This window comes from Gymnoscopelus microlampas (assembly GCF_963454915.1).
Source record: "Gymnoscopelus microlampas genome assembly, chromosome: 4".
NCBI lineage: Eukaryota > Metazoa > Chordata > Actinopteri > Myctophiformes > Myctophidae > Gymnoscopelus > Gymnoscopelus microlampas.
Genome location: NC_139941.1, coordinates 52,745,791 through 52,817,879, shown reverse-complemented (window position 1 = coordinate 52,817,879; position 72,089 = coordinate 52,745,791). Strand labels below are relative to the sequence as shown.

General features: G+C 42.2%; 4 protein-coding genes across 4 annotated transcripts in view; 1 reads left to right on the top strand and 3 right to left on the bottom strand.

Annotated features, from left to right (window-relative positions):
- Positions 1–1,573, bottom strand: part of LOC311043221 (HLA class II histocompatibility antigen, DQ beta 1 chain-like) — a gene marked incomplete at its 3' end in the record, with an annotated part of 9,117 nt that extends 7,544 nt beyond the window's left edge. The window contains exon 1 of the mRNA XM_084054398.1: positions 1,386–1,573. The remainder of the gene's footprint in view (positions 1–1,385) is intronic.
- A 6,721-nt stretch (positions 1,574–8,294) lies between these two features.
- cyp1d1 (cytochrome P450, family 1, subfamily D, polypeptide 1) lies at positions 8,295–14,173 on the bottom strand (the record flags this gene model as incomplete). The annotated part of the gene is made up of 7 exons (XM_084054618.1): positions 8,295–8,577; positions 8,988–9,074; positions 9,248–9,371; positions 10,021–10,110; positions 10,364–10,490; positions 12,337–12,972; positions 13,895–14,173. 7 exons carry the CDS (start codon positions 14,171–14,173, stop codon positions 8,295–8,297), a joined length of 1,626 nt encoding a protein of 541 aa, XP_083910744.1.
- Positions 14,174–25,656: 11,483 nt separating this feature from the next.
- LOC311044394 (aldehyde dehydrogenase 1A1-like) lies at positions 25,657–37,271 on the top strand (the record flags this gene model as incomplete). The annotated part of the gene is made up of 13 exons (XM_084055933.1): positions 25,657–25,725; positions 29,592–29,696; positions 30,367–30,507; positions 30,784–30,913; positions 31,425–31,486; positions 31,618–31,746; positions 33,032–33,145; positions 33,620–33,722; positions 34,229–34,413; positions 34,637–34,801; positions 35,906–36,063; positions 36,894–36,968; positions 37,199–37,271. The coding sequence occupies exons 1-13, from the start codon at positions 25,690–25,692 to the stop codon at positions 37,269–37,271; spliced, it is 1,476 nt and encodes a 491-aa protein (XP_083912059.1). The 5' UTR covers positions 25,657–25,689.
- A 3,014-nt stretch (positions 37,272–40,285) lies between these two features.
- On the bottom strand, positions 40,286–66,186 carry tmc2b (transmembrane channel-like 2b; the record flags this gene model as incomplete). The annotated part of the gene is made up of 20 exons (XM_084054397.1): positions 40,286–40,437; positions 40,967–41,099; positions 41,791–41,869; positions 43,534–43,659; positions 44,556–44,795; positions 45,892–45,959; positions 46,861–46,989; positions 48,180–48,338; positions 50,234–50,413; positions 51,260–51,454; positions 52,468–52,615; positions 53,152–53,294; positions 53,936–54,034; positions 54,794–54,900; positions 55,324–55,405; positions 56,120–56,210; positions 59,964–60,101; positions 62,240–62,696; positions 65,167–65,211; positions 66,141–66,186. The coding sequence occupies 20 exons, from the start codon at positions 66,184–66,186 to the stop codon at positions 40,286–40,288; spliced, it is 2,817 nt and encodes a 938-aa protein (XP_083910523.1).
- Between the last annotated feature and the right edge of the window lie 5,903 nt (positions 66,187–72,089).

Below are 72,089 nucleotides of genomic sequence, written 5' to 3'. Positions count from 1 at the left end.
ACGTCTTGTTCGTGATTTATGGCATTTTTGGTCAAACGGGCCCCTCCCGCTAACTTTGGAAGCCATTTACGGACGGACGGTACGGACTATCAAAATTCCGCTTGGATAGGTTTATCGCATGGGTCCATAGATCACGTGTACCGATTTGTGTGAGATTTGGAAAAAAATTGAAGGAAAAGGAGCAAAAAGTGTGTTTTGAAGAAAATTCAAAATGGCGGAAAATCTATCCTGACGCAAATGGGCGTGGCCTATATGGGAAGATGCGTCGTGACCCAAGGAATCCAGGGAAAAAGACATTTTGATTTTACGACCTACGGTTCAAGAGTTATAGGCCAAAAGGTAAAGGGGGCTGTTATAGCGCCACCATGTGGCCGACTGGTGTGATTATTTTCTTAATAATTTTTCAAAAAACTATTAACCTCCCCTCTAAGTTTTGTAACTGTAGCCCCTACGGTTTCCGAGAAAAAAATACTTGAATGGGAGTTTTTGCAATTCCCATTAAAGTGGATGGGGAAATTTAATGCACTAATAAATCAATATCAAAAAATCTATCCTGACGCAAATGGGCGTGGCCTATATGGGGAGATGCGTAGTGACCCAAGGAATCCAGGTGAAAAGAAATTTTGATTTTCGGACCTACGGTTCAAGAGTTACAGTCCAAAACGTAAAGGGGGCTGTTATAGCGCCACCATGAGGCCGAAAGGTGTGATATTTTTTTCAATAATTTCGGACAATATTATGAATTATCCCTCCAAATCTGATAACTGTAGCTCTTACGGTTTCTGAGAAAAAAATACTTGAATTTGAGTTTTTTCACTTTTCCATTAAAGTGGATGGGGACATTTAATGGCACTAATAAATTAATATCAATTAAACTATTCAACCAATCTCTTAGCCCTATACACGCGCACGATTCCCGATTTAGACGGTCATTTTGATATATGGCACAACATTAGGGGATAAAAACTGTGGGAGAAATAGCGGTTCGAAATATTGTTTATCTCAGTTTATCAATAACAATAGTCTGGTTGCCCTGTTGGGCAACCACACTAATGAGCACCAACAAGGGTTAAATAAAGCTTAGTTTAGGACTACTCAAGGACTTGTTGATCTAGGATTTATTTGAATTAGAGTTGTGTTGCAACACTTAATTTTAATTATTGCTTAACAAATCTGCGATAACATCCTTAACCTGTGATTAATGTGTGTGTGTGTGTGTGTGTGTGTGTGTGTGTGTGTGTGCGTGCGTGCGTGCGTGCGTGCGTGCGTGCGTGTGTGTGTGTGTGTCATTTGTTTGTATTGTGCATTGTTCATATTTGTTTTTATATAATAACAGTACATATAAATGTATATATTATACAATGATATAAATGTAATGTACTTACTTCCTGGGATGCTTTGAAATGAAGTACAGAGGAGAGGATGAGGAGGGTGGCTGTAATCTTTATCATCACTGATCAAAACTGAACTGAATTTAATAGATGAGAATAAACAGATGAGAATAAACAGATGAGAATAAACAGATGAGAATAAACAGATGAGAATAAACAGATGAGAATAAACAGATGTTTACTGAAAGAGAAGTTCGGGAGTCTGAAAGAGAATAAAGGAGGACTCGTTCTGTAGTTCAGAATAATCAGCCAATCAGATTAAAGATATGATGTTACATCATCTGTTTCCAGAAAGACGACAGTCTGGATTATTGCACATATCATGAACAGTATATAGCTGCTGCTTCATAAGTAATCAACAAACTATACTAAAAACTGGGCAAACATTGGCCAAATTGTCAATTTATGTAAGAAAGAGCAAAATCTTTGAAAATAGCTGATTTACAAGTTCTTTTAGAGCATGTGGATCTATTTATCTGTGCGAACTGAGTCAAACTAAATGTAACGCCTCAACTCCCACAATTCCAAGTGTTTTTCAGGGTGGGGGGTCCTGATTTCAAATATGATTATTTTGGGGAGTCCTCAGTTCAAATATGATATTTTTGGGGGGTCCTCAGTTCAAATCTGATTATTTGAGGGGGTCCCCAGTTCAAATATGATTATTTTATGGGGTCCCCAGTTCAAATATGATTATTTTGGGGGGTCCCCAGTTCAAATATGATTATTTTAGGGGGTCCCCAGTTCAAATATGATTATTTTGGGGGGTCCCCAGTTCAAATATGATTATTTTAGGGGGTCCCCAGTTCAAATATGATTATTTTGGGGGATCCCGAGTTCAAATAAGATTATTTTGGGGGGTCGCGGTCTGAAAAGGTTGAGAACCACTGCTGTACACAGCAGACTGCTCTGAGATGTGCCACCTGCAGAAGTTCTCTGACGACACAGCCATCGTCGGGTGTATTAAGGGGGGAGAGGAGGGGGAGTACAGGAAAGTGATGGAGTGAAGTGAAGAGGACTTTGTGGGCTGGAGCCAGCTGAACAAGCTACAGCCCAACGTCTCCAAGACCAAGGAGATCGTGATTGACTTTAGGAGAACCCGCCCCACCCCACAGCCAGTTTCCATCGGGGGGGGGTGGAGGTTGAGGTGGTCGAGTCCTATAAGTTCCTGGGAGTGCAGCTTGATCATAAACTGATCAGTAAACACAGACAGTCTCTACAAGAAGGGTCAGAGCAGGCTGTATTTCCTGAGGAGACTGGCCTCTTTTAACATCTGCAGGAAGCTCCTGCAGATGTTCTACCAGTCAGTGGTTTCCAGCGTGGTCTTCTATGCTGTGGTGTGTTGGGGAGGTAATGCCAGACAGAGAGACACAGTCAGACTGGACAGACTGATTAGGCGGACCGGCAAGGTTATAGGGACTGGGACTGAGCTTGAGTCAGTGGTGGCTATGGCAGAGAGGAGGACCCTGGCCAAGGCAGTGTCCATTCTGGATGATGCCAGCCACCCACTGCACACACAGCACTTCATGCACAGAAGAGCAATTTTAGTAATAGGCTCAGATCACTGCAGTGTAGCACGGACAGATTCAGGAACTCTTTTATTCCAAGGGCCATTAGGCTGTATAATGACGCACTAAGGGAGAGAGGGGGGAGGGGGAGGGGGTTGACCAGCTAATCTATATGTATTTGCTTTAGCTGTGTTCTCTTTTTAACTGTTTTTACCTAGGGTTTTTAACTGCTTATACTGATAGTTTTTTATTATTGCATTCATTCCCATTGGTGTAATGTTTTTTAAATGTTCACCATGTTCTTTTTTTATTGACATCTGTATGAATGTATTGCACTGGAGCTGTTGAGCAAAGCAAATTTCCTTGGGGAGTATTAATCTATCTATCTATCTATCTATCTATCTATCTATCTATCTATCTATCTATGAAAGTGGTTGAGTGCATGTGGCTTTTCTGCCTTTATTGATAGTATATAGCAGAGAATGACAGGAAACAGGGAGAGAGACAGTGACACACAGCAAAGGTAGTCGGACCCGCGACGAGCTGTCAGGCTATTAGAGCCTATATGTGGTATGCGCCTGGACCGCCAGGCCAGTAGGCGCCCCCGTGTTTGGGTTTTCTAAATACTGAACCGATGAAAAGCATCAGCAAGAGCTTGTGACTAGAAAACATAACCATTTAGGACAGGGGTCTTCAACAGGGGGTCCGGGACCCCTAGGGGGTCCTCAGAGTTACTACAAGGGGTCCGCCAAATCTTTGTGTGATATGACTTTTTTTTACCTTAACCACTTGAACCCTAGCATCCCTTTTCTAAGGAGAACTTTACCAAAAAATAGCAGATCTACAAGCTCACAACGTCTCGCGCTGCGAGACGTTGTGAGCTTGTAGATCGGCTATTTTCTGGCAAAGAGGTGTTTGGTGTAGAGGGAAAAAAGAGCAGACCAAGTAAACAAAAAAAGTTAAATCTGAAACACAATTGTATACAATATAGAGGGGGTCCCTGCTTCATCTCTCTCTCTCAGCTAGGGGGTCCTTGGCCTGAAAACGTTGAAGACCCCTGATTTAGGACACACAAGGTTTCCACCGGTCAGCGTGCCGTGACGATATGGTGGTCTGGTGCCCAATAAGGCATCTCTAGGCTCGGGTTAGCAGAAGGCCAGGGACCTATTATCACCACAGGGGGCCAGAGACACAGAGACCCAGAGAGACCGGGTGGAATGGAGCTGTAGGGTGCAATCCAGGGCATCGCGTGCAGGTTTCTCCTGGGATCTCCCTGTCTGGGTCTGACCTGCAGACCCTTGGACATTTGACAAAGGCAATTAGGAAGTCACTTAGGCCGTCAGTTTGTGCTCCTGAGGGGAACAGAGCCATTCAGCCATTCGGTGAAGCTTCATTGCAATAGCCGACACGTTTCACAGTTTTAGCTCTCCTTCTGCAGCCATTACTTCTAAATTGTGGCGCTCTCAAACAATAGTTACGTCTTCTTTCACCCCCCCCCCCCACATTAAAACCTGGGAGCTGACCAGTACAACCACAGTCTTATAGGCTACTGTTGGCCACTGAGCAGCTCCACTGTAGCAGTCGGGGGTTCAGTGCCTTGCTCATAGGGCACTTCAGTGGTGTTGGGGGAGGGGTAAGTGGTGGCCATTCACTTTCCCGCCCAAATTTTTCCTGTCAGTCCGGGGAACCTTTAGGCAACCGCTACCCCAAAAAAATACTTTAGTGAGTCCTTGACTGGTAAAGCCTATCGAGCATTCGGGGCTATCGAGCATTCATTTGGTTCCATTTGAATACTCTCAGAGTTATGAGGGTCCTTGAATGCCACCCTCTGGAAAAGGGAACTACAGTCAAAGATGGTTGATTTATAAATGGTACACAAATCCAACAAACGGTCTTCTAAGTGGGCGGTGTTTGATGGTAGAATCTGACGATTGGGTCCAATATTTAGTTCAGTGACCGGGGGTTTAAAGAATAGTTCAGAAGCTGTGTTCACGTTCACTCTTCCATTTGAACTAATAGACTCCAACCTGCTTCCGGTCCTAAAAAGGCCGCCTACTTCACGCAGATATGGGAAGTAAACCGGAGTTGGCATGTCTTTATGTTTTTGTTTTTCTTGACTACAGTCATGCACAGAGCCCAAACACATAGAAATAAATAGGTAGACACCTCATTGTCCACGTCAACACAGCAAAGGCCCGGTGGTCACTCGTCCTTACTGTGCTAGACCGTGTAGTCCAGTGGAGATCTGAGTGACCTGGAATCACCCCCCCTGCTGGTCACTAGAGAGAACGCAGGTAACTCCTTGTCTGGCTGGTCCATCATGGCACTTGGATGTCGTGACTGTTAACTTTGCGTGCTGCACCACACATGCTCAAAGTAATCTGTTATTCTTTACCAAGCTCCTATAGTTCAATGTATACCATGGGCTCCATGGACTAGAACTAAGCGAGGGACAAAGGGACCGATCGGAACAGAGGGGTTGATGGGTTGGCCATGAGGACCCATGGGGGAACTGGCTTTCTGGAGCTGTTTCTGTTAATCACAAAGAGTCACACACGCGGCACAGGCATTCATGTGTTCATGCATACATACCGTCTCTGTCAGGAGGAAACCACGTACGGTATGTCCCCAAACTGTATGTCCCAAAAATGTGTGTGTGGGGGGGAGGGGAGGGGGGAGGGGGGAGGGGGGGGGGGGACCTGTGTTCCGAACCCCACAGACAGACTTAAAGGTAGGGTAAGTGATTTTCTTTGGTTAAAATAAGTGTTAAATAGCTCTATATTCTGATAGTCCTCACTGCTATAGAGTGTTTGTTCAGTAACAGGAGTCTCCATGTCTCTCCAGCTCTTTATTAAACAGGAAATATGCATTTTCAGTTCAGTTTAGGTTTCAATTCCAATTTTATCCAATCATGATAGAGAACTCAAGATATACATTAAACAAGTGACATTAGAAGTGATGACACTAAGAAATTAGCAGACAAAATTGGAACTGGAACACTATAAAAAAATAAGCTGATAAATGGGATTGGCTGAGATTTTGTCACCTACCAGAAAATGTATTTCCTGTTTATTAAAGGGCTGGAGAGACAGGGAGACTCCTGTTACTGAACAAACACTCTATAGCAATGATTACAAATATCACTTACCCTACCTTTAACCACTTTCACTTTAAACATTTTCAAAAATAGCAAAGATAGCAGATCTACAAGGTCGCAAGCACGTCGCATCACGGCACGTTGTGAGCTTGATTGGCAATTTTTTGCTACTTTTGTATTACGCTGTATAGGACGTAAGGCATTAATAATTTGTGGGAAAAAAATAGAACTAAATACAGAGATACAAGGTTCTGCTAAACAGCGATGATACACATCGTTTCTGTCGGGTGGAAACCTCATATGTCTAAAAATTTTACTTTTCAGGATTCAAATTCAAAAATAGCTAAAATAGCAGATCTACAACCTCGAAACGTGTCGCTTCGCACCGCGTTTCGAGCTTGTAGATCTGCTATTTTTGATGCTTCTGTGTGACGCTGCAGTATATAATCAAGTAGGGCGTTAATTTACAAAAAGTTAAAATATGGAGATAAGAGCAGACCTAACCCTTCAACAGGGGGTCCGGGACCCCTAGGGGGTCGTCAGAGTTACTACAGTGGGTCCGCCAAATCTTTGTGTGATATGATTTTTCTTTTTACCTTAACCACTTGAACCCTAGCATCCCTATTCTGAGGAGAACTTTAGACAAAAATAGCAGATCTACAAGCTCACAACGCCTCGGCGTTGTGAGCTTGTAGATCTGCTATTTTTGGCAAAGAGGTATAGGTGTAGAGGGGAAAAAAGAGCAGACCAAGTAAACAAAAAAAGTATAATCTGAAACATAATTTTATACAATATAGAGGGGGTCCCTGCTTCATCTCTCCCTCAGCTAGGGGGTCCTTGGCCTGAAAACGTTGAAGACCCCTGGATAAGAGGTTTCTGCACCGACAGTGACGATAATTGAAGTCTTGAGTCATGGGTTTGTGTGTGTTCCCCTGTGTGATCCTGTGTGATCCTGTGTGATCCTGTGTGACCACACGCAGGCTCACAGGACGGCCCCATCATGTCCTTTGATAAATGCCCACAATGGCCTACTTGTTGTTATGACAGTGATGTCATCATTTGGCTCCTGTTCAAGAATAACTGTGACTTACTTTGATTATGAGAACTTTGTACAGTAATCTATTCAGGGGTTTTTACGTAAACCAGTGTTTCTCAAATGGGGGCTACTTGTACCCCTAGGGCAGGGGTCTTCAAGGGTTTTTCAGGCCAAGGACCCCTTAGCTGAAAGTTAGATGAAGCAGGGACCCCCCCACACACACACACACACACACACACACACACACACACAAAATATTGTACACAATATTGTGTTGCAGATTCAACTTTTTCATTTCATAGATTAAATTAAATTAAATTAAATTAAATGGTGCAATTCTATAGCGCCTTTATCCAAGGTGCTTTACAATGATTGTGCATTGCATTCCCCCATTCACACACACATTTACACCAGAGAAATGGCAGAGGAAACCATGCACGGCACCAACCTGCTCATCAGCAATTAGGGGTTCAGCGTCTTGCTCAAGAACACTTTGACATTAACTCTGGGGGGAGCCCGGAACCTAACTGCACTCTACCCCATAGCCACTGCCACCCTATAGTTTCATAGACTTGTTTGACAGCACTATCATCAGTGTTGTGGGTTAGGGTTTTAAACTTGACCGTATTTGGTCTGCTCTTTCTTCCCTCTACACCAAAGCAGAGAATAGCTGATGTGCGAGGCGTTGTGAGCTTGTAGATCTGCTATTTTTGCAAAGCGACATGTTTTGAGCTTGTAGATCTGCTACTTTTGCTATTTTTGAATTTGAATCCTGAAAAGTAACAGTTTCGGACATATGAGGTTTCCAACCGACAGAGACGATATACAGCACCATAGGGTTTTCAGAAAACTGTAAGGATTTTTTTAATCGACCTCGGGTCATTCCTAACCATATAGTCTCTCTCAAAAGACATCAAAGATCAGTAAATATACTGTATTCAATTGTTTTGTATGATTCATTTTATTATTCATTTTCAATATTTTACATACACACAGAAAAAATCTCTTAAACATTTAAATTACATTATAAAGACACAGTTATAAGTAGAGTGAGTGTTAGCATTGTGTTGTGATCTTGTAGATCTGCTATGTTGGGCTAATGTTCCACTCAGAGTAGGGATGCTAGGGTTCAAGTGGTTAATGTAAAAAAAGAAAGAAAAAAAAAGGGTTCCTATCACACAAAGATTTGGCAGCCCCCTTGTAGTAACTCTGAGGACCCCCTATGGGTCCCGACCCCCTGTTGAAGACCCCTGATCTCGTAGGTTCTAGAGCCTGGGGGTAATGGTTATCCGGTAGGGGTGAGGCTTCATGGTGAGTCCAAAGTCAGTGGTGAGGTCCAGGACCTGTCCGGGGACGTTGTGGACGTGCAGGCCGTGGAGCAGCGTGGTGATGAACACGAACATCTCCAGGCGAGCGAACACGTCGCCGAGGCACCGTCTCTTCCCCACGCCGAAGATCAGAACCTTCTCTGTCAGCTCCTTGTTGACGAGGCCCGACGTGTCCAAGAAGCGCTCTGGACGAAACATGTCCGGATCCTCCCACAGGTCCCTGGGTGATGAGGTAAAGAACAAGAGGATTAATGAACCAATGAGAGAACAATTAGAGGTACAAAACAGATTTAAAAAAGCCACTGTTTCTTTTTTTTTCAAGGACCCCCAGTCTGGTATGTATTAGGCCACGGACCCCATAACTCTGAAAGTGTACATATGGCATTTGTACCCTCTCAGAGTTACAGGCCTGTAATGGTCAGCTTGGTTCCAATCCATCAATCATTTAGCTATAGGGAGACCCTCAAGGACCCCTGGGGGATCCAAGACCCCACTTTGAGAACCAGTGAATTAATTAATTAATTAATTAAGTGAAGAGAAAAAGAAAAGACACAACGGAGAGAAAAAAAAACATATTTAGAATAAACACAAGGAAAAGAGGTTTCTTGATAAATCATCATGGTTACTCACACATCATGGTTGACCTGATACTGATTGATGAAGACACAGGTGTCTTTAGGGATGAAGAATCCGTTCAGAATGACGTCTGTTGTGGTGCTGTGGTTGTTAAAAGGAGAGAAGATGGAGGGTTTAAAGGCGATGTGGTTGTTGGAACCACAGAACCTTTAAAAGGGACATAGACATGTCTTACCAGTGAGGTATGTTAAAAGGGACATAGATATTTCTTACCAGTGAGGTATGGTGAAAGGGACGTAGGAGGCGTGTCTTACCAGTGAGGTATGGTGAAAGGGACGTAGGAGGCGTGTCGGAACACCTCGTATAAGAAAGCCTCAGTGAAAGGCATCTTAGGCTTGTCTGCAAACCTGGGTAGTCTGGACGAGCCGATGTGTTCATCTACATCAAAGACAGACAAAACGACAGTGTTGAACTTCAATAAGTTATATTTCTTATAAATAGATAGATATAGATAACTATTTTATCTTATCGTATCTTATCTTATCTTATTTTATCACACTGGGAACCGCCACCATCAGACCCATTCAAACTTAGGGTGTACAGAGCACAGACTACACAGAGGTGCACACCATGCATTATGATACAGTACCTATCTCCTGGTGCATTATGATACAGTACCTATCTCCTGGTGCATTATGATACAGTACCTATCTCCTGGTGCATTATGATACAGTACCTATCTCCTGGTGTATTATGATACAGTACCTATCTCCTGGTGTATTATGATACAGTACCTATCTCCTGGTGTATTATGATACAGTACCTATCTCCTGGTGTAATATGAATGATACAGTACCTATCTCCTGGTGTAATATGAATGATACAGTACCTATCTCCTGGTGTAATATGAATGATACAGTACCTATCTCCTGGTGTAATATGAATGATACAGTACCTATCTCCTGGTGTAATATGAATGATACAGTACCTATCTCCTGGTGTAATATGAATGATACAGTACCTATCTCCTGGTGTAATATGAATGATACAGTACCTATCTCCTGGTGTAATATGAATGATACAGTACCTATCTCCTGGTGTATCTTGCCCTGGATCTCAGGAAACTTGATGAGGTACAACAGGCTCCACTGTAAGCCAGCGATAATGGTGTCGAATCCTGATTGGGAATAAAGCATGACGACACCACCATGGTCAACAGCAATTAGTTAAAGCAGTGGTGTGTATATTTGTTAGTTGGACAAGTCTGGACTAAAATAACATTAATAGTTAATAGTTGTCATTACACACGCCTCCATGCACATAGCGAAAATAACTGTTTGGACATTTGGACAATAATGACAAAAATAGGGGCCATCAGGTTGGCTCCAATTATGTCCAGGATAGTGTAAAGTGGTAGAGATGTGAGTAACCTGCTCCAAATATGTCCAGGACAGTGTGGATGATCTGAGAGTTGGACAGCAGAGCGTTGTCCTCTGGGTCCAGGTGTCTGTCCTCACACAGAGCGATCAGGGCATCAGTGATGTCCCGGGTGCAGTTCTGGAAGTACAAATAATATACAGTATTGTATAAGTACACACACATGACATGCACCCACTCACTCACTCACTCACACAAGCGCTGTAATGGATATTTTAGAATGCCCACCTGTTCTAAAATCATTTCTGTACTACTATCTAACTGTATTTGAACCATGGAGGTTTAAACTCACAGCAGGGGTCTTTTCACAGCTCCTGTTGCTGTCATTAAGCAACAACTGTTCCACTGTCTATTTACACACTATTCTCTTTCTAGCTGGTTCAGCAATACCATTGATGTTGTCTATAAGACGTTAGGGGTGTGCCGATATATCGTCCCACGATATATCGCGATACGTTTTCGTGACGATATGTATCGCTTTGGGGAAAAAAATATATCGTTTTTTTTTTTTACAATCATTATAACCAGGCATGCAAACAACCCCGAGGTGAAAAGGGTGACAACATGTTGTTTTTTTCGGGTCAGGTGTCACACTATTGCCCTATTTGGATTGAAAACGGCTATTGTAGCTGAAAAGCTATAAGTTTGCATGTCTGAATAATGCAAAAACAGAATTATTTGTTTGCATTTACTTTTTTCCTCCCCCATATATTTTCATAATAAAAAAAGTGCGTATCGTATCGATATCGTATCGAAGTTGTGAGCCAAATATCGTATCGTATCGTTTGGTGAAATTAGTGTATCGGCACACCCCTAAAAAGTGTAACATGTCTGTACATAGAATATGACCATTCAAGGACAGCATCTCAGGTAAAGTGGACACTATAAGAACGATCTGAGACGGGTGCTCAGGAGGCTTGTGCCCCGAGGGGCTGTTGGTCAGGCCAGGAGGCCTGGCTATACTGATCTGTGTATGCTGCTGCTCTGCTGAAAACTTCCTAATAAATGGTCTTCACCTGACTGGAATATAATATTTTCCATAATAGCACGCGCACGTGCTTTGCAAAAAAAGAACAATCTATATAAAGAATCAGGGGGGTGGGGTGGGGTGGGGGGTGGGGCAGAGAAGAGAAGAGAGGAACCATTGATGCTAAGCTAGAGAACGGCGCGTGTCTTCCAGCAGAACGATAATTCCTAATTAGAGTGCGTGCGAACATTTTAGCCACCCTGCGCAAGAACAAAAGCTCCTTCCCGGGACTCGTTTGTCATATTTTTGGCTACAACGACGTGCACAGCATCCATTGTATGCGTGTAGCGTCAGATTAAAGAATGGACAGCGAATCAGTGGAGCCAGAGAACAACACTTAGAGACACGCCATCCATCCAGAGCATGAGCCATTTCAGGACATTTTATGACCCTGTTCTCTCTGAGTAGACTGGAGCCCCGACCCCATTCTGGACAGTCCTCGAACCACCCATCACCCAGGTTTTGACCCATATTCATAAAAAAGATATAAAATGATCCAATCGGTATGAAAGACTTAGATTAGATTAAAGTTTCCATTTGCGGACATTTAACTTATAAGCAAACACATTGAAATAATCAATCACAATGTTTGGATAGATTCAAATATAAACTAATTCTTATTTTTTTATTTAACCACTGATTGTTTTAATGAAAAAAATGCAGATTATGATATGACATGTTGTTAGCTTGTTGTGGCATTATGATAGTGACACATTATGAGCACTCTTGAAAATTTCACCCATGTCTTTCCACCTGTAAACCTGTGATGTGACAATGAAGATGTATTCTGAAATTGTGAATTGTGAATTGTGCTTTGTATCCGTGTAGCTGTGTGTGTGTGTGTGTGTGTGTGTGTGTGTGTGTGTGTGTGTGTGTGTGTGTGTGTGTGTGTGTGTGTGTGTGTGTGTGTGTGTGTGTGCGTGCGCCGGCCACCCTAACCTTATCAAAAGTGTGGATGTGCTCCTCGATGCTCCTCTCCATGAAGCCGTTCATCCTGTGAATGTGCTCCACCATCTTCCTCAGCGACGGACTGGGGAAGTAGCGGAACACGGGGAAGAAGTCGGCCAGGTTCCCGGCGGCGAAGATCCTGAGCACCTCGTTGTTGATGTGAACGATGGCGAGGAACTCCTCATCGTCGTACTGGTACCTTTTCCCAAAACACAGGGCGCAGATGACGTTGGCCACCGAGGTGACCAGAGGAACCGCGGGATCGAAACCGGCTGTAGTGTCTTGGCCTTTCTCTGGCGTCGTTTCCCCTTCGGCCGCCCGTTGCCGAAACGCCTCCACCATCTTTGCCGCCTCGGCGCACACGTGCTCCTCCAGCAGACAGGTGGCGCCGGATCCCCCGCTGGCCTCGGTCTGGGAGAAAGAGCTGAGGGCGTTCTTGCACAGCTTCTTGTGGAGTGTCCATGCCGGTCCGTACTTCTCGCTGAAGGTCATGCTGGTCCCGTTGGCCACGGCCGAGAACGTGAAGAGGTCGGGGCGTCCGGCGAAGGCCTCGCCCTGGCGGAGCAACGCCCGCCTGATGGTGCCGTATCCGCTCAGGACGACCACGGTCAGAGAGCCCAGACGGATCTGGAATGTCACGTACATGATGGATGTGAAAGCCAATCAGAAACAGCTCTACTGTCACATCACTGGTTTACAGGTGTAAACAAACAGCTTTACTGTCACATCATTGGTTTACAGGTGTAAACAAACAGCTTTACTGTCACATCACTGGTTTACAGGTGTAAACAAAAGATAATTTACATAATTTGTAGTTTTTGTAGGAAGGTGGAAGAAGAATAGATAGAAAGAAGAGCAGGGATAACAGGATAGAAACAGGTCAGGTAATCAAATGCTCCTAGTAGAGTGAAGAGAAATAAATATACATATACTTTAGGCATGTAATGATTCATTCAATTCACGATACGATTCAAATCATGAGGTTCACTATACGATTTTTCACGATTTTTTAAACACAAAATTCTTTTTTTTTTCTCTCTTACACAAATCCAGTTTTTTCTTCTCTCTCTCTTTTTTTCTTTTTCTTTTTTTTTTTACAATAATGTGTTTTCTCTTATCCTCTTCTCAATACAGTAGCAAATGTCTGAAAACTTCTCTTACAAAGATCCTGTATTTTCTTCTCTTTTTAACGCTCCCTCTGCTGTTTGCATCGCGATACATTTTTATTAAATTGATTTGAATTGTCACCAGTTTGAATAGATTTTAATCGATTTATGATAAATCGTTACATGCCTAATATACATATACTTATACTTATACTTATACTTATACTTATACTTATACAGGCAGTCAAATATGCCAGACATTTATGAGAAAGGCAATGGCAGGAGCCTGAGGCAGTTATAAAGCAGCATATATAGTAATATAATAATGTACAGGATAATGCACTGCTGTGCATTATAAAAGGTTACACCTGAGGTTACAAAGTAGCAGCGAGGAAGGAGAGCAGCAATGAATGAAAGAGAGAAAGAAATCATTGTTTTCTCACCTTGAAGACATCACCATACTCCAGTCTCATGCGGGTCAGAGAAAGGTGGATCTGGTCTCCCATTTGTAGCAGGTTTCCTACCAGGGGCCAGGGCCTGGGCCCTGGGGGGGGCGGGTAATTCATGTGGTCCTGCTGCTGCCTGTGGTAGCGGTACTTGAGGCCCTTTCGGCCCCTCAGGGCCACCAGGAGGAGGGTGACCACGCACAGAGCCACCGTGAGACCGGACAGGGAGACACAGGGGCTTTCCTGGATGGGGAGAATCCTAAATGTCAGTCTCATCGTCATCATGCTGGAGCACTGTGGAGGCTGAGCAGAGATAGACAGACACACAAACAGCAAGACAGAGAGTGTGAGAGAGAAATAGAGACAGAGTGGGACCAAAAGAACGAGAGAGAGTGAAAGAGAGATAAAGACAGACTGTACTTTGCAAGGTCAGAACTCTCTAATCTGACATGATGACATATCCATGTATTCTGTAAGAGCAACAACATTCAATCTACAGTGAGAAACATTGTGAGGAAATAAACAAATCTTTACATTTTCATAATTTAAAACATCATTTTGTCTATCTCTACAAAAGAAGCAAAAGGGAGAGTTCTACAGCATCAAGTATAAACGTATAAAAAGTAGTATAGAAATAATAATAACCTTATTATTAGCGTGTAGAGTGAATATTAATTAGACAAAGAGCAGTATGGAACAGAGCAGGTTACTCACCAGAGACAGAGCTGTGTGTGAACTGGTTGTATGTGGGTGTCTAGTCAGTGGAGAGAAGATGAGCTCTTCAGTTCAGCTCTGCCACCTGCAAAGGGTTCGATACTGCCTTTGTCTTTGTACAAAAAGCCCCAAAACTTGGCTCAGGGCATGTAGGGAACCGGTCCCAGAAGATACCGACTATGGAACCGAATGGAACCGAACCGTTAGGACCGACTGACTGAGGGAAGATCAGAACTGTTCATTCAGCTGATATTTAGTCTTTTTTTTCTCTTTCTTTTTTTTTTTTGTGCAAAGAGGCCACTGAGAAACTCACACACATTGTCCCCAAAAGCCATCCTCAGCTGTGGAGCTCATTGGACAGCAGGCCCTCTGACCACAGCATACACTGCATGGTGCTGACTGTCCGTTTGTCTCTTACATTGCAATTTCTGACATGTGCCACAAGGTGGAGCTCCAATTCTTTCTAGATGTGTCTGTGACACAGTTAAGGACGTGACCTGATCAGTGGTGGAAGAAGTACTCAGATATGTTACTTAAGTAGAAGTAGCAATACCACAATATAAAAAATACTCTGTTACAGGTAAAACAAGTCTGTGTTCAAAATGTTACTTGAGAAAAAGTACAAATGTATTGGCATCAAAATGTACTTAAAGTACCAAACGTAAAAGTACTGAAATATTTGAAAATAGCAGATCTACAAGCTCACAACGCGTCGCATCGCAACGCGTTGTGAGCTTGTAGATCTGCTCGGTCGGCTAATTTTCAAATAGCCTATGTATAAAATAGGGCTAAAGCTGTTAATGTATGTTTCACAATATCATAATTTATATCTGAAAAGTAACTAGTAACTAAAGTTTTCAAATAATTGTAGTGGAGTAAAAGTACAATATTTGCCTCTGAGATGTAGTGGAGTAGAAGTAAAAGTATTGGAGATTAGAAATACTCAAGTGAAGTAAAAAATACCTCAAAATTGTACTTAAGTACAGTATTTAAGTTAATGTACTTAGTTATTTTCCACCACTGTGAAGTGAGGGGACTCCCTCTTTCTTTGGTGTTTCGCCCAGGTGGGCGTGGTTATAAGCCTATAACTCTGTCTCTGTCTCTTTGTCTTTATTGTGTAGATTAAATGACAACCTTTCAAGAGAGGGGTGGATTTAAATTGAGTTTTCAATGCGAAGGGAGGCTCGACTTGCCCTTTTAATAGTAAAACACTAAAAAGGCCTAATATTATGTTTTCTAGTTGGGGTATGTGTCTTAACCTGTCTTCCTATCAAAGAGTGAGCCTGACTGGAGCTACTTTTGCACGTTATTTTGTTCTTTACAGCTTGCATTGGTTGTTGCTATATACATTTTTTTGTCGTAATACTATTTAGTGGAAATACAATTTTTTCTTTTTATAACAAAAGGACTGGATAAGGGATAGACACATGCAGTACTACTATATTGTCTTTAAGCACTGCTTTCTTTCTCTTTTCTCTTTTTCTGTTTGCTAAATGTTTACATGAGTACCTTAACCCTCTTTTGTGAGGACTCATTTGTTTGTGCATTATTTTGTCTTTACTTGGACTCCTTTATTGGAACAGACTCAGATTAATTGTATTGGTATTTGAAGACTGCAAGGACTTTATGTGTAATTTAATGTGATGACCATAATGACCTATTGATGTGGTGTTATGTATTTGGATTATGACTGCGCTTTTGGTGTACAAATTAGTTGGAAGTTGATGATCTCCCGCGATATATCGCGATACGTTTTCGCGACGATATGTATCGTTTTGGAAAAAAAAAATATCGTTTTTGAAAAAAAAAAAAATTTTTTTTTTTTTTTTTTTTTTTTTTTTACAATCATAATAATCGGGCATGCAAACGGCCCCGAAGTGAAAAGAGTGACAACATGTTTTTTTTTCGGGTCAGGTGTCATACTATTTGGATTCAAAACGGCTATTGTAGCTGAAAAGCTACAAGTTTGCATGTCTGAATAATGCAAAAACAGAATTATTTGTTTGCATTTTCTTTTTTTCTCCTCCATATATTTTCATAATAAAAAAAGTGCGTATCGTATCGTATCGAAATCGTATCGAAGTTGTGAGCCAAATATCGTATCGTATCGTTTCGTGAAATTAGTGTATCGGCACACCCCTACTCTACATGGACAGGGGGAGTTTGTCTTAACCGGACCCTATAAATTGGACACTTCCGGTGCCCACAGCACACAACGCTGATGAAGGCTTAACGCCGAAACGCGTCCGTTGTTTACTGTTCTGCAGCGTACTACCATGCTTAAAATGCTTAAAATATATAAATAAATGTACCTTTAAAAGGACTATTCTGTGAGTGCTGGTATTCTCTTATTGCAAAGTTATTGTTCCTGACCGTGCACCCGGCGAGAAAGTTGAGTGTTGTTGAAAAGAGTTGGAGTCGTGCTCGCACCCTCTATTTTGTATAAGCCTATAAACCCTAAACTTTAACCTCCCAAAAACTATACTTAAACCTAACCTAAAAACCACACCCACCTGGGCGAAACACCGGGAAAGGAGAGAGTCCGTGAAGTGAGGTTCACTCGCATGTTATCAAGCTGTTGATCATTTTGATGTTGAAATGTTGCCTCATACCAGTTAATATTTTGGGACAGTTCTTTGTGTGTGTGTGTGTGTGTAGCTATAGCAGCATGACAGCAATGACAGCTATTTATGTATTCCACTTGTACTGTATGTACAGGGACAGGCCCACACCAAACTAAAGTTAAACGGTAACCGGAAGACTCGCCCCAAAACACACTCGCCCCTATTTATTCCCCAAACCAGCTGTTCATGTATTCTTGTATTTGTTTAACTGAGGTTAAGGTTAGAAATAAGGTTATGTTTAGACATAGTTTACTGAGGTTAACTTTAGGAATAAGTTTAGGTTTAAGCATAGTTTTACTGAGGTTAAGGTTAGGAATAAGGTTAGGTTTAGGCATAGTTTTACTGAGGTTAAGGTTAGGAATAAGGTTAGGTTTAGGCATAGTTTACTGAGGTTAAGGTTAGGAATAAGTTTAGGTTTAGGCATAGTTTTACTGAGGTTAACTTTAGGAATAAGTTCAGGTTTAAGCATAGTTTTACTGAGGTTAAGGTTAGGAATAAGGTTAGGTTTAGACATAATTTTACTGAGGTTAAGGTTAGGAATAAGGTTAGGTTTAGGCATAGTTTTACTGAGGTTAAGGTTAGGAATAAGTTCAGGTTTAAGCATAGTTTTACTGAGGTGAAGGTTAGGAATAAGGTTAGGTTTAGACATAATTTTACTGAGGTTAAGGTTAGGAATAAGGTTAGATTTAGGCATAGTTTTACTGAGGTTAAGGTTAGGAATAAGGTTAGGTTTAGGCATAGTTTTACTGAGGTTAAGGTTAGGAATAAGGTTAGGTTTATGCATAGTTTTACTGAGGACGAAGTTTAGGAATACCAGGTGAATACCACCGGATTTGAAAAGGAAGAAAGAAAGAAAGCTTAAATCGGTCTAGTTCTAGTTTAGTCTAGTTCTTATTTGTTGACGAAATAGTAGGTATATTTAGCCTTAGTTTTAGTCATCATATAGCTTAGTTTTTATTTAGTTCTTATTTAGTGTTTGTCAGTGAAAAAAGGTAACATTTTTTGTCATAGTTTTAGTCGACAAAATCAACACTGAGAACCACTTATATAGGCCGCCTACTTTTTGCCCCCTCTACTCCAAATCTCCTCAGTAAAAATATCTCTGAAGCTCGACAACACATGTTGAGCAGTTTTCGCCGGATGCTCACCCCGAGAAAAGGGACAATATGGTTCATGTGATTAACATGAAGTATAACACATGAATCTGGGGTTGGAATCTGATAACACGCTCTCTCTCTCTCTTTCTCTCTCTCTCTCTCTCTCTGTCTGTCTCTCACTCTCTGTCGAGCCGTCGTTTTCGTTCAGGCTCAACCGTGGGACACCCTGTAGTTGTCAGGCCCAGTAACAGCTCCTTTGACCCGCCGGTTCGTGTGGATCTCACAGGCCCCGGCAGTCCGCCAGCACTAGCCACGTCATTAGCACGTGCGCGCGCCCACACACACACACACACACACACACACACACACACACACACACACACACACACACACACACACACACACACACACACACACACACACACACACACACACACACACACACACACACACACACACACACACACACACACACCCTGGACCCAGTGAGGTAGAAATGCTATCATTTTAATCATAATAATTGTGAGACATCTTGATTTAAATGGTGTGTTTGGTTTATTATTGAGTCACATGCAACATGGATTACAGGGGCGGCAGTGGCTCAGGAGGTAGAGCGGCCCGGCCGCTTGGGAAACGGAAGGTTCTCGGTTCGATCCCCGCCCCGGCTCCCCCCTGAGTTAGTGTCAAAAGTGTCCTTGACACCAGTGTTGATTTCGTCCACTAAAACTATAACGAAAAATGTTCGTCGACTACCTTTTTTCACTGACGAAAACTAAATAAAAACTAAATAAAGACTAAGGTATGATGGCTAAAACTAAGACTAAATATATTGCCAATTTAGTCAACAAATTAGACTAAAATGTTAGACAGGGACTAGTGGAGAAGAGATCCAGTAGAACTAAAAGACAAGTCATTTTATGTTTGGTTGCGCGTGGGTGTTGCGCTCTGAAAATAGCAGATCTACAAGCTCACAACGCATCGCACTGCGACGCGTTGTGAGCTTGTAGATCGGCTATTTTCAGCATGCAACCAAGTGTAAAATCAGCCATTACGACGCCATCAAGGCACCGCCAAGATACATTTTAGTCGACTAAATCAACTGTAGATTTAGTCGACTATAATCTTATGATATTTAGTCGACTAAAACTAAAACATTTCAGATGACTAAAATATGACTAAAACTAAATGGAATTTTATTCAAAAGACTATGACTAAAACTAAATAAAAATGTGCTGTCAAAATCAACACTGCTCGACACAGGACAGTGTTTGACAGACAGTGTGAAGCAACACACTGAACCACTAACTGCTGCATGGTTCACATGTCCATTTGGTTTAATTTTACGCTCTATAAGGTCTATAAGGGTCCATTTGGTTTAATTTTACGCTCTATAAGGTCTATAAGGGTCCATTTGGTTTCATTTTACGCTCTATAAGGTCTATAAAGGTGCATTTGGTTTCATTTTACGCTCTATAAGGTCTATAAGGGTCCATTTGGTTTCATTTCATGCTCTATAAGGTCTATAAGGGTCCATTTGGTTACCAACTCTGCATCATTTAGCTGGGGACCACCTGGAACCCCCTTCAAGGACCACTGGTTGAGAACCAATGCACTATATAAATGCACTATTTAGAATTATAGACCGTAATAACCCAATCTCAAGTTGGGTCTGCATGGGGACGACCCTGGGGCCTTGAGGCGGTTCCAGGGGGTCCCCAGCTAAATGATTGATAGTTAGGAACAAAATGGACCCACATTATATGGGTCTGTTACTCTGAGTGTACAACTGAAACTAAAATGTTTGAATTTGGTTCTATTTGCACAGTCTATAAGAGTTATGGGGGTCCAAATCTGTGGTCCTGTCCTAGAAAACATGTATCTCCTCCTCTGATGGAACAGTAGGTGGTGAAGCTCTGCCGACAGAGGGTGTCGAGGGTCTTTCTAAAATGACCTTTGCCCTCAGAGTGGCTCTAACTTGGTAAACATGATGAGATCAGATACTCTTTTTTGAAAAAGTTGAACAATCCTTCCAACCAATCACAACACAAGGTAAAAATGTACTAAGTCATAAATTATTCATACAACATTTTCAAAGAGTGATCTGTCAAGCCCTCAATAGTTTGGTCATTATCCTTACTTGACTCAAACCCTATAGCATCCCATATTCTTGGGGGAACATTCACCACAAATAGCATAATAAATCTGCAGTACAAGCTCATAATCCTTTCGGGTTGTGAGATCGGACATTTGGTGTAGATGGGGGGGGGGGGCATCTACACCAAGTGCAGAGCCAACTCAGGTCAAGTTTACTCACCCATTCAATCCGGGAACGCATCTGTGTCATTTATTTTTAATTTTTAGCTATAACCATTATTTTATACTTTGGGCTATTCAAAAATAGCAGATCATAGCTATGAGCTGCACTTGGTGCAGCTCATAGCGCGGCACTTAGTGCCGCGCTATGAGCTTGTAGATCTGCTATTTTTGAAAAATCCTGAAAATTTCTGCAAATCTATGAATGTATAAATATTTCTAAAGTGAACATTTTTAACTAAAATCTTTGCTTCTGTGGGTCCCTGGAACTAAATATTTTGAGATGGGGGTCCGAGACCAAATACATATCATTTTGGGGGTCTTTGACATGAAAAGGTTTCAGAAAACTGTTAGGATTTAGAAGACATTTGTAGATGCGTTCCCGGTTTGAATGGGTTTATGTATAGAGAGAGTTTAGGTGGTTAAACCTGTCAGAAAATCCACCACCAACGGCACTAACCTTCTGCCAGCTATAATAGACAACAATCCAATCCAAATCCTACTCGTTGACATAAACATGAGGAAGAGGAGAGAGAGGCTTGTACAACAGGGCCTGTTTTCACTGCCTTTTCTCCCCAAAATGCGGTTTAGAGCGGTGCCCTTTCATGGTTTAACGAGGGTTAATTACAGAGGTTATGTTGTCCTAAGGGATAATTCTCAAGCGGGCTCTTTCCAGACAGCCAAGATCAAAATACAGGCACGCCAGACACAGTTATGCGATCGCATTGTTCCTGGGAGACAGCGACGCAACAGGGGTTCCCTTATCAAAGCAAACATCTTCCCAATTAGGCTATCCCCACTTCTGTGTTCTTTTTTGGGGGGCTGATCAACGGGGCCGGATTGATGGAAAAGGTGATAAGGGATAAGACAGGAAGTGTCTTATCACGTCAAGAAAAAAGTGACACACTATACAAGCGTGTGAATACGTTCTACGCTACAGAAGTGGGACTTTTAGAGGACGGAGCGGAGCTATAAAAGGAGGCGCTTTGTCGGGTCCCCACCGCCGAAACCCCCAGAGCGAGACAGGGAGAGAGAGAGAGAGAGAGAGAGAGAGAGAGAGAGAGAGAGAGAGAGAGAGAGAGAGAGAGAGAGAGCGCGAGCGAGAGAGAGGCGAATGGACCAACTGTGAGACGGAAGGAACCATGCCTGTGATTGGACTGGAGACCACCGCGACCTCAGCCTCTGGTACAGGTGAGAGAGATGCTTGTTTCACAATAAAAGTATTTTGTTTTTAAATGTTAATTCTGTAATCCACTGGTTCTCTTTGACAACCTGGAAACATGGAAAAGTTGGAGCACCACTGATATAGCAACATAGAAAACATTTTTAGATATACATTTGGCCGCGGACGCCCCCGTCTCAAAATGTTTTGTTCCAGGGACTCACCAGAAGCAAAGCTTTGAGTTACAAATGTTGACTTGAATATATATTCAAAGATTTGCGCACATGTTCAAGATTTTTCAAAAATGGCAGATCTACAAGCTCACATGAGCTTGTAGATCTGCTATTTTTGAATTGTCAAAGAAATCTAAAATGACATTCCCAGATTGAATGGGTTAACCATTTCCACTCACAATCCACATGGTTCTCTTTGAAAACCTGCACAGGGACTAACAGGTGAAAAGTTGCTCTTTGCTACAACTCTGTCTCATTTACAAACTGAAATGTTGATCAGGCTAACGTGCATTATTATCCCTGCTAAGTAAATAAATAACTCATAATAAAGTGGGGTCCGGGGAAGAAGGGGTTCCAGTGCGTCCCTAGGAAATGACAGTTTAAACAGTTTAAACACCTAAACAGTATTTTATTTTTCGGTTATTCGAAAATAGCCAATCTACAAGTTCACAATGCGGCTATATACAAATGTTGACAAAACGGAACAATTCCTCTCTTCTGGGACACCTGGTACAACAACTTCCGTGGGCCAAATACATTAATTCATGTATTAATATATTAATTATGTAATTGACAAGAGAAGAATTGTTTGAGCAGAACTGTAACCGCTGTAATGATATTCTCAACCCACATTTATGAAATTAAGCTGTTTTCACTTCATTACAAATGAGATTAAAATAATAAACACTCATTGAAGCATGTGAGCAATGCAAGATACATTGATAAAGCTAATTATTCTGGATACTACACCAAAGTATCCAGATTGCTTTGTATGAAGTTGCTTTGAATTTTGAATTTGTAAGTAAATAATGCATTGAATTCCTGTCCTTTTTTTAATGACAGCACTATTTAAAGAGATTAAATCAACACATGGGGCATTAAAGTCAATCATTTATAGAAATACAACAAAAACTATGAACTAATAACAATAATCAGAAATCAACTAGGCTGTTGCTAAACTGTAGTTTAAATGGATAGAAAGCAGTCAGGCCGTGTGGTGTTAAAACGCCTTTTATTGAGAAAAATACTAAATGAAGTGCTGTGTATTAATTATTCAGTCATAATAAGTGTGTGTGTGTGTGTGTGTGTGTGTGTGTGTGTGTGTGTGTGTGTGTGTGTGTGTGTGTGTGTGTGTGTGTGTGTGTGTGTGTGTGTGTAATTATTTTAATGCAGTCTATGTAATCTTTAATTAAAAGGCTCAAATCTTAATTTTCAGATTAAGATTGGTGACGCGCGCGCACGCGCACACACACACACACACACACACACACACACACACACACACACACACACACACACACACAGCAGGTATCTTACGAAACTGGTACACTGTTATCCTCCTGGCAGTGGGGGGAAATTAAAGGAGTAGTTCACCCAAAACATTACTTATTTTCTATCAATTACACACCCCATGAGTCCTCAAATTCATGGATTGTTTTTTGTTTTTGTTGCATTCCTAAGCCAATAATTTGATGATCGGCGGAGACAGTCATCATGGAGGCGGTAGGAGACACAAATTACCTGTATTTGTGTCTCCTACTGGAGAGACCACCGCTCATCAAATTACTGTCTCAGTAATGCGACAAAAGCAAAAAGAAATCAGGAATTCAAGGTTTCATGGGGCTTGTAATTGATAGAAAATAAGTCATTTTTTGGGTGCACTATTCCTTTTAGTACATTTATTAAAGTAGGCTGTGCATTTTCTACCTTTCTTCAAATAGGCCTAATTGGTTGGTCCTCACTAATGCTATAATATGGTACTTTTTGTGTCTACTCAGTCTGTGTGTCAGAGGAGGGCTGTGGACAGTTCAGAAACCTGCCTACCAGTGACATCACGGCGGGGAATCCAAGCTAATAGAAACTGCAGGCTTTCTTCCTCATGGAAAATGTGCATGTTATAATGGAAGCCATTGTTCTCGCATTGTTAAAAACAAAATATGATGTCACTGGTAGGTGGGGTTTCTGAACTGTCCAATCGAAAGTGGTTTAATACATGTAAATGTACAAAACACACATGGTTTTGTATTGATACAAAAGTATCACTACTGCAATGTAGAAGTACTAAGTCCGGAATTAAAAATGTACTTGAGTAAAAGTACAAAAGTATTGGTATCAAAATGTACTTAACGTACCAAAAGTAAAAGTACTAACATGTTGGAAAATAGCCTAGGTTTAAAGGGGCTACACCATGAATTTAAAAAATATATATTATATATAAATATTGCCCCCTAATACGTTTTAAACCGGTTGTAAGCCTAAAAAACATCCAGATATTTTTTCTCACAATCTGACTGTCTGTCATTCCAAGCTTTTTCAGCTGCAATACCAAAACGTCCTATTGGGCAGGGGGGAGCTACTGAGCAATTCTGTCTGGCCATCGTCAATGCAAAATCAGTGCAAGTGACATCACTTGCACAGCCATTCTGAAATGGCCTGTTCAGACACGCCCATTCAGGAAATCCATGAAATGAGCATGAATGACTGAATGTTAAAAAAAAATATTTTTTTGGGTACAAGAGACACTGGGGAGCCCAAAAAATACTAAAAACCTAAAAAAAAATGAAATTCATGGTGTAGCCCCTTTAACATAGGTAAATAGCTAAAGTGGGTTAATGTTTTATAACGTAATAATTTATATCTGCAAAGTAACTAGTAACTAAAGTTTTCAAATAATTTTGTAGTGGAGTAAAAGTACAATATATGCCTCTGAGATGTAGAGGAGTAGAAGTAAAAGTACAGATAATTGGAAACACTCCAGTAAAGTCAAAGTACCTCAAAATTGTACTTAAGTAACAGTACTTGAGTAAATGTACTTAGTTACTGTACACCACTGCCTGAGACCCTTCAAATAACGCCCTCTTGCCCTGGTCTTTAATGAGGCCATGCAGCCCGCTGCCCGCTCCAACAGCTCAGAGTGGCGGCGCTGCGCCAGCCCGACTTTACGGTGCCAGTGCTGACCCCCGACCCCACGGCGTTGGTGCGCCGAGCAGTGCCAGCGCCTCATTTGACACGACCTGCTCTGCCCTCCACAATGTGATGGCATGAGGCGTCCTACACACACACACAGGTTACACGCTCTCACAGGAATGCAGTCTAGCCCTATTAAGACCGGGAACGCATCTGTCATTTTAAGATTTTAACCACTTCTAACCATATCTTATTCTTTGGCTATTCAGAAATAGCTGATATATATACAAGCTGCCACGCTACGAGCTTGTATATCGGCTATTTTTGGCTAAAGTTCTCCTCAGAAAAGGGATGTTAGAGTTCAAGTGGTTAATGTAAAAAAAAAAAATCCTCCTATCACACAAAGATTTGGGGGACCACCTGTAGTAACTCTGAGGACCCCTAGGGGTCCTGGACCCCCTGTTGAAGACCCCTGCTCTAAGCATAACTTGTGTGTGTTGCAGAGGAAGAGCAGGCTGACATGAGCAGCCAGCAGAATGAGGCCACCAGGCAGCAGAAGCAGTCTGGTAACGGACACATCAGCCCTCAGAACCACACACTGCAGCCTGGAGATGATGGACCAGGACCACAGATCCAGAACCACACACTGCAGCCTGGAGATGATGGACCAGGACCACAGATCCAGAACCACACACTGCAGCATGGAGATGATGGACCAGGACCACAGATCCAGGGCCTGCCCATGCCCATCCCTGATCTGCCCATCCAGTACACCAAGGTACTGTAGCATCAACACAGAGCCATGGGGTCTGACTCTGGTTCTCCCCATATACACCAAATCTCTTTGGAAAGAATTGCCGATCTACAAGCTCACACTGCATTGCATTTATGATGTGTTGTGAGCATTTAGATCTTTTTTTCCTCTTTTTTTTTAAATGTTGGCAAATCTTTGAATATGTTTTTAAAGCGAACATTTGTAACTCAAATCTTTGCTTCTCGGGAATTCTACAAGTGTCTTCTAAAATCTAGCAGTAAAAAAAAGGGGGGAATCATGTCAAGGACCCCCACAATTACATGTACCATTTGATTTGAGTTAAAGATGCTCGCTTGAAAAATGTATATATATTCAAAGATTTGCACAAATGTTCTCGATTTTTCAAGATCATAGCGCCATTCATTTTTGAATAGCCAAAGAAATCTAAAATGACAGAGGTGCGTGCAGCACCAGAGCCAACAGTACACAGAAGGTGGGGGCGGGTGGGGGCTTCGCAGTGACTAAAATTGTGAGAAAATGTCAAAAAGTAAAGAAATCTATATCTGGGGCTCCTCGAGCGGTTGTAAATCCATCCACACGTCCTTTATGAAAACGTGTTCCACTGATGTTAGCGGTTTAATATTAGTACCATTTGTCTCCAGAGTAGAAAGGGATAATTTGGCTCTTTGGTGTGTAATTGCTAGCATGTTTTGGGGGGATAGCAGAATGGAAGGCTGGCATTAACTACATGAAAGACAGTTCCCGGCAAGAGGGGGAAGATGGTAAAATGTTTACGGGGGCTTTATCGGCCCGTTAATGTTGAAAGCAATTAACCTGGATTTACTCTTTTAATATGGCTGCTTTACAGCGTGCAGATGCATCTCCCTCTAGCAGAATGATTCTACATTACATTGATTGTAGGCAGTCTGTCTGTTATTCATTAATCAAGAAGAATAATTGCACCGTGCGTGGAGGACTGCCTCTGATCTGCTTAGGATGGAAGAGACTGGAGTTTGGGATTTTGTCTTCTCGTGATACTTTTTCAATATCAACAGAACAGAATATAATACAACATAATAACCAAACTTTATTTATCCTTAACCCTTTAAGACCTGGAACGCATCTGTGTCACGTTTTGATTTGAGCTAAAAAGCATTATTCTACATGTTGGCTATTAAAAAAATAGCAGATCTACAAGCTCATAGCGCGACACAGAGTGCCGCGCTATGAAAAATCGTGAAAATGTGTGCAAATCATATTTTTAAAGCGGACATTTTTAACTCAAATCTTTGCTTTTGGGGGTCCCTGGAACAAAATATTTTGAGATGGGGGTCCTTGACATGAAAAAGTTTGAGAACCACTGATTATAGAAATTTCAGAATATTGTTGGGATTTAGAAGACATTTGTAGAATCGTCTTCAGGTCTTAATGGGTTGGTTAAAGCAAAAGGACACTTGGTAGACGTTTGGGTTGCTACTGTACATATAGGCGAGTTGTGTTGCCAGCCGAGCCAATAACAAAAAAAAAGGCAAAAATCATATGAAAGGTCGCCTGAGGTTCTGGCTCACACTAACCTAATGGTCGGAGGCCGAGGTTTGAGCTGGCCAGCAAGCTGGGTTCAGCCTGGACGAGGTGAGGTCCGGGAAACCAAGAACAGAGCTGGCAGGCAGGAATCAAGCAGGCTGTAGGTACAGATGATTAATCCATTCAATCCGGGAACGCAACCGTATCATTTTCAGATTTCTTTGCCTATTAAAAAATAAATGTTTCTTGAAAATGTGTGCAAATCTTTGAATATATATATAGATATAGTTGTTAAAGCGAGGGGGGGAATACATATAATTTTGGGGGCCCTTGACATTGGAACCACTGATATTATAGCAACGTTTTTCCAGAAAACTGTTAGGATTTAGACGTTTGTAGAATCCCCAGTTACAAATGTTCACTTTAAAAAATATACAACAGCCTATTCCAAAATGTGCACACATTTTCACGTTTTTTCAAAACATTGCAGATCTACAAGCTACAAGCAAGCTGTGTGCTTGTACAACAAGATGCCCGTTCTTAGTGGGTTCACACAACAAGTTAATAGGATCTGACCAGAAGCAAAAGCAGGGCAGGGTTTATATAGAGGCTAGATTGCTGAACAGTTGCAGCTGATGAGGCTCCAAACCAGTCTAACCACACCTTTCTCTACTCAGACAATCACACTCACACACACGCGCGCAGGCGCACGCACACACACGCACACACGCACACACGCACACACACACACACACACACACACACACACACACACACACGACTCTGTAAGTCACTCTTTTAGCCCATAAATGAACACAAAGCAGATTCTGCCAATATGATGTAACATTTGTATTTGTGCAGTACTTTTAGGTATTACTACTACACTACCCAAACCCAAAATAATTTTACAATGTAAAAATGTTATCGACCTTTTCTGGATCAGGGCCCACTTAAAAATGCACACGGCCCAGTGGGCCCACCCATCGGTCCACTTACCACGGCAGCACCAAAAAATCGATTGTGTGCCAGCTTGGATCAATGGAACAAACGTACAGTAGTAGGCTAGACCAAGGGTGCCGATACTGTGGGTGCCTCGGGGCTAAAGCACCCAGGGGAAATGACGAGCACCCATCACAAACTCATCACCCTCCCTGATGGAGGGGAAAGGAACTGGTTGGAATAACGTGTTCCTTCCACGCGCTACGTCCAACCAGGGAAACTCCACCCTGTCAGGTGAAAAGAAGGTCAGTTGGCTCTCATGCAGAATCCACAAGCAGATTCTGCCAATATGATGTAACATTTGTATTTGTGCAGTACTTTTAGGTATTACTACTACACTACCCAAACCCAAATTATTTTACAATGTAAAAATGTTATCAACCTTTTCTGGATCAGGGCCCACTTAAAAATGCACACGGCCCAGTGGGCCCACCCATCGGTCCACTTACCACGGCAGCACCAAAAAATCGATTGTGTGCCAGCTTGGATCAATGGAACAAACGTACAGTAGTAGGCAGGGGCGTGCTGGGACCAAAATTCAGCTCTGGGATTTTCCAAAATTTTTCAATAAAAAAAAAAAAACATGCTGCAGTTGTCTTGGGTGGCCCATCGGCCGTCTGGCGGCCCGTAAATGCCGCGGCCGTTCTGGAATTCTCCCGAATTTCCCAGTGGCCAGCACGTCCCTGGTAGTAGGCTAGACCAAGGGTGCCGATACTGTGGGTGCCTCGGGGCTAAAGCACCCAGGGGAAATGACGAGCACCCATCACAAACTCATCACCCTCCCTGATGGAGGGGAAGGGAACTGGTTGGAATAACGTGTTCCTTCCACGCGCTACGTCCAACCAGGGAAACTCCACCCTGTCAGGTGAAAAGAAGGTCAGTTGGCTCTCATGCATTGAAGGAGGCATGAGCTCGGCCCTGGCCTCCCTAGGCTTGTGAGGGGAGTGTAGTGCCCAGGATCACTTAGAAAATTGGCACCGGGTGAAAAATAAGGGTTACAAAATCGTGGGATAAAAATTTCAAGTAAAAAAAAAGAAAAAAAGAAAGAAAAAAACGCAGACATCTTCACTTCATGGAGTACATTTTTTGTACCAAATTAACCGAATTAAAGTAACAAAAACCCTCCAAAAAGGTAACAAACCCGGAAAATAACCACACATTTTCACGCACTCACTGGCCGCACGCGTGCGTTGCGCACCCAAAAGTGCGGACATAACTTTTTTATATTAATGTTATGTTATCAATAAAATTTGCCAATGAATTGGGGGCCCACTTGCAATACCCTTGCGGCCCACCAGTGGTCCCCCGCCCACAGGTTGAGAACCAATGTGCTATACTATAATGATGTGTACCTGTATATGTTTCAGCTGTTCATCAACAATGAATGGCATGAGTCGTGCAGCGGCAGAAGGATGGCTGTGTATAACCCTGCTACTGAGGAGATGCTGTGTGAAGTAGAGGAGGCTGACGCTGTGAGTACATACTACTATTCTACCTCTCACTAGACTACTTAAAACCTATACATACTAGTTCTATTCTACCTTTCACTAGACTACTTAAAACCTATACATACTAGTTCTATTCTACCTTTCACTAGACTACTTAAAACCTATACATACTAGTTCTATTCTACCTTTCACTAGACTACTTAAAACCTATACATACTAGTTCTATTCTACCTTTCACTAGACTACTTAAAACCTATACATACTAGTTCTATTGATCTATTCTAGCTCTCACTAGAACACTTCAAACCTGTAAGTACACACTGGTTCTATTTAAGGATACACGATCATAACATTTGGACTAATATCTGGTTATACCGATTAAATGCCTGGTCAAATCGACCGATTCTGATATTGATTATTGAAATACAAGTTTCCAGTAGTGTTTACCTTATACCTGTTATAGCCTACAGTAACTAATTCTGGTGAAGATGCAGAATACTGATAAACTCTGCATTCCTATTACCTGATTTATTAGGCCTACTGTGCGTGCGTGCGTGTGTGTGTGTGTGCGTGCATGCATGCGTGTATGTGTGTGTGTGTGTGTGTGTGTGTGTGTGTGTGTGTGTGTGTGTGTGTGTGTGTGTGTGTGTGTGTGTGTGTGTGTGTGTGCGTCCGTGTGTGTGGTGTCTTGTAGGAGGATGTAGACAAGGCGGTACGGAGTGCGAGAGCCGCCTTCCAGATGGGGTCGCCATGGAGAACCATGGACGCCTCGGAGCGAGGTCGTCTGCTCTACAGACTGGCTGACCTGGTGGAGAGAGACCAGCTGATACTGGCTGTGAGGAACACACACACACACACACACACACACACACACACACACACACACGCACACGCACACGCACACGCACACGAACACGAACACAGACACTCACATTATACATCCTCAGTTCTTTTGAACTTCTTCTTATTGCAGATTACTTAGATGTTGTTTTAGTTGTTGTTGTTGTTGTTGTTGTTTTTTTTTTACCATAAAGCAAAGGTAATGATGATTTTACCATTAGGCAGTGGTAATGATGATGATGATGATGATTTTCTTTTGAATGCTTCTCAGACCTTGGAGGCTCTGGACTCAGGGAAGGTGTTTCTCATGGCCTTCTTTGTAGACCTAATGGCAACCATCAAAACCCTGAGGTATTATGGAGGCTGGGCAGACAAGATCCACGGCAAAACCATCCCCATAGGTGAGTGAAATACAGTTAAAACCATCCCTATAGGTGAGTGAAATACAGTTAAAAACCATCCCTATACTGTAGGTGAGTGAAATAAATACAGTTAAAACTATTCCAGGTAAAATAAATGAATACATAAATAACAGATGGGGGGAGGCATTTTCTTGTTTGGTTCTCAAACCTTTTTATTTCAAGGACATCTGTAACTCTGAGGGCCCTATTAAGCATGTCCTACTTCCACTATCTATTAAGTCGCCATCTTCTGCGCATTTGCTATTTTGCAAGTCGTGCTGAACTCAAACTCTTAAGGCTTAAGACTGGCCAGCATACTTAACGCATGAGGGAGTGTTCATATGTTAATTAAGGGTTAGGGTTAAGGTACTATGTGGTATCTGCTATTTTGTATTTAGTCATAAGCGCAAAAGAAATGTTTGGTTGTAAGGACACCAGCAGTTTAACTAAGTCGAACTCAGTCAATTCTCAACCGATTGTTTTTGTTATTATTTCTATTGTAATCTTTCAGATGGAGAATATTTCACCTACACACGTCATGAGCCCATTGGAGTGTGTGGCCAGATCATTCCTGTGAGTGGAACAAGCTGAAGAGAGAGAAATTAGGGACAATCATAAGGTTCTCATCATAAGGGAGATGAATGAATGCTGGGAGCTTATTAAAATAATTAAAATGAGCCCAACATGCACACTTTAATCTGCAGTGGAATTTCCCGGTGATGATGTTTGCCTGGAAGATCGGCCCGGCCCTGTGCTGTGGCAACACTGTGGTCATCAAACCTGCTGAGCAGACCCCACTGTCTGCGCTGCACATGGCCAAGCTCATAAAAGAGGTACACACACACACACACACACACACACACACACACACACACACACACACACACACACACACACACACACACACACAGTACATTACATTACATTACAGTCATTTAGCAGACGCTTTTATCCAAAGCGACTTACAATAAGTGCATTCAACAAGGGGTGCCGATTTATGTCCGCGCTTCTGGGTGCGCAACGGACGCGCGCGCAACGCGTGTGCATGCGCGGCCGGTCCGCATGCACACGTGACAATTTGCGGTTATTTTCCGGGTTTGTTACCTTTTTTACGGGGTTTTGTTACTTTAATGCGGTTAATTCGGTTAATTTGGTTCCAAAAATGTACTCCATGAAGTGAAGATGTCGGTGTTTCTTTTTCTTTTTTTGTGATGAGTTTGTGATGGGTGCTCTTCATTTCCTCTGGGTGCTTTAGCCCCGAGGCACCCACAGTATCGGCGCCCTTGCATTCAACATAGGTAGGGAACGAAACTACTAATCACCAGAAGTCATAAGTGCATTTTCTGCTAAAACAAGCAACTAAGAGTATACCTAGCGCTAAAGTAAAAGTGCAATATATCAGCTACCTACTTTCTTAAACAGATGAGACAAATAGGAAAATCAAATGAGCAAGAGCTAAAACAGATAAGTGTATCGAATAAACAAGATCCAATAAAACAATAAAACAAGAGTTTGTACAACTAGTTAACAACAAGTAGGGAAGGCGAAGAGGAAGGGTAGTGTTTCCTGAAGAGGTGTTTTTTCAGCCTGCGGCAAAAGATGGGCTGTGACTCTGCTGTCCTGATATCAGTGGGGAGTTAATTCCACCACTGTAGGGCCTGAACAGAAAAAAGCTGTGACCGTGTAGATCGGCCAGAAGGACCACTGAGCCACACACACACACACACGCACACGCACACGCACACACACGCGCACACGGGCACACGCACACATACGCGCGCACACACACGCACACACACGCACACGCATACACAAATTATAGGTGTGGGGGGAAAATAAATTGTGATTATTTTCGCCATGATCTGTATGGACTCGCCAACTTTTTTCATATAAGGACTAGTGTTTATTTTATGACAGTAAACACAGGTGATTGTTTATAAAATTGCAATGAGTCACAGAATCACAGCATATCATGGCATCAAATGGAGTTGTGAGGTCCCTGGTGATTCCCACAACTTACACAAAATACTCACTGAATTACAGTACACATGGTAATAATTTGCATGCGTATGAAACAGAGACATTATGGTTTAGAGTGACTGTATGTTTTGTTCTCAGGCTGGTTTCCCTCCAGGTGTGGTGAACGTGGTGCCAGGCTACGGCCAGACAGCAGGGGGCGCTATTGCTCACCACATGGACATCGACAAAGTAGCCTTCACTGGATCAACTGCTGTCAGTAACTCAACTAAACACTACATCCAATACAGCTGTTCTTATACAACTAAACACTACATCCAAAAGAGCTGTTCTTATACAACTAAACACTACATCCAATAGAGCTGTTCTTATACAACTAAACACTACATCCAATAGAGCTGTTCTCATACAACTCAAACATATTGTGTGTTTGTGTTCACTTCTATTCTGTGTGAAAGCTTTACCACTTAAGCCCTATTTAGAAAATAGCTAATAAAGCTGGTCTACAATCTCACAAGGCGTTGTGACTCGTTGTTAGCTTGTAGATCTGCTTTTTTTTTCATATTTAAAAAAACATGTTTGGACATTTTGGAAATGTATCTGTATTTGTTTTATTGTTTAAGCTTAATGGTGCTTCTTAGTTCCTTCGGTGTAACAGGGCTATGTGTCATGGGTTGCCAGGTTTGTTCCATCAGTGTGTAACAGGGCTGTGTGTCATGGGGTTGCCAGGTTGGAAAACTCATCCAGAAGGCTGCAGGTGACAGCAACCTGAAGAGAGTCACACTAGAGCTGGGCGGCAAGAACCCCAACATTGTGTTTGCTGACTGTGACTGTGAGTAGCCTACTGTCTTATTGTAGTTCAATAATTACAAAAATCAAGAAAGCCAATGGCTTGTTTCCATTGGGGTTTTTGTGCTCAATTCATAGTGACATTAAATGACAGACAGATATACACTACTATGCGGAACATCATATAAGCAGTTTTTAAAAAAAAAGACAGTGTCTGTCTGTCTGTGTGTCACATATCCCAACTTATATCATATCAAACTTGGCGTGTGTATCGCTGAGGACCTGAAGGAGTGTCAAAGTTGGTCGGATGAGTGGTTGACCAGAACCGGAAACCCACGCATATCTCTGTCTGTCTGTCTGTCTGTCTGTCTGTCTGTCTGTCTGTCTGTCTGTCTGCCTGCCTGCCTTTCATTCCCATGGTGTGCTACAGTATGTGTCTTACAGTAGATATACAGTAGATATGAATCATACTGTGTATGTGCTGTATCTCTTACAGTGGAGCATGCAGTGGATATGAATCATGCTGTATATATGCTGTATGTCTTACAGTAGAGCATGCGGTGGAGCAGGCCCACAGCGGTCTGTTCTTCAACCAGGGTCAGTGCTGCCTGGCCGGGTCCAGGGTGTTCGTGGAGGAGTCCATCTACCAGGACTTTGTGCGTCTCAGTGTAGAAAAGGCCCTGAACAAGGTCCTGGGAGACCCTCTGCAGCCAGGAGTGGACCAGGGTCCTCAGGTACGATAACGCTATTTACACCACTATGGTACTGGCTCCACTCGGCTCCATTCGCCTTTTTGGGGGGCTTTCCATTATAGGCAAAAGTACCTGATGCCATGAACTCTTTTTGGTATCACCTCCGTCTTGGTTCCAAGGGAGCTGAGGCGATAACAAAAAGTGACATGAGGTAAAACCAGTGTAGCTAAAAAAAACGCTTTTATTCTTCTCTGTTGGTCTCCAGATCGACCAGAAGCAGTTTGATAAGATCATGGAGCTGATCGACAGTGGGAAGAGAGAGGGAGCCAGGCTGGAGTGTGGAGGCTCTGCCTGGGGACAGAGAGGACTGTACGTCCAACCCACCGTCTTCTCCAACGTCTCCGATGACATGCGCATCGCCAAGGAGGAGGTATGTACTACACACACACACACACACACACACACACACACACACACACACACACACACACACACACAACTGGATACGTGTCAACATTTTAGGGCCGCAATGTTTTTCAAATAATATTATTACCTGTTCTTTTTACAATTTTTAACCCTAGCCTGAGTTGTTGGCATGTCGCATACCGAAAATTGCCGATCTACAAGCTCACAAGCTCAACTGTGAGAGAGATTGGCAATTTTCGGCATGCAAAACCACTACGCAACTACACATTGATCCAACACTAACTCCTACAATAAATAAATCTAACCTCCACATGCCTAACTCATTTCAAGCCTAACTCTAAAAATGTCTTTTAACCATGAAATAAATTCTCCCCCACAATGTACATTTCTCAAATTCTACTAAACTTGTGGGGACATTTGGCCCTCACAGTTTAACAGTTTATTTATGTCCTCACACAGGGAAAGCATACAGACACACACATATTTTAAGCGCAGTAAATGTTACATTCACAACCTCATGGATATGTCCTCATGATACAACACACATGTCACTCAGCACTCCAAGTAGCGGCGGCTCCGCCACATGTGGCAGCAGAGACAGCACAATAATTGTGCCAGCCTTTCTGCCTGGTCTTTGGACATCCCAAGTTGTTCGAAACCCTCCAACAACCAGTCTGTGGGTATGTCTTTGGCTGGATCACTGGAGGAAACAAAGTTCTTATAGTCTTGCACTGCTGCTTGGTGTTAAAGCGCTCTCTGTAGTCGTTCTCATGGGCCTGGAAGTCCATCCATTGCTATTCCGACAGTGGACGGACCCACTGCTGAAGGCCGCTCAGGTGTATTGCCTCTCTTTTGGTAGCTGTTCACAGGAGGGGCCGTCAGGTAGCGTCGGCTGTTGGTAGATTCCACTGGTGAGAAGTGCCATCTATGCAAGCTACATACTGTAGTCCTCAGAAATTGCAAATGCATCCACTGCACCTACTACATTGACGATGGTAGTTACAACGGGGCGGTTTAACGTCATGCCCAGGACATACAGACACGCACGCACGCACACGCACACACACGAATGATGTGTCATTTGCTCTCCTGTCCTGTGTTGTGTCAGATCTTCGGTCCAGTGCAGCAGATCATGAGCTTCTCCAGTGTCCAGGAGGTGATCCAGAGAGCCAACAGCACCCACTATGGACTGGCAGCGGGGGTGTTCACCAAAGACATGGACAAGGCTCTCACTGTGGCCTCTGCCCTGCAGGCTGGCATGGTCTGGTACGAATAATACACTGTTAACACTCTGCCCTGCAGGCTGGCATGGTCTGGTACGAATAACACACTGTTAACACTCTGCCCTGCAGGCTGGCATGGCCTGGTATGAATAATACACTGTTAACACTCTGCCCTGCAGGCTGGCATGGTCTGGTATGAATAATACACTGTTAACACTCTGCCCTGCAGGCTGGCATGGTCTGGTATGAATAATACACTGTTAACACTCTGCCCTGCAGGCTGGCATGGTCTGGTATGAATAATACACTGTTAACACTCTGCCCTGCAGGCTGGCATGGTCTGGTACGAATAACACACTGTTAACACTCTGCCCTGCAGGCTGGCATGGTCTGGTACGAATAATACACTGTTAACACTCTGCCCTGCAGGCTGGCATGGTCTGGTACGAATAATACACTGTTAACACTCTGCCCTGCAGGCTGGCATGGTCTGGTACGAATAATACACTGTTAACACTGTGCCCTGCAGGCTGGCATGGTCTGGTATGAATAATACACTGTTAACACTCTGCCCTGCAGGCTGGCATGGTCTGGTATGAATAATACACTGTTAACACTGTGCCCTACAGGCTGGCATGGTCTGGTATGAACAATACACTGTTAACACTCTGCCCTGCAGGCTGGCATGGTCTGGTACGAGTGCTAACACGGCAAAATATGTATATACATACAGACAGTACATAATTACCAACCTATGGTGATGCGATAGCAACTTATGTCACGATGCAAAGTATTTATAAAATCTTTGAAAATGGCCCAAAATACAGAGGCCAGTATGTTGCGATTTAAATGATGTATTTGTCTCTATTTCAGGGTGAACTGCTACAACGCTATGAGCGCCCAGTGTCCCTTTGGAGGATTCAAGATGTCTGGCAACGGCAGGGAACTGTGAGTCAAAATATAATATCATAATAATACATGAAATGTATATAGCGCTTTTCTTAAATCTCTGGCCCCCGAAAATAGGAAATCTACAAGCTCACAATGTGTCAATTTACGATATCTTGTAGATCTGCTTTACTCACAATTTTAGAACTTTTTTTTTTGAAAAATCTTTGAAAATCATAGAAAATGTTTGAAACGTGTCCATGGTGAATGTGTGTATATGTGTGTTTCAGGGGGGAGTATGCTCTGCAGGAATACACCGAAGTCAAGGCTGTCACCATCAAAATCTCACAGAAGAACTCTTAATACGCTTAATAGCACTGGACAAAACATATTTGAATCTAAGTCCGTTCAAGAAAAAAAATATTTGTGGACATTTTCTGCACAATCTAAAATGAAACAAACATTGCATTGATGGACAAAGATAAATCCAAGAACATTTTTCAACGAGCGTTTATTCCCATACTTTTCCTTCAGAATGTCCATGGATATTGTTATCAATCACATGGATTTTATTGTTACTTTTGTTACTTTAATGGTGAGGATGTAATATATACTGTATGTCTTCCATTCATCCACGTATGTATTAAGATATTGTTGTCGGGCAGAAACCTCTCATTTGAACTTTTTATGACTTTTCATGAATTAATCCATTACATCATCATACTAGTGTCGCACAAATGGAGCAAAAATAGCAGATCTACAAGCTCAAAACGTGTCGCGACGCTTGTAGATCTGTTATTTTTATCTCTACATGTGTTCGTATAGCAGAGCAGAGCTGACCGTTGTTGTCTGTATATTCAAAGTTGTGACTTCACGTATAGCACCTTGATGCCTGTAACAAATAAAACTCATTCTGTCTTTATTTTTTTTCTTTTCATTTTATTAGCTGTGATACAAAAAAATGAATTAATTTACAAACATTTTTACAAATAATTTACAGTGCATGTGATTTATGTATGAAATCAATAAAACCTGCTGACCCTCCATAACCAACGACTTGTCATTCTGATCTCCATATTGTCAAAGTAAACATGACGACATGGTAATATATTACTGTAATATTATTACTTTCCTCAATGACTAGTAGTATAAAGGAGGGGTCTTCAACGTTTTTCAGGCCAAGGACCCCTTAACTGAGAGAGAGAGAGATGTAAAGAAATAAAGTCCCAATCACACAAAGATTTGGCGGCCCCCCTGCAGTGACTCTGAGAACCCCCTAGGGGTCCCGGACCCCCTGTTGAACACCCATTGTGTGACATACCGGTATTACAGTTGTCAAAACAGTATACATCACAGTTATTAATCCAAGTTACAATACGTGGGATTTGTTTTTGACCGAGATAGACATTAAGAAGATGGGAAAAAAGGATCTACAAGCTATCAACACGTTGCAATACGACTTTCTTTCTTTTTACGCATGCTCCCTCTCGCTAAATTATGAAGGGGCGGAGGGAGAGGTTGGGTTGGGTAGGAAAAGTTATATAGTAATATAACTTTTAATGCAACTAGCTACTCTTGATACCAAGTAATTATTAATGTAATATTATTACTTTTTAAAGCGGTAATAAGTAACTAGTAGCATATAACTATTCCTGAGTAACTTGTCCAACACTGATCATACATCTAAAACATTCATATTCATATTAGTCATATTTCTATGATAGAATGTTATGGTACAAAGTATAATCTACCAGTATCCATAACCACTTAAACCCCAATCTGGGAACCCATTTGGTAAAAAAATAAACTCCTTTTTTTGTGTAGAAACAGGAACTCGGTTAGGCTCCTCCCCTGTCTTAGTCCACTTCCTCCCGGGTGCTTCTGTGTTTATTCCTACCAACAACAACTCTACATGTTTAAGGCAGTGGTGCTGACTGGTTCTACTGTTAGCAGAATCTGTCTTGAGAGATTATGTAAACCCTACTGTAGGTTACTTCATTGAATGGAGTCCCCCATGGGTCTATGCTGGTTCCCCTCATTTTTCCCGCTAGTCTACGCCAAATCTCTTCGCCAAAATTAGCTGATCTACAAACTCAATTGTTTTTAATTCGCCCCTTGGAAATGCAGGTTCCACACAGAGATTCCAGACTAATATCTACGCAGTATTAGTCTGGCCATGCCAGGCTATGGGTAAACAGCTCTCAAAGTCACTCTTTTAGTATAAAATGCAGTGGCGTGCACAGACATTTTGAGGGGCAGGTGCTCACACTTTTTTTTGGTTTACTTGGTCTGCTCTTTTTTCCCTCTACACCTATACCTCTTTGCCAAAAATAGCCGATCTACAAGCCCACAGCGCGAGGCGTTGTGGGCTTGTAGATCTGCTATTTCTGGCTAAAGTTCTCCTCAGAAAAGGGATGCTAGGTTTCGAGTGGTTATGGTAAAAAGAAAAATCATATCACATAAAGATTTGGCGGACCCCCTGTAGCAACTCTGAGGACCCCCTAGGGGTCCCGGACCGCCTCTTGAAGACCCCTGCAGTAAACTGAAAAAAGGGCACTTCTGGTCAAGAGGGCAAAGGGCAGGCTCAAAGTCACTCTTTTAGTATCAAATGTATGCTTTTATGCTTTGAGAGAGCTGTTTCACCGTAACATATAAGTCAATGAGGAGACCATTTCTAATCAATGGTGCAACAGAACAAGACATCTCGGCCAATGTGACTGGTTGCACCAGGATAAGGTAACTCGTGGTCAGCTGGTTGCTGGTTCAACGCTCCATACATACGTACAGGTACTCCCATGGTGCATCCACTTGGCTCTGGTTTGTAACAGTGGTGGGTGGACGAAGTACTCACATATTTTACTCGAGTAAAAGTACAAAAGTATCAAAATATACTAAAAGTACCAAAAGTAAAAGGTCTCACTATGTTTTTTCAAAATCATTTGAAAATAGCAGATCGGCTATTTTCGGATAGACGTATAAAAAAGGGCTTAATAGGTTAATGTATATTTTGTAATAAATCATCTAAATCTACAAAGTAACTTATAAAATAAAGTTTTCAAATAATTGAAGTGGAGTGTAAAGTACAATATATATTATATACAGTATATATATATATGCCTCTGCGATGTAATGGAGTAGATTTATAAAGCATTGGAAAATTGACTTTACTCAAGTAAAGTAAAAGTACCTCAAAATTGCACTTGAGTATCCACAAGTTTCATAGTGCGTGGTGGGCATCACTTCCTGTCAATTTGATCCCTGATACCTGATCAAATCAGGAAGTGATGCCCACAACGCCCTAGGAAACGTGTGGATAGCGCTTGAGTAAATGTGCTTAGTATCCTTCCACCACTGGTGTGTAAGTCCATGAAGAACAGTCATGGCCTTGGACGACCTCGTCCCCTGGGGGCCTTGGTGACGGGGTCTTTGTGGTTGGGGGGGGCCTCCAGAGACACATCTTTCTGCACCTCTTTCTCCCCCTTGTCCTTCTTGGCTTTGGGAGACTTCTTGGCCTTCTCTACCTTCTCTTCTGAGAGGACAGAGAGACACACTGATGAAACAACTTGTGTGTCTATGTCTATACCTGTCTATCTGAAACAACTTATGTGGAAGGATGCTATAGGCTACCTGTCTATCTGACTGTCTGTCTGTAATGATAATTGGCCATCCGAAAACATTGCTTTCCCCACAAGCATGGAAATACCAACACGTGTGTGTGTGTGTGTGTGTGTGTGTGTGTGTGTGTGTGTGTGTGTGTGTGTGTGTGTGTGTGTGTGTGTGTGTGTGTGTGTGTGTGTGTGTGTGTGTGTGTGTGTGTGTGTGTGTGTGTGTGTGCGCGTGCGTGCGTGGTTGCGTGCGTGGTTGCGTGCGTGCATGCGCGTGTGTGACACGCCCTGGCCCACCCCACGGGTTAACCGTCGATTACGGGTCGGCCTGCACATCACTAGTGTGTGTGTGTGTGTGTGTGTGTGTGTGTGTGTGTGTGTGTGTGTGCACGTGAGTGCACGTGCGTGTGTGCGTGCGTGCGTGTGTTCGTGCGTGTGTGTGTGTGTGCATACCTGGTGGAGGCGGTTCTTCCTCCTCTTCAGGCTCAGGTTCTCCAGACTTGATGGGCAGGAGGTCCATCAGGTCATTCATCACCTCATTGGTGCTTTCCTTGTTGTTCCTACGGTTCTTCTCCTCATCACGAGCCTAACCACACCCCCAGGAGAGAGAGGAGGTGAAACCACACCCCCAGGAGAGACAGGAGGTGAAAATAGGCCTACCCACCATGAACCACACCCCCAGGAGAGAGAGGAGGTGAAACCACACCCCCAGGAGAGAGAGGAGGTGAAAATAGGCCTACCCACCATGAACCACACCCCCAGGAGAGAAACCAGAATAGTGCGCTCCTTTGAGCGCAGATCCCTGCCAGGCCGGGTTGCCTACCCAGGGCTGTGTTGTGACCCGTTAAAACGCAACCATGAGGCCGATTTGATAAAGTTATTTTTTTTTTTGCCTAGTGGGAATGTGCGTGCAAAGTTTCACCGCATTTGGATGCTGTTCATGATTTGTGGCATTTTGTTCAAAGCGGGCCCCTCCCGCAAACTTTGGAAGCCAATCGTAGCCAATCTGTAATGGAATATGAAAGATCTGACAGATAAATCTTGATCACATGACTACAGAGATATTGTGTACCGATTTGTATGAGGTTTGGGAAATACTGTAATCTGTAGGAGCAGCAAAAGAAAAACATTTCAAAGATCGGCGCTTTAACACAATGATTTGAAAGGTTTTGGCTTCTTCGGTGCCCGAGATGAGCACTGTTCACAGGCGGACAGACACAGGAGCGAAAACATAATCCCTTGGATAATTAAGGGAGGAGAGGACAGAGCATACTAACCATCTGCATCTTCTTCTTGAGGTCTATGTTAGCTTGTTGGTATCCTTGTGACAATGCATTCAGGTAGTAGAGAGCCAGTCTGTAAGGAAACACATCACAACACGTTGGTTCCTCACTCTTCTTCACATAGTGACGTGCCCGTGCCAGTGTACTGTAGGTACTATATGTACGCGTAAAAATGTGTAAGTTTGAAATGGGCGTATGTGCTGAGGTGAGTATGTATGTGTATGTAAATCTGTGTGTGGAGACAGAGCCTTACTCTGTGACCTAATAGCCACAGAGTATGGTACTGTATGGTGTAGCGTTGTGTGTAAAAATTAAACCATATTCTGTGGTCAAAAAACCACACAGTATGGTCAACCATAGAACCAAACTGTACTAGGTGAATGCAGACTCTTTTTCTCTTTTCTTTTATTCCTGTCTTGGTGCCGGGATAGTCCATCTGAATTATGCTTCATTTTGCTCTAACCATGTTTGATACTGATATTTATTTTGTTGTGAAACATGAACCGGTACATTTTGAACTTTTGTTACTCTTTACACAATGTACTGCAGGTAAAAGCTAAGTCTTTACTCTGATTAGTACTAGTTTTGTTAAAATCAATGTTTGATTAGTTTCTTCTTTTCTATTCTATCGAATTATCTGATGAGATTAGTTTAGTTAAACAAATGTGTTACTACATTTTCTAATATTTTATAACCAAAGATGTTTCAAAAAGGGTAGGCAAAATAAGCCTCGGCTTCAGCCTACACCTTTTCGGTGCTACTTGTATAAGTAGACTCAAATGTATGTTTGTATTCTTTTTTGTTTTTTTTAAATGGACCGAAATAAAGATTTACTACTACTTCAGTACACTTTGGTTTCGTTAAAAAGCTAAAGGTTTATTTTCTGATAGTAATCATAGTGTCCAGTCACAGGGGTCTTCCCGTCTCTCCAGCGCTTCAGTAAACAGAAAATACATTTTCAGGTGGGTCACCATTTTCATCCAATCAGGAGAGAGAACCCATTTATCAGCTTCACTTTGGAATTAGTTGTTCCAGTAACATTTGCCTGCTCAGTGTTTTGTTTTATTTCATCACTTCCAATTTAATTTGTTTATCCTGTACTCCTGTATGATTTCTTTCTCATGATTGGATGAAATTGAAAGCATTTTCTGTTTACTAAAGAGCTGGAGATACTGTCTCCCTGTTACGGAACAAACACTTTATAGCATACAATAGACTATAGACTTAAAATAAATGTAATACATATTTCTAAAATACCTGAAATGGCTGATCTACAAGCTCACGACTACAAGCATTTTCACATTTTATTATTATTATTATTTGTACATCTGCCTATAAATACATGACCAAAATAGGGACCTCAGGGTTAATTTGTTTAACGACATGATGACAAATTCCAGACGGCAGTCAGTTGGAGTGACCTCATTGGGCATTCTATGCTATCATCACACAACAACATCACATTGTCGTCATCACTATCATGTCCTTTAACCACTTAAACCCCAGCATCCGTATTGTGGGGAAAGCTGTTGCCGAAAATAGCCGTTCAACAAGCTCACAACGTGATACGTTGCATCGCGTTGTGAGCTCGTCGCTCTGCTATTTTCCGCACCGGCTTTCCCCACAATAACGGAAAATACACTGTATTGAGCCCTCAGGGACTCCGGTTACTCATATGGGGTTTACACAACTGTGTTGTGTTGTGTTTATCTCATGTTTATCTTGTGTTTCTCTTACACCATGAGGAGGACAGCAGACATGATGAGGCCGGGGTTGGTGGCGTAGGTGAAGATGTTCACAATGAAGGACGGCAGGTCATTTTCTATGGTCTCCATGACAACATCGTACATCTTGTCCTGACCACTGGAAAAAGGACATAATAAGAAAAGTCACAAATGTTGCTTTACTTAAAGGACGACTTCACCCATCTTCACATAATTGGTTGCATGTGCACATCAAAGCGCCATCTCCCCAACCGTATCCATACTTCAACCGCAAAGGGTATCATTCAATCAATGTGCAAATCATTTGTGATGCCGACATGAACATAAATAATGCCTTTACCCGTTGCGGGGGGCGGTAGCCACGACTCGTTCATCCTACAAAATAGCAGTATGGGCATGCATCTTGCACAGGGGGCTGCTGGAGAGGCATGACACGGGACCACCGTGTCTCCCCGCCATGGCAGTGCTACAGCTTCGCCAAACAGCGCTTCACATCCAACTTCATATCGGGCCGTTTTATTTTTATTTCTTTCATTGACCTTTCAACGGAGCGAACGGTATTGACTTTAGATGTAATTTCTTCCCAAGTGGCACGTTTATCCAGATTGGTCAGGCCGTATGACACGCTTTGGAATACTATATATTTTTTCCTTTCAACTCCATTTAGGAGGACTTCGATTTTATTCTCGCTGTAGTTTTTCTTCTTAATACCTCTCGGCATGGTGCCAGATTCCAAGTGCAGTCTACAAAGTGCTGAGTCAGGTTTAACGCCCTTTATGGTGTGGAATTTCTCAGGAACGCGCTTCTGATTTTACGATCAGCTGGCAGCCGTCCAGATTCATCATAACACATCTGCACGTTTCAGGGACTTACACACTGCTGCTTTGTGTATTGCACGTCAGTTTTTGCTTAGAGAAAATACACCCTCCTTTAGTCACTTTATTTACACGCTATTTACGACTAGCTCAGTGAATCGCTCGGTGAAGGCTGAAGGCGTGGCGGAAACTATGTTTTGCTAGACTATGTGTTGCTCACCTGAAGGGCCCACAGTCGAAGGAGGGTGGCAGGGTCATGATGGTGTAGATGACGGGCAGCAGGCTGAGGAACAGCACCAGCAGCAGCAGACCCATGTAGAAGTTGTTGGAGCGCGACGCCTTGAAGACCCTGGCGTGAGGCACGTTGCAGCTCATCACCGCCCAGCACTGGTAGTACATGGAGGTGAGGAGACGCAGGACGTTCAGACCCACCAGACCTGGGGCATAGAACGCACCCATCCTGTAGGACACCCAATAAAACAACACTATCTATTAATAGAACGAAGATTACCATACAGTTATGGGTATAGGTGACACCATCTTTTCCATATAAAGTGACTGCCAATAATGGCAGACACAGAACAATGTTTCATTAATTGTTTTGCCCTTCTTTTAGTCCAACAGTTTGTAGACACACATCTTATGGACACGCCCTTAAAGGGAAAGACCACTTTGGTAGAGGTTTGGGTTGTGTAGTTACCTTGCCATGATGTAACTCCAAAGGTGGTCAAGAAATGCAAAATAATTGCTGCATTGATTAGAAATTGATAATTCAAAATATGCTCCCCATTGACTTACATTGTACAGTAACAGCTCTCAAAGTCGCTCTTTTAGCATGTAAACGAATGTAAACAAAGTCGATTCAGACAATATGGAACATCGCCAAACCCAGTAGTGTTTTTTTTTTTTTTTTATAAAAATGTTAACTTACTGTTGATTTAGCTATTTTTATTAGAAAGAAAACCTGGACTGGATCGGCGGATCCGGATCCGGATCTTCAAATAGTAAAATCATCAGGAAGTTGACATTTTTATAAAAAAAAATAAACACTACTGGGTTTGGTGATGTTCTATATTGTCTGAATCAGCTTAGTTTGTGTTCGTTTATAGGCTAAAAGAATGACTTTGAGAGCTATTTCAGCGTACAATGTAAGTCAATGGGAAGCATATTTTTAATTATCAATTTCTAATTAATGGAGCAATTATTTTTCATTTCTTGTCCACCTTTGGAGTTACATCATGGCAAGGTAAATACGCAAACCAAACCTCTACCAAAGTGGTCTTTCCCTTTAAGCAGCCAAATATCAAAGCAATTGTTTTACAATTGTACCCACATGCAGAGATGGCATGTGTGCACGTGGTTGGTATTTCAGTATTTTACAGCTGAAGCAAATATCCATGTACATGTCAAAGGAATATCCAATTTCTAAAATAAAAATGGTGGTTTCATTAATCATGATCACATCCGGAGTATTAGGGGAACTCTCAACCACATCACTAAATGTATTGTTATATTGTACATACTAAATACATAAATACAGTATACAGCATACATACCATATCATGCCTTGATTGAAGATCAGTCCGAGCACATTACCGCTGATGTCAAACTCTCCATAGGAGGGCTACAAACACAAACGTCAACACAAGACTGAATGAAGTGATGAAAACTAGGCCAATATTATCAATTTGCATCTCTCTGTTCTCTCTGTCTCTGAGTCTTCCTGTCTCTCTCTCTCTCTCTCTCTCTCTCTCTCTCTCTGTAGTCTCTGTAATTAAGTTCTCAGAACGGTGTCTGGTTTCCTTCAGTGTGAAGGATCACTTTTCTTGCCATTTGTCAGCGGTATCGAGTTGAGTTGGAGGAGCCAGTACAAACAGTACTGGTATACTGCCAGGCTGAAACGTTGAACATTATGAATAAAAAATACATTTGTGTTTGGCTTTTAGGATTCCTAAACGAAAGGTGCACAGGGCAGATATGTGACAAAGAACTTAAATCATTTAATAACAACGTCATACTTTAAAAAACATCATGACTAGTGGAACTAGCCGATCTACAAGCTCAAGACACGTTTTGAGCTTGTAGATCGGTAATTTCCACTAGCCATGTTGTTTTTTAAAGTCACATCTTGACGCGTATTGAGCTTGTAGATCGGCTATATCCAGTGGTGTGTTCTAGGTTTTTTTGGAGGGATACGATAATCATTCCCTGCACGACATGCTCGTGGAGATACGCTACCGCGTTTTCAGTGGATGAAATGGTTAGTAGAGGACTACGCTTGGCCACTATTTTTGAAAATGGTTGAAAATATAACACTATAACACTATATAACACTTTTCAACATGGAAACGATTATGCAAAAGATAATTGCGATTATTTCAAATAATTGCGATAAGACAATTGTGTATGAATTGTGACAGGCCTACGTATGGGACATTTGGCCCTCACGCACACACGACAGTTACAAAGTTTACATACATTGACAAAAAGCCGAACACATGGACACAGTGTGAGTATATACTCACAAATCCCGCCTCCAGGTCCCAGCACCAGCAGTAGTTGAGGAAGCGCACCACCACGGCCCGCACAAAGTCACCGATCAGGATGGTCAGATAGCTGACCTGCATGTCTGACACGATCAGCTTCACAAACTCCTGGACGGGTCAAGTTTAGCAGCCAGACCAGACACACAGGGAACAAGCAGAACAAAAACAAATGTTTCCTTTCTTGAATACACAAATCTGATCGGATCACTTGCAAATCGACTCTGTCGGGTGCGAACCTCATTATGTCCAAACCTGTTGGACTGCCAGACTCCACCTCTTCCCTGTACCCCTTCCTGTCACCTTCTGCTCTATTGGTGATAGCGACTGACGTAGATATGAAAAACATGTCGACATACCGTGTTCATTTGTTATCATGTTTTTTTTCACTTGGGCTTGTTTTTTTTGGCCACAATGTTAAAAATGTAATTTATATAGCATTTTTTAAAAACATATTCTAGGTTATTCTTTTTTTTACCTGGTATCCTATAGTTTTAATGTATAGGTCATTATTTTTGATTATTTTATTTGACCTGTAGAAGGCTATAAGCTGCCCTGAGAGCAGACAATTAGCATTGTTGCATATATATATATATATATATATATATATATATATATATATATATATATATATATATATATATATATATATACCTGTAAAAGGCTATAAGCTGCCCTGAGACCATCATTGAGAAACTGCCCTCAGAGCAGCAAATTAATGTATATAATGTATATCATTTAAGCTTCTCTGAGAGCAGCATTGAAAAACTACCCTGAGAGCAGCAAATTAATGTTGTTGTATGTATATCATTTAAGCTGCCCTGAGACCAGCATTGAGAAAGTGCCCTGAGAGCCGCAAATTAACATTGTTGCATAATATATATACCTGTAGAAGGCTTTAAGCTACCCTGAGACCAGCATTGAGACACTGCCCACAGAACAGCAAATTAATGTTGTGGTATGTATATAATTTAAGCTGCCCTGAGACCAGCATTGAGAAACTGTCCTGAGACCAGCATTGAGAAACTGCCCTGGGAGCAGCAAATTAACATTGTTGCATATTGTTTAGTCTGTTGAGTCTAAACAATATCTATCAAAAATAATGACCGTCAGTTTAAACTTTAGACTAACACTAGGTTCTTGGTTTACCTGCAATCCTAGTTTACTGAGGCACTACACTCTCTCTCTGCATTTGATGTATGTGATTACATTATTGTAAGTCGCTCTGGATAAGAGTGTCTGCTAAATGCCTATAGTGTAAATTGTATTTGCCCGCAGTGTGAACATAGCCTTTGTCTTACTATTCCTACAGCCGTCTCCCAGCAGGGTCCTCTGATGGCGTCGGCAGGGTGGATGTCGGGTGGAGGAACGTCAGTGGTGTTGTAGAAGCTGCTGTAGTTGGCGTAGTATTCATTCAGAGCCCAGATCGTGCTGTTCTTTATAGACTTCTCCAAGTCCAGCTGAAGACATGAGAATAGATAAAGCCATCAGAATGGTTTCAGGCATGTTGACCGGGCTCAATACTGCTCCTTTTTTCCCCTCTACAAATCTCTTCAACAAAAATAGGTGATCTACAAGCTCACAACGTGTTGCAATGTGATGCGTTGTGAACCTATAGATTGGCTATTTTCACTGAATGTTTGCCCCCAGAATAGTGATGCTAGGGTTCATGTAGTTAAAGTAGTTCACCCAAAAATGACTTATTTTCTATCAATTGCACACCCCATGAAGCCTTGAATTCATGGATTTGTTTTAGTTTTTGTCGCTTTCCTTAGGCAATCATTTGATTACCAGCGGAAAGATGCTAATGTATCCGGTAGGAGACACAAAGTCGACTCTTTGTGTCTACTACAGGAAATACACCCGGTCATCAAATTATTGGCTCAGGAATGCGACAAAAACAAAAGAAATACATGAATTCAATGCTTCATGGGGTGTGTAATTGATAGAAAATAAGTCATTTTTTGGGTGAACTACTCCTTTAAGCATAAGGAACATTCTTTGACATGTTATTCATAAGGCATGCAGATTGAGAAGATCAGGGCCTCGCAGGACATTAGGAGGACATCGCAGAGACTATGTTTTTGGCTTCAGTAACGCCTTTCCCTGGTTTCTGAACCCAAGTACTCCCTTTACCTGACTACATTTTGCTTAGAGAAGAGAGCAAGAGGCCCATGCCATAGCTACCATATTAGGGGTACTTGTAACCGCAATTGAGAAATGCTGATGTATGGCATTCAACTGTGCAAAAAATAATAGTAAGTTGCTGTTGGGTGGAAACCTTGTCCAAACATATTACCTTTGAGGTAAAGTAAAAAGGAATGTGTGTTCCAGCAGTGTTTACTCAAACTCCTGTATAGCTACTTTTCATTGATTCAATATGAGATCCACCAACAAATCTGCCGTTTTCTTTAGCATGACATTCTTGTAAAACAAAGTGGGACATTCATTTATGAGGGGGCGGGGGGGACATAAAAAAGTTGATATATGGAGATACAAGGTTTCTGTCAGGATTAGGGATGTAAGATCCAAATGCAGTCAGAGTTAAAGCAGGTCAAATGCATGAGGATTTATAGAGACACACACGCGGGAACTACACATTTCACGCCCACAATTGAGACAGTGCACCCACGCGAGGTCCGCTAGAACGATGTGCTGCAGCTGTCACTGCAATTACTATGAGAGGAATATGAGAGTTAGCCTACTTTTAAAATGATCCTACATGAACTGCAGACGATATAGAGTTGAATGAAAGCTAGTATACTGAGAACACAAGGAGGCCAAGAACTAGAGCTGAACACTGCAACAACATTTACAAACTGCCAGTCAAAAGCAAACTCAGGGGAGTTTAAATTGACACAGGTGAAACTCAAAGACAATGAGCACAGAGATTGGCTGATGGGGCAAACAGGACACAGGTGACACAAATTAGCAATAATCACAGGGTGGAGAGACAAGACAGGTAACAACAACTAGGGCAGACAGGAAACACTAGGAACATTAACTTAAAAATAAAAGGAACACTGTGAAACTTAGAACACCACAGAAAACAGGAAACAATATCACTACAAAAATAAAACAGGAAGACAGATCCTGACAGTTTCTGCCCGACTTGAAAACATTTCAGTCTTTTTTTTTAAATAGTGAAAATATATAAATAGGGTTTAAGTGCTTAAAACTTTCTGTATGAAAGTCAAGCTGCATATGGCGCGCACGCACGCACGCACGCAAACGCACACACACACACACACACACACACACACACACACACACACACACACACACACACACACACACACACACACACACACACACACACACACACACACACACACACACACGGTATCTCTCCTACCTTGGCATTGACCTCATCGAACAGGGCGAACAGGAAGGTGTAGAGGTTTCCCAGGAAGAGGGCGAATATGCGTCCCAGCTGCCACTTGAGGGCGACACGGGGGTGGTACTCCTCCAGCTCAGCGATGGACTCAAACAGAGGGGGACACATGAGGCCCAGGAGGGACATGACAAACTCCACCTGGTGAGCATCAGGGGTGCAACAGTTAAAGTTGTACAGTGCAAATTTCAAAAAAGCGATTTTCAGCAGCCTCTGCTGGTCATTACCGTCACTGCAGGCCGTTCGTTTATCACTGCGTTACCCAGAATTCCATTTGTTTTCACCGGAAGACGGAAGCGTTTCAAAAAGCGTTCTTTTAATTGTTTTATACGATCTGTGGAACGTTTCTCTTAGCCAGTGGAGCTTTAGTTCTGTGAGCTGTGTTTTTAAAATCAGCGTGAGTTTCCTTTTTGTTATTAGCGCGGTAGTTCCTGGAGGGAAAGTCAACCTCGACAACGTTCAATAGAAAATATATTAAAAAAAGGCTTTCGGGGGTGAAATTCATGGAGTGGGTGCTGTGAAACATTTGCCACTCACAAAAGATATACAATTTAACTTTAGTTTTGTTGAAAAAGTTACCTAGCATTACTTTAATACAACTAATCGGTTTAATCGATTATTTGCCGATCTACAAGCCGATCTACAAGCTCACAACGCCTCGCGCTGCGAGGCGTTGTGAGCTTGTAGATTGGCTATTTTTGGTTAAAAAAATGTATAGGTGTAGAGGGGAAAAAAGAGCAGACCAAGTAAACGCAAAAAGTTAAATCTGAAACACAATTTTATGCAATAAAGAGGGGGTCCCTGCTTCATCTCTCTCTCAGCTAGGGGGTCCGAAAACGTTGAAGACCCCTGGTTTAAGTGGTGAGGATACCTTCATGATTGATTGTGTTATAGCACTACAAAGAGAGGAGAGGAGAGGAGAGGAGAGGAGAGGAGAGGAGAGGAGAGGAGAGGAGAGGAGAGGAGAGGAGAGGAGAGGAGACCTGCCTCATTCTTCTCAAACCAGGACAGTTCATCGTCTTCCATCTTAGCGAAGTCCTGCGAGCGTTTGACCACAAAGTAGATGAGGTAGCCACTCCCCCCCAGAGCACACAGGATGAGGGCGTTGGCCAGCACCCTGAGGAACCGGCGCAGGTGGACGTTCTCATCCTTCTGGTTCTCCTGCTCGTCTACGATGGATTCCTACAGCAGGGGAAACGCATTTCTCACAATTAATCACAAAGCACTGCAGTGGCAGGTTCACAGGTTCAAGTCCGTCCAAGCAAATTTGCTACTTTTACCTTAAGTAAAGAATTGACTATACTTCTTCCACCATGGGTGGTAAATGCACTTGACCTTTCCAGCGTGTGTATCACGTGATGTGACTCAAATACGTCACGTGATACACTGGAAATATGAGTGGACAGTAAAGAGGGTGACATCATCAACGTTGGCCATTCATTCAGAGAGCTGGAAATATGAGTGGACAGTAAAGAGGGTGACATCATCAACGGTGGCCATCCATTCAGAGAGCTGGAAATATGAGTGGACAGTAAAGAGAGTGACATCAACATTTAGGAAGTGTCCTGTGTCAGCGAGCTAATCCTTCAGCTTGTAGGGCTTGTGTTTCTCAAACATGGCACCACCGCCCACCGAACACACACAGTTGCACAAGCACGCACGCACGCACGCACGCGCACACACACACACACACACACACACACACACACACACACACACACACACGGCTGTGGACCTCTATCTGAAAATATGTTGTGTCAGGGACCTCCAAGAGAAGATTTGGGTTTTTCATTTTTCAAGATAGAAAAAAACAGTGTCAGAAAATGAAAAATGGGTGAAGTGCTCCTTTAAATTAAAACGCAGACTGGGGTCCCAGAGATAAAAGAAATCATGTGAAATGGGGGTCCGTGCCCTTATGCATATCGTCTCTGTCGGGTGGAAAGAAAACCAAAAAGTGTTATTTTTCAGGATTCTAATTGAAAAATAGCAAAAGTAAGCAGATCTACAAGCTCTAAACGCGTCGCTTCACGTAGGGGCATTCATTTACGAATAAACACAAAAAGCAAAAATATGGACATAAGCTATTTCTGCCCGACAGCAACGATATCCCCCTTGAAATAGGTTGATATCTAAATAGAAAATAGGTTGAGAATCAGTGTTCTAGTGTGTTGGTCAGCATCATCATCATCAGGTACCTTGAAGCTGGTGGTGATGGAGGCGTACTTGTTGTCAGCGGTCTCAGGGTTTCCTATCAGGTAATCCCAGCTGGTGAACATCTTCCAGGCAAAGGTGAAATCTGAATCATCACCTCCGTCTCCACCGTCGTTAGCGTTACGAGCCATCCTGAACACACACACACACACACACACACACACACACACACACACACACACACACACACACACACACACACACACACACACACACACACACACACACACACACAAAAATACATAATTTAACTTGTTTTCAAGTATATCCAGGTATAAAGGATGTTTTTGTTTAGATTAGAAGAAAACGTTTCAAGTGGAGCAGTAATGTTAGTTGGTGGTATATATTCATTGTGAGTAGCAACTGTATAGCCAGTTGTAATGTTTTCACTAAAACATGTTGTTGGAACGGAAATATGATCCATTTCTTTCTTCTTCTTTTTTTTCTTCAGTGTGCATGTGCATAGTGCATACAGCAGCTTTTCATTGTCTGGGTTCTGGTAGCAGCAAACCATAAGGCAGAAAGTATTTAGTATGTGTTCATTTATTGTGAGTCATATTGTCATCTATATATATATATATAATATTCGACAATGCTATCATGTTTTCCTAATGTTGTGCAGCCCTTGTGTATGCGTGTGTGCGTGCGTGCGTGCGTGCGTGACATACGTTCTAATAACAACCATCAGACTGTATCCGAAGATGCCGACGCCCACCAGGAGGTAGGACAGGGGGAGGCGGAACTTGAGGAGGCCGATCTGTCGGATGTCGTTGTAGTAACCGTAGAACAGGAAGGAGTACTTGCAGTATCCCTGTGTGTGGAAGGACACAGTGAACATATAGTAACAGTATCCCTGTGTGTGGAAGGACACAATGAATATGTAGTAACCGTAGCACAGTATCCCTGTGTGTGGAAGGACACAGTGATAGTAACAGTATCCCTTTGTGTGGAGGGACACAGTGAATATGTAGTAACCGTAGCACAGTATCCCTGTGTGTGGAAGGACACAGTGAATATATAGTAACCATAGAACAGTATCCCTGTGTGTGGAAGAACACAGTGAACATATAGTAACCGTGGGACTGTATCCCTGTGTGTGGAAGAACACACAGCCAATGGGGGTACTCCTACAAAGTCATAATCTTTTAGCTACAGCAGTGGTTCCTAACTTTTTGGGGTTGTGTGATTGTTTTAGATGCTATGTGCTTCTTTTATGTGGTCTATGTGCCTGTGTACAATATGTACGTATATGTTAATATCGTATGTGCTTTTTATTGCTGCATTGTACAGTATGTTACTGCATGATTGTTTTGCCTTTTAAAACTTTTACCGTCAAACTGCCCAGCCTTTTGACTGAATCTACTTCATAGAATAGTGATGATAATTAAAATGTAGAATCCCTGTAAGAAATGCATGAATGAAATGAAATAAATAGAGATTTCATGTCCTCACATCAAAGTCAAAGAGCACAGAGAAGTCCATGGCTTTGGCCTGCTCTTCTCTGGGGACGGTCTTCCTGGCAATGGAGCCGTATGGAAGGCCCATCATTACCTAAACACACACACACAACATGTATTTAATACCTAAATATAATGTGTACGTCACACAATGTCATACTCTAGCTCAGTGGCGTGCACAGACATCTTGAGGGGCAGGTGCTCAAGTAAAAAAAAAGAAGGGCACCTTGCACGGCGCGCGGAACCGCCGGCTGCCTTAGTAGTGTGATATTTATAGAAGAAAATTGCAACGCACATTTTGGGGAATTGTTAATATATTAGAAGCTTTTAATCCAGAATTGATCGATGTCACCATGGGCTACACACTGTAAACCAGGGGTTTTCAACGTTTTCAGGCCAAGAGAGATGAAGCAGGGACCCCCTCTATATTGTATAAAATTGTGTTTAAGATGATACTTTTTTTTTGTTTACTTGGTCTGCTCTTTTTTCCCTCTACACCTATATACCTCTTTGCCAAAAATAGCCGATCTACAAGCCCACAAGCCTCGCAGCGCGAGGCGTTGTGGGCTTGTAGATCTGCTATTTTTGGCTAAAATTCTCCTCAGAAAAGGGATGCTAGGTTTCGAGTGGTTATCATATCACATAAAGATTTGGCGGCCCCCCTGTAGTAACTCTGAGGACCCCCTAGGGGTCCCGGACCCCCTGTTGAAGACCCCTGCTGTAAACTTTTCTTTTTTTCAAAAGGGCACTTCTGGTCAAGAGGGCAAAGGGCAGGTGCTCTAGCACCACCTAGAGTCTATCTGTGCACGTCCCTGATCTTATAGATATCTCTTTGAGGACATGGCTGTAGTACCTCTGGCAGCACCACCAGTCCAAACATGAATCCAAACAGGACCAGGTTCAGACCGTACATCCACCGTAGGAAGATGAAGTAGGAAGCCACGGACGACCCAAAGTGACCTGGGGTTCAGAAGGGTCAAAAGAGAAAAAACAGGATCAGGCGGGATTTAAAAACACTCGTACAATTGAATTCAATTGTCTCCACACTTTATCCTCATTAAAGATGCAATTCGGACCAGCGCACGGACCGTCCGCTTGGGTTTTTAGCTGCGGTGGACTCGGGATGCAGTTATATAAAGTTCTATATATCTGCAGTTCTATTCTGTACCACTCGTCATAGGACATAATAACATAATTTAAAGCTAAGGAAAAAGGCTGATCTACAAAATAACGTGTCGCAATGCGCAAGTTATGAGTTTTTAGATCTGCTATTTCCCCTATCTGTCGTACGACGAAGTTAATCGGGCTTTGAGTGATTAATTACTTCTCATATTAACTTTAGCCAAATACAGGTCAGAGTCATAATATCAGGGTGGTACCGACTCTCGACTTCTTTGATCCTGCTCTCCCAGGGAATGCAGGCGGTTTTGAAGTTGTCAAAGTCACGTTTAAACTTGATCCATTTCTGAAAATAAACAAGGCAAAGACAGCAGGAAAAACTGTGTTGATTAATGCCCTATCGATCTAACAGGTATGATGTGATTGTTTCGTTGACAATAATAAGACCAATGTTTGAGTGATATTTCTAACTGACAGTGGTGGAAAGTACATATACTCCAGTGCTGTTTAAGTACAATTTTGGTTACTTTAACTTTACTGGAGTATTTCCAATTTTCAATACTTTTACTTCTACTCCACCACATCTCAGAGGTAAATATTGTACTTTTACTCCACTACAAAAACTGTAGTTACTAGTGACTTTTTAGATTTTGATTATTAATTCAAAACATACATTAATTACACTTCAACCCTATTTAGACTTTGGCTATTTAAAATAGCAGATCTACAAGCTCTACAAGTTGTGAGCTTGTAGATCTGCTATTTTCAAAAGATTTTCATACCTTTTATACATTTGTAACCTGTGAACAGGACATTCTGCATGATGAGTACTTTCTACTTTTGGTATACTTTAAATACATTTTGATACCAATACTTTTGTACTTTTACTCAAGTACATTTTGATTCCAGACTTGTACTTTTACCAGAGTATTTCTACATTGCAGTATTGATACTTTTACTTAAGTAAAACATTTGAGTACTTTTTCCACCACTGACAATAATAAGACCAATATTTTAGTGATATTTGTAAGTGACCGTGCGGTCAGAGAGCTGTTGTCACCTTTGCCATCATGACTTTGAAAGCGTAGAGCTTCCTGCCCTTGCCTTTCCCCAGAGCTCCTTCAAACTTGTCCACGAACTCTGCTGCCTCCCTGTTAGACCAAGCAAAATGTAAGACAATGAAAAGCCATCAATGTTTATGAACACGTCCGTTTGTCATGACTGCTGCTGCTGCTAAGGTTAAAAAATCAAAGAAAATTCACCGTGTCTGTCCTTCTCTTAATCAACTGACACTTCTGTCACATTGTATTTTTTTTATGAACAAAATACCTCAACCAACAGAATAGATCATCTGTGAATTATTGTCACGTTAAAGCTGCAATATTAATGAATAAAACAGTATTCTAACGAATCTGTATGGCAATTATAACTACATCTGCCGTAGTTGGAGGTAGACTCTCCTTACTCCGGTTGACAACTAGTACTGCAGCTCACAGCACAAAATCTCCCTAAAATCTGCAGTATTCATTTATCCACTTGTACACTCTCAGAGTTAAGTTAAAACTGAGTATTTTACTGTGTACAGTTTGTAACAGGAGAAACAGACACAGGTCAAATAAAAGTGTGGTGGGAGCGCGCCCTAACTCTGCCAAATTTTCACTTAAAAAAAATAGCAAAAATCGCAAATCTACACAATAACGTGTCGCAATGCGCAAGTTATGAGTTTTTAGATCTGCTATTTAATGATAATGAACCTACAGAAGCTGGTGATTATAATCTACTGTATGGAAGGAGATGATGATTAGCCTATAGAAGGAGATCCTATGGAATGAGTTGATAACGAACCTATGGAAGGAGGTAGTCATTAACTTATGGAAGAGGCATTAGCCTATGGAGGGAGGTGGTCATTCTTTAACCTATGGAGGGAGGTGGTCATTAGCCTATGGAAGGAGGTGGTCATTCTTTAACCTATGGAAGGAGGTGGTCATTAGCCTATGGAAGAAGGTGGTCATTCATTAACCTATGGAGGGAGGTGGTCATTAATATATGGAAGGAACATGACGTAGTGACATGCAGGAAGTCACACAGCCACAACGCCATGCATTAAACAGTGTCAAGCTCATGAAAAAGTCAAAGCCTCTCGCCTATCTCTTAATGCCCTGCCTGAACCTGTGCTTACACTCAGCTGTATGTAGACTAGACACACACACTACACTCAGCTGTAAGTAGACACACATACAACCTAAGCCTGTACTTACTACAGCTGTATAGACCAGTGTTGATTTCGTCGACTAAAACTATGACGAAAAATGTTCGTCGACTACCTTTTTTCACTGACGAAAACTACAAACTAAGCTATATGATGACTAAAACTACGACCAAATATACTGACAATTTCGTCAACAAATACAAACTAGACTAAAATGTTAGTGAGGGACTATAGTGTAGAAGAGATACAGTAGAACTAAAAGACAAGTCATTTTATGTTTGGTTGCGCTCAGGTGTTGCACTCTGAAAATAGCAGATCTACAAACTCACAACGTGTCACGCTGCGACACGTCATGAGCTTGTAGATCGGCTATTTTCAGCATGCAACCAAGTGTAAAATCAGCCATTACGACACCATCAAGGCACCACCAAAATACATTTTAGTCGACTAAATCAACTGTAGATTTAGTCGACTAAAACTAAACCACCGGAAAGTGAGGACATTTTGAGGACACTATCCAGTGTGTGTAAAGTGCATAGTGAATAAATGTAAGACAATTAAAATCAGGGAATGGTTGTCACAAGTATGTGTATGTGTGGTGGATACTTGTTCATGTAAATATGTTCCAGACATACATTATCAACTAACCAACAGTTAATATCTCCAGAAAAGATTAACATGATCTTACATGGTTTTTACATGGTCATGGCAATCAAGTGCAGGACAGCCCCTTACTGTACCTTTAGGACATGATCCACCCGACACCCCTTCAGCCTTCACACACACTTAGATCAGCTTACACAGGATGTCTGTCCCTCCCTCCTATACCACACACAGGCTGTGGTATGACCTCTGACCTCCCCCTCAGTCAGGTCTGCACACTCTCTCCCATTGTCTACCACAGTCTGAAAACTCACCTCTTCAGACTCCACCACACCCCGTCGCACTCACCTATTAAGACTGTACCTCACTCCCTAGCACTCACCTACTAAGACTGTACCTCACCCCCTAGCACTCACCTACTAAGCGTGTGTTTTTTAAATATTTATTTGGCGATTTTTTGAAAAATCGTGAAAAAGTGTGCAAAAAAAGAGTTGAATATGTAGATTTTTAAAGCAAACTTTTATAACTCAACTCTTTGCTTCTGGGGGGTCCCCGGAACAAAACATTCTGAGATGGGGCGGTCCGCGGCCAAATACAGATAATTCTGGAGGTCCTTGTGGAGCATCACTGATATAGCAACATACTGTTAGGATTTAGAAAAAAAATATATATATATATATTTGGAAGCGGACCCCCATCTCAAAATATGTTGTTCCAGGGACCCCCAGAAGCAAATATTTTAGTTAAAAATGTTCGCTTAAAAAATATATATTCAAAGATTTGCACAAATGTTCACGATCTTTCAAAAATAGCAGATCTACAAGCTCACTCGGTGGCGCGCTATGACCTTGTAGATCTGCTATTTTTGAAGAAATCTTAAAATGACACAGATGCGTTCCCAGATTTAATTCCCGGGTTAATTGTTTTTCTTTGCACTCTTTGTTAAGTCACTCTGGAGGAGAGCATCTGCTAAATGCCAGAAATGTTGTTTTTGTCTTCTTTTCTTTGTGTCTACTGTATGACAGCTGTGGTGTGCCTTTCAGATTAAACAATGATTGATATTTGGCAATGTGTTACATTAAATTCAGTATAGGAACAGTTTGGTTTCTACTATAGGCCTGGCAAGTAGGCCTATTCTGAAATGAGCAGTGGTCACAAAAAGTCATATCAAGTAGTGCAGTGGTTCTCAACCAGTGCTCCGGGGAACACCAGTGGTCCTTGACGGGGTTCCAGGTGGTCCCCAGCTAAAAGATGGAGAGTTGGTAACCAAATGGACCCTTATGGATCTTTAACTTTTGAGAGCGTAAAATGAAACCAAATCCATTTGGACCAAGAGTTACATTATTGTTTAACATCTGCATTACTTAATTAAAGAATTGTTATGTTGATCAACGTTTGCCTGTTATCTCTCCTATGGCACCACATCAATACAGCATGGATGGAATTGTGGACAAAATCTTATCCAACGATTACAAAATATTCGAAGTCTTGGGTCTGAGAGGCTAAGATCTCATCAAATGGTGGTTCTGTGGCTCAAATACAGAATAAATAATGGAGTAGTGCATCATACTGTAAGAGCTCAGTAAAAGACATGTTTCCTGAAAGCATGACAGCTTTGCACATTTGAAACGGATTTCAGTGCAAAGATGCTTTGTGGAAAACAAGGATACTACTAAAGGAGGAGTAGTACCAAGGCTCAAATCAACTACTTTGCATTTCTCCAAAGTAGTAATCAGCTCATTGTAGAGCACAGCACTGAGACGGAGGATGATCAAAGCGGTGATGCATTAAAAAACAAACTTTAATAAAACACATGAACAGCATCACATGTACAGGACATGAGTGATGGTATAAAGTAATGAAGGTTATGTCTCATAACCCCAGTTCTACGATCACAGCAACAACATCACATGTGCGTGACATGAGTGATGGCAAGTATTACGAGCAAAGACGAAACAGGACTTAAACAAGCAAACCCCTTCAAACTTTTCAAAAATGAGCCAGACGTGAGCGACACTCGAAACACGCAGAGGGGCAAGCAGAAAGGAGGTGGTGTTGTGTTGTTATTATTATTATAATGTTGTTTTTTTACTTCAGATATCGAAGCCTCTTCTTCATGCGCCACGGTTTGTTTCTCAGGGTGGCGATCAACTTCTTCTTCTCCTCCACCTCTTCCTTCAGAGCTTCCATCTCTCCCTCTGACATGGATTCATCAGAATCAGAGCCAGAACTGTCAGAGGGAAAGAGCCACCACACAAGGTCACGCTTTGGCCACCGTGTCCAAATCTATGCCAGAGTCAAAAGTCTCGCGGCACACCTGACCTGTATTCATAACGCACATACCTACACCAGCTACATTAATAATCTACAATCTCACAATATCATTAGCACAAGTGTGCCAGGGATAAATCAGCTAGAACTTATTACACACACATTACCTTATGTTGGGCATGTATAATATGTACATATAGTCCTTTAATATTTGAGGGGCCGTGTTTTTTCCGATTACTTTTGTAAAACAAAATGTAAAAATGAAGAACTCTACTAGATATGATTATCATTCAAGTAAAAATATGTAATAAATTCAGTCAGCATAATTTGAGTTCCATGATAAGTTGTGTTTGTATTGTCATATCTGACGTTCAGATACAATCCGGTACTTATAATTAAAATACTGAAATCAACACAAAGTTGAGTTTTAGTTTTTTCAAATGCAGTTTCTGGTTTTGTAATTTTATCCATAGGCAGAATCTACTGTGTGTGTGTGTGTGTGTGTGTGTGTGTGTGTGTGTGTGTGTGTGTGTGTGTGTGTGTGTGTGTGTGTGTGTGTGTGTGTGTGTGTGTGTGTGTGTGTGTGTGTGTGTGTGTGTGTGTGTGTGTGTGTGTGTGTGTGTGTGTGTGTGTGTGTGCGTGCGCGCGCGTGTGTGTGTGCGTGCGTGAGAAACATTGCACACTGCACATTACATTGAGGTAGAGATTCTGTGACGGCAGGCAGCAAAAGTCATATTGTTAACGTGTGTTATGGCACTGGCCCATTTAGGGCAGTTTTTTGGTGGAATGGGTGGGTTGTTTAGGCTGTGGTTGTCTGCCCCACTGGTTCTCAACATCCAGGGACCACAAGGGGTCCATGGGGGGTCCAAATGGAACCCTTTCAGGTCCGTAACTGTGAGAGTGTACAAGTGACTTGGCTCCACTTGTACACTCTCAGAGTTACATAAACAATGAGGATTTACGTGTAGTCCCAGAGATGTAAAAAACAAATGGTACAAAATGGGTAGCCTGGAATCCAGCCTGATTCGTTACGTTCGTCTTTTTCTCACTTCACTACTGAGTCTGGCCACTAGGGTCCTATTTGACTTTTGTATTTCCATTACGTAGGCAAGTCAGGAATTGACTCGAGTTTTACATTGGACAACACTGGTCTCCCCCCCCCCCCCCCCCCATACAGACCAATCAGAGGCCTCTGGCTGTTTGGGCACGGAGATAGGAGCATAGACATATAAAGGTAGACGCCTCCTCCGGCTCTGAGGCTTTACATTACATTACAGTCATTTAGCAGACACTTTTATCCAAAGCGACTTACAATAAGTGCATTCAACATAGGTAGGGAACTAAACTACTAATCACCAGAAGCATTTAAGTGCATTCTCTTCTAAAACAAGCAACCAAGAGTATACCTAGCGCTAAGGCGTCTGCTCGGGCGCGCTTCCGCTTCCGCGGGGCAAGCGGGAAGCTTCCAAGTGCGTCACAGAAGGGGATTTTCGCTAGGCCAATCAGAGGCAGGTGGGGGCGGGACAACTAGATTCTGACAAGTCCTGGAAAAGACGCGCTGTGATTGGCCAGTAGTCACTTTGAGTGGCAGCGTGCCCCCTCTAATATGGTGGCCGCGATACAGGTCGCTCCAACGAACTGCAGCGGCCAATGAGGTATCTAGGTTTCTATATCTATGCGAAGTGAGAAAAAAAAAGTGAGCTGTGTGGTCATCACAGTGATGGAAGCTCACTTAAAAAAAAAAGTTTTTTTTAAAGTGCATAGTCCTATTCATAGATTATTAATTTCATCATGTGTCTCGCTAGCCAATCACAGTGCTGAATAGAGTCAGCCAATCACAGTACAGCTAGGGGTGTACTAATGTAGAGGGGTGTGCTATTATGAGCCAATCACAGTACAGCAAAGGGTGTACTAATGAGGTGTCCCAACCCCACTTATAGGAGCGGCTACACCGCTCAAAAAACGCCGATCGTAGCAAGCAGGCTGGATCACAGGCTACCAAATGGGGGTCCCGTGGCCTAATAGTGCATATGAAACCGGGGGTCCTTTTAACTGACAACGGTTGGAGAACCACTGGTCTATGAGATCGGGCAACACTCCATACTGCACCTGTCGTCTTTTCCACCCTTCTTCTTCTTGTCCTTTTCGTTCCCTTTGTCCTTCCCTCCTTTCCCCTTGTCCCCTTTCTTGTCTCCTTTCTTGTCTCCTTTCTTGCCCCCGTTCTTGTCCTTACTGTTCTGCTCCTCTTTCTGCTTCTTGGTGGCCGCTCCCTTCCTCCCTCCCTTCCCTCCCTTCCTCCCTCGCTCTTCCTCCTCCTCCTCCTCGCTCTCCTCCTTGGCGCCCTTCTTCTTCTTCCTGTTGGAGGCTTTGCTCTTCACGCTCTTGCCGTCTTCGTCCTCGTCTTCGTCGCTGTCCTGGGCCCTGGCCTTCTTCTTCTTCCGTCTCTTCGGCGCGTCGTCTTCGTCTTCCTCCTCCTCCTCCTCCTCTGATTCCTGCTGCTTCTTCTTCCGAGCGGCCTTGGTTCGCCGGGCTTTGGCCCTCTTCCTGGCCTGGTCTGAGTCACACACACACACACACACACACACACACACACACACACACACACACACACACACACACACACACACACACACACACACACACACACACACACGCACACGCACACGTATTAATTGTTTTCAATTATAACCACTTAAATCCTACTCCTTGAGACACACATAAGGGTGGTGTTAGTGTTACTTTCATTGTCTTGGAGATGCAAACAATACAGGCATCAGCATTGTGTTGTGGGGACAGACTAGACTTGCGTGGCCAGACTGTTGCCTCCCACAACTTTCAAATGTTTCCGGTCATACAGTCTGGGACTCAGAAGCTCTGGTCATGATTAGAATATAAACCGGATGTGAAGCCCCTCCTCCCCACTTCCATTTCGTCTTTACAGTCGCGCAAATTTATCCTAATATAAATCAAAATCATCTAAGTATATTTAGCTTGCTGCTTAGCAGAAATGGAAATTAAAAAACAAAATGTAAAGATATTTTTTAATATATTTTTGTGAACGTAAATGCCAGTTTCCTCACTGGATCACCGAAGAAGAGTACACCCAGAAATCACGTGATCGCAACAAAATGAAGCTGGTTTTGTGTAGTGTTTAGTGTAGTGTTATAGGATTTATAAAAGTCTGCTTTCCACATTCAACTGGCCATAACTATGGTATGGATTACCACAAGTGGACAATTTACACCCTGTGCGTGTAATGAGGCGATCGCCGTAAGGACGGTGATCACGAGTGATTCCATAATGTTTCAAAGGTACAGAAAAATCGCTCGTTATCGCTGGCAGTGGGGCGACACTATTTACTCTGGCAGTTTAAAAGTTAACGATTCCCATAGGGGGTTCCAAATGGACCCTAACAGGTCTGTAACTCTGTAACACTGAGATGTACAAATGGAACCAAAATGTAAAAGTTTGAGAACCACTGGTATTGTAATTGTATATCAGATGTGAAGTCTCCACATCCCAGCTCTGACAGAGTGATAAAAACCGGTTCCAGAAACGGTTCCAAATTATGATGGAACCGATTTCGGTTCCTCAATGTTGGATCCGGTTCCTCCGATTCCGGATCCCAACCCTATAGTCTTGACGCCTAACTGCTCCGTGAGGCGCTGCGTCCACCCCCCCCCCCAATACCCCCCACGGTTTTCCAAGCCCCAAAAGCCACAAAAAGGAGCCACATCCATGCATGGAGCACCTTTGTTTGCACCTCCAACACACTCACGTGATGCAGATTCCTTTCCCCTATTCACACTGTCAGTGTAGTGTTTAACTTTGGAGAACTTAACATTTTACACCAGTCAATGAGGAACGATTGGGCTGGAACGTTGCCAAATATGGAGATGACTGACTGACGTCATGGTACTGATGATGTCATTTACAATCTACAATTTAGCAGACGCTCTTAATCCAGAGTGATTTACAGTAAGCAAGGACGCAAGATAATACATTATACATCATAATACATCAAATGCATAGACATAGTAATCTAATAATAAAGTAATACATAAGTAAACCAATAATCTAAAAATAACTAATCTAATAATAAAGTAATACATAAGTAAACCAATAATCTAAAAATAAGTAATACATAAGTAAACCAAGAACCTATCATCAGCCTGTACATTGAAACTATACACACTATAGGATGACAGGCCAACAATGACCTGGCATCAAGGCTAAGGCTAGGGCAAGTCATAACACTGACATCACAGACTGACCACAGGAAGTCACAGATCCTCATGGAAGCCACAGTATTATTAGAGCCTGTCTTGTTTGACTGAACAAGGCTTCATCCCTTTCTTTAGCTTTTAATTATTAAAAACACAGCTGCTGCAGTCAGATGTCAATTGACAATTAATTGTCAATTTATTATGAATAGATACTTCATTGGGTTGGGTCACAACGAGTATGTATCAATATTTCTGGGTCACTGATGAAACAAGAGTCACCCTGGAGTCATGCATGTCATGTACCTTAATCTGGGTACACTGGGAAATCCTGAGTGTTAATTTAACTCTGAGAGTATCTGTATGGTGCATTTGTATACTCAGTGTACAGTGTAGTTCAACCAAAAATGACGTATTTTCTATCAATTACACACCCCATGAAGCCTTGAATTCATGGAGATTGTTTATTTTTTGTCGCATGCCTGAGCCAATAATATGATGACCGGAGGAGTCTCCGGTAGGAGACTTGCGGGGTCTGGTAAAGTACACGCTCTCCAAACTCCCACTCCAATCCATGTCTTTCTAATACTGTACTTGAATGATCTTCAATAAGCCACACCTTATATCACACTCAACTATGCACACCATGTTACTCAAATTGTGTCTTTGTTTACTCTTTGCTCATGCTTGAGTTAAAATAGAACACTTTTTGGAGTCTCTGACTATAGTTGTGTGACATTTTGATTGCAATTCTTGAGCCACGCCCTAAAGGAACAGTGTCTTAATAAGCAGTGACTTTACCTTCACTGTCGTCACTGTCACCTGCAGCATCAATGTCCATTCCAACTGAAAAACACAACGCACACAACATTTAGCTTGTTTACTTCTCCACTAGTCAGTGGTGGGAAAAGTACTCAAATGTTTTACTTAATTAAAAGTATCAATACTGCAATGTAGAAATACTCTGTTACAAGTAAAAGTCCAGAATTAAAAAATAGTATTGGTATAAAAATGTACTTAAAGGACCAAAATGTAGAATGGACTCATTATGCAGATTGTCCCATTTCACAAGTTTTCAAATGTAAGTGTATACAAATCTTTTGAAAATAGCAGATCTACAAGCTCACATTATGAGCTTGTAGATCTGCTATTTTCAAATGGCCGAAATGTATAGGGCTGAAGTGGTTAATGTATGTTTTGTAATAATAATCAAAATCTGTAAGTAACTAGTAACTAAACGCTTTCAAATAATTGTATTGGAGTAAAAGTACAATATTTGCCTCTGAGATGTAGTGTAAGTAAAAGTTACACTACATAGAAGTAGAAGTAAAAGTACAAAAAATTGGAAATACTCCAGTAAAGTACTTGAGTAAATGTTCTTAGTTACTTTACACCACTGCCACTAGTGATGGATTAGCATCCATCCTGTGCTTGTTTCCACATTCAAGCACCACAGAATTTTAAATAACAACAACAACTTTCTCACTGATTAGTTGAGCAAAGTAAAAAATAGGACAATCTTCTTAAATGTAAAAAGAAAAAGCTAATCGTCTCTGTCGGGTGTAAACCTCATATGTCCAGAACTGTTACTTTTCAGGATTCAAATACAAACACATAAAAAATAGCAGATCTACAAGCCTCGAGCTTGTAGATCTGCTACTTTTGATGCTGGCATACTGACACTGTAGTATGATCAAGTAGGGCATTTTTTTTTACGAATTTACGAAAAAGCAAAAAAGGTTAGAATAATATGGAGAAAAGAGGTTTCTGCTCACCGTCCTCCATCCTGATGGCAACATTATCCTTTTTCTTGGGAGGCATGGTGTGGATCTGATCCTATTGGTTCTGATCTGGATTTACACACTTTATTCCTCCTAGAATCCTCTTCCATTCACTTCAATAATCTCCTCTCCTGCCATGGAGCCACACGCACACACACACACACACACACACACACACACATACTCACACATACACACACCTCTCTGTCCTGTTGTGTTGTGGTAGAAAGGTAAGTGACACACATAGTGACCCCCCCCCCCCACACACACACACATGACAGGTGCACCTGTGTGTAGGCTTTCTAAAGGCTGGTCACCATGACAACCATCAAAGCTACGCTCTGTCCAACAGATGATAATCTGACAGAATACTGCAAGCAATGACCGCATGCACACGCACACGCACACGCACACGCACGCACACACGCACGTACACGCACTCGAACACACACGCACTCGCGCACACACACACACACACACACACACACACACACACACACACACACACACACACACACACACACACACACACACACACACACACACACACACACACACACACACACACACACACACACAATGTTGAAATAGGCACATGTAATTAACTTGTATGATGGCCAATAATTAGTATTGGAGCATTGGACTGCCAACCCCAACCCCCCCATGATCAAATCCTACTGCCAGCACTCTTTTCCCGACAACCATGGACTATTTGCTTTTGCCGCTAAAGTATAGTTTTGAACCGCGACGGAGGCACAGCAACTCGCTCGCTATAGCTCGGACGGTGGTGCCTCTCATGGCTCAAGTTCGCTTGAGCCGACTCAGTGCCGTCCGAGTTATGTACCGATAGGGACAGAATCGTAAATCATATGTTTTTGGGGTTGAGCGTTTGCCCCAACTGCCACTCAAAGTGGCTTCTGGACAATCACAGAGCGTCCTTGCACAAGTGGTATAGGCTTTGGGAGCATGCATCAAATGCAGGTTTTCCCAAGGAGTTCCAAGACTTTCTCACACACAGATTAAAAGCCTAAAAGCATGTGTGTGAGTGAAACGGCAAACATCAACAATAAAAGATAACCCGCACACTGCCACTTGCATAAGGTACTCGTAGGAAAACAAATTACCCTACGTGTACCTTGCAAAGTGGCGGTGTGTTCCTAAAATGTCATTTTGGAAAGGGATACATGATGCATGTTATTGTTGTTTACTGTACTGGATCATCCAATGTTAATGCAGCAACGAGACACCAGAGAACAAACGCTGAAGAAAAAGGTCAGGGCTCACCATTAAAGTTAAATGAAGACTTAAGCAACCCTGAGTGACGAGCAAAGTAACGAGCTTACACACGCACTCTGACACACGCATGCACGCACATGCGCACACGCACTCACGCACATGCACGCACTCACGCACACACTCCCTGTGTTTGAATACTGTCAACTGTTCCTCTACATGAGGAAGTGGTGCTGTGCTCTCATGCTCATACACTGTCACCTCACTTATACCTTCATGTACCTTTATAAGTGAATAGAATTCATACTTTAACTGGTGGCTTTCAAAGAATCATGAGAAATTGTCCTAAAGGGCTTGCTTTTCTAGAGACCTTTGGTGGTCTTGCTTGTTGTTTTCTTGAGGAGGCACACTGTATGTAAATCTACTCTCTGTTGCTCATCACTAGTTATTCATTAGTAGTACATCATTAATGTATTAGTGGTTATTCATAAGTACTGTTGTTCATTAGCTTTAGTGTTGTTATTCATTAGTAGCTATTTCCATTAGGGTTTGATTGGATTTGATTTATTTGGACATCATGGTAAAAGAACATGTAGTTCAGTACATGATTTTCACTGCAAAATAGCATGTCAAGGATACAAAAAAAACAACAATAAAGCCAAAGACTTATTTCCATCGTGGTCCTTCTTGCACAGACAAAACATAACAACAAAGAGGAAAGCTTTTGCTGAAAATAGCCCATCGTTGTAAGCTTGTCGATCGGCTGTTTTCAGCAAAAGCTTCCCCCCCCCATGACAGAAAACGAAAAAGACACTAGCATAAAGCCCTGAGGGACTCAGCTCAACCATATGGGGTTTAAGTGGTTAAAGTTAGTGTAATTCATTAGCTGGGGCATCATTCAGAGATGTGAAAGTGAGGCCAGAGGGCAGAAACAGAAGAACATCTAGCATGCATAGCGAGAGCTACGCTACATCCATGCCAAACAGACAGGAGGACATGCAGAGCATTCTTCTCCTCCATCACTGTGGTTACGGCACGATTATGGTGAAATGTCAGATGTGACCCATTGAATAATGCAGAGGAACAGGAGCCTGCTTTGTGACTTAGCTAAACACGCTCCCTCCCTGGAATCCTATGGGCGTCAGGAAGGCGTGGAGCTGAAATGCAAGCTAACGCTTACAGGGATGTTTCCTCCTCCTCCTCACGTCATCAGATCAGTTGGTTCTGAAACATGTTCCTGCCAAGCGGCCCCCAGATTGATTATGTATTTATCTGCGGACCCTCATCTGAAAATAGGAGACCTGAGGCGATTCTTTAAAAAAATCTAAATCGTAACAGTTTTTTGAAAAAAATCGGAAAATACGATTTTTCAAAAATAGCAGATCTACAAGCTCATAGCGCGGCACTCGGTGCCGCGCTATGAGCTTGTACATCTGCTATTTTTGAATAGCCAAAGAAATCTAAAGTGACACAGATGCGTTCCAGGTCTTGAAGGGTTAAGGGAAGATTTATCAAGCTGTTGTCGAAATTGTTTAAAAATAGCTGCTTTACAACAAGCTCACGTGTCACATCACAACGCATTGTGAGCTTGTAGATCGGCTTTTTTATTTTATAGCCTAAAAATAAAATAGGGCTGTTTAAACCGTTCCTCATTTTGCTGGGGAAATGTCTCGACTCCTCTGAGATATCTACACCAAGCGGTGCAGGTCAAAGACCAAACACATATTGGAGGACACTGGCCACCTGGCATCAGGAGAATATAGGCTAACTCATAAACAACACAACATATTATGCGTCTGTATAAACATGATATATTTAATGTGCGTATATGGGTATGCACGCATTCGGATGTATGTCTTACACACACTTTCAAAGACATGTGATGGTGTGGGTAAGTATGAATGAATGTAAATATTGAAACATTTTGAGTGTTTGATTAATACGAACTAATAAAGCAGTTTTGAATGTAATTGCGGATCACTTTTGAGCGTTCATGAACTTTGTAACTATGAATAACTTAAACCGACATGTATAAAGGATAGGCATATGAGCTTCAGCCTATGCCTTTTCGGTCAAACAGCATGAAAAAGAAATTGAATTATAGTGTGTAATGTTTTGTGTAACTGTGATGTGGATCGAAATAAACTAAACTAAACAACAAGGCTGGAGAGACTTTATACCCCCAGGCCATTCAGACCTTGATACACCACATGGCCTATAGGTCACCTGACCTCCCCACCACTTACATACTGTAGGTACGCGCATACATAAGATCTGCTACTTGCAGCATGTGACACCGTCATACGACGGCGCATAAATTAAGCATTAACCCATTCAAGTTTGGGAACCACTGCTCTATGCGGAGGTGGGAGGTGACATACATTTTGTTGAATTCAATCTGCATAATTAAAAAGATTGGCCCTTCTCGACAACCGCTGCTGCTAAACATTATCTCCACTGCATGATTTTAATCGCACATTGAATATTGTTTCACAAAATGGTCGTTTGCTGGTGCCACAGTCCTGCAACCAATTTAACAACTAGAGAGCCATCAAGGTACCAAACAACCCCTATAATTGCTGAGCCAGACAAGAAACCAAACTCATACCGTCATTTTAGAAAAGTATCGCTTTGATAATTTTAAGGCTTTTAAAAGTCTCTGCTTTGTAGAAGTGTCTGCATGGACTAGGCTCCTCCTCCAGTGTGTGATTTTATCCATAGGAAGAGAGACACTGGATGTGACACCAGGTCAGACACCAGAGGGGACTGTGAGGTCTACCGTATAGGCAGACCAGAATGGCCTCCCAGTGACCCGAAAGGTAGCTCTCCACCAAACAAATTACTATAGACTGGCAGTCACATGAAGTAGGGAGATCAGGCGGTTGGAAGGTTTGAAAAAAAGTTGCTGCATGCACCTGAGAGCCGACACCGACAAAATAGCCTATGGCTTGACGTCTTTTTCAGCAACAAGCTGCTATCTGACGGTCAAAAGCCTCCCACACTTGCCAACAACTTGCGCCCCGACCCGACAGTGTAGCCTTGTATAATGACTGATAACTGTTACTTTTCACGATTAAAATTCGAAAGTACCAAAAATAGATCTACAAGCTCAAAACCCGTCGCTTCGCGCTGCGTTTTGTGCTTGCTTTGATCTGCTACATTTGATGCATTTGTGTGAAGCAGTAGTATGATCAAGTAGGGGCATTAAAGGTAGGGTATGTGATTTTCTTTGGTTAAAATAAGTGTTAAATAGCTCTATATTCTGATATTACTCAATGCTATAGAGTGTTCAGTAAAAGGAGTCTCCTTGACTCTCCAGCTCTTTAAACAGAAAATGCATTTTCGTTTCAGTTTCAGTTTCATTTCCAATTTTATCCAATCAGGATAGAGAACTCAATCAGGATATAGATTAAACAAGTGAAATTGGAAGTGATGACACTAAGAAATGAGCAGACAAAATTGGAACTGGAACACTATAAAAATGAAGCTTAAAAATGGGTACTTTCTCCTGATTGGCTGAGATTTTGACACCTACCTGAAAATGAATTTTCTGTTTATTAAAGAGCTGGAGAGATGGGGAGACATCTGTTACTGAACACTCTATAGCAATGATTACTATCAGAAAATAGTCTTTAACCTTTTAACAAAATACTTTTTGTTTTAACCAAAAAATATCACTTACCCTACCTATAATTAAAAAAAAAACACACACACACAAAAAGTAAAAATATGGAGATAAAGAGGTTTGCTGCTCGACAACAGCGACATGTTGAACAGCCGGTCCAAAGAAACCAAATCAGTGCCCGTTGCAATGCTCTCACATCTCTCTCCTCCTCTCATTAAGGGTAGTGACTAGCAGACGCCTGCCTGCTGTAGTACTACCATCCATCCACACATCCGGTAATGTAGACAGCCAGGCTCAGTTTGCTCACTGCGTTGTACCAACAACGACTGCAAGTCTGGGGGATGGGGTGAAACAACGGGCACCGGAGGAGTTTACCCGGATAAGACGGAAGATTAAGAGATAAGAGACGTGGCTGCTTGAGACACGAGTATGTCGACAAGATCTAGTAACAGATTCTTTAAGATACGGCGGCTTTAGATGCATGGCCGAGGGGATAAGAGATTCTCTCGTCACCGGGGAATCTTAAAGCGACAATGCCTATTCAGTAATGAAATAGATAATGCTTGCTTCATTCTTTAGGATCTCAAATAGCGTGTAGCATGAATACTTAATGCCCGCCTCGTCATTAATTGGGCATGAGCATCAATGGAACTGGATCAGATTCTTGGATGCGGTCATGAATAAAATGTCAGGGGTCTTAAGGGAGGCTTGTTGACTCGCTGGAGTCACTGGACACATCCTTGGCAGCGGTCTGTAAATCTCATAATAAAGGCCCTAGTGGTGGATGGACACTCATACATGTTGTTTCAGTTACACCGTGCTGATTACATCTGGAGCCAGGTGGAAGTTGGCCAGCTGTGGGCCAATCAGAACGGATAAGATGGTAATTTGGCCCGCCCTCAGAGGTGCAATAAAACAGCGGTGTGTGAGGGATGCTGTCAATCAAACCCAGTTTGTGTGTGTGTATGTGTGCCAACAACACAGCCCTGAGAAGAGCTGCACTCAGCCAGAGGAAGTGAAAACAGCACTCATGACATTTAACACACTCACTGCCAGCGGTTTTACCTTATTTTGATGATCCACAG